Genomic DNA, 72,089 nt, shown 5'->3' on the forward strand with positions numbered 1-72,089 from the left:
AGAATGGATTAACGTTTCCAGCTTCACAACATCAGTGATTTTCTGATTTTTATATTCTGGTAACTTTTGCTCCTCCATTTCACTGATTTTAGCTTCAAAATTGGATATCTTTTCATCAGTAACCGGCTTCTTGTTTTTGTACACGAAGTACAGTATCATTTGAAGAATACCGAAGGTGAATCCAAGCACATTTGGAATCTGGAAATCAAGTTGTAACAAGATTAAACACAGAGGAAACTAGAGAACTTCTGTTTGCAGACAATAGAATATAATTATTTTGGCTGTACCGCAATATTGAAGTCACCAAGGAGAAGACCATAAAAGAACCACATAACAGCACTAAGGGTGAGTGCCACCGATAGTAGAATTGGCATGTACTCCACACTTTTTGTTTTGATCACCTGTCGCTGCAAAGAAATCAGAATGGATATTAAAAGATGGTATAGATCATGTTACAACTATGAGGAATAAATATTATTTTCTAGTTTTACTATGTTATTGTTTAGTTTTATCCTTGCATACTTACCAAAACGCCCAAAGGTGCCACAAAAACACATAAAGAAAACACAAGGCAAATCCATCCAACTATCACCCCACGGTTAACTCCATGTGCAAAGAACTGAGTGAGGACAACAATCAATCCGAACCCCACAACTATTAGCAATACAATTAGCTTCAAACTCTCCATCTGCATAACCGTTTCTTTTCGTTAGTTTAACCTTAATTAATGATAATCATGATTGTGAAATTTCATTGTTAAAAGAGATTAGTACATACCCTAGCCTTCTTTGGTGCATAGAAGAGAAAGAAACAAATGTACAAGGTTTCGATGATGCAACCAACAGAGTTAATGGTGATGAGAAGCATGACATTGCTCTTGAGCAACGCATAGTATATCCAAAGCATGGCACTGAATAAGCCCACCACATAAGGTGCCGACTGAAACCCTTCGGTCGATCCCTTCTTGTAGACTTTGTAGAATGTCGGTCTGTGTGTATATACAAAAGTTGCTCAAAATTTAACTGAATAGAAACTTGATAGATTTAGCATGAATCAGAAATATGACATAATTTGACATAGGGGACTTACATTGGTGCAAGAAACACCATAAATGAAACAACATTACCTACAAATGTTAATTAGTGAAATTTAAATGTCAGCAACATAATATTGAAACTATATCTATATTTAGAGAGGTACCAAAGATAAAGGGGAAAAAGAAAAGGGGAGATTGAGAATGAGATTGGGAGAGAGAGAGAGAGAGAGAGAGAGAGGAATGCATTATATACCAAGAAGGCCAAAGGCAAGAGTAAGGTGAGCCAAGTTCCCAGTCATCTCCTTTGATCAGTAGTTAATACAGATATTTATATCTCTCCTCGTACGTACGTTCAAAAACTAAGAATTGGTTGTGTTTAGAGAAATGGCACTTCTGTAATTAGCTCTCTACTTCTTAGAGCTGAGATGAATGCTGGATGAAATAAGAATGCGATTCCTTTCCTTTATATAGGAGGGATAAATGGTGGTGCGTCCATTATATAAAGATGATATCATCCATATATATCTACTTACAAGGGTAAAAATAAAGTGTATTGAGGGGTTGATTGATAACTATTTAATTTTTTCTTCTATCATTTTTTAATACTTACATGTAAAATCAATACATTAATCATATAATAATCTTTTTTTTAATTAACCTGGATATCCAACCCGCTATGCGAGCCGACTAATCTCAAGACGACCACATGCTTTGCAGAGAGCCCGGAGTCACCGCATTTGAACCTCTATGGCCACAAATGGATTTTTATTCCTTCTTGGATTTGAACCTGAGATGAGATCTCCTGGTATTTTTGATTTTTGGAGTCAAGTTCAACTAATCAGGCACCACCCTTGTGGTTATATATATAATAATCTTTTTAGTTTACATGTAAGCGTTTTATAGAATTGAAAAATTAATTATTGCTAGAACTAGGTGAAGAAGATTTGATTCATGGTGTCAAATTAACCGATTTCTAGGATAAAAAGAGAGAATCAAATCAATGTAACACTAATCATGTTGTAAGGCTACCCTTTCTTTTTTACACCTCTACTTTAGTGTGGCTTAATTCATAATTATTTTCTTTTTGTTTCTAAAATGATGTTCAACTTGTAAAGGATTTTTTTTCCTCCAACTTGATTTTTGTGATCATTTCATTTTTATCATGCTAATTACTTTGATATATTACGTTGAAATTTAGAAGAGTGGTCGGAGAAATAATAACAATTATTTGGTGATTATCATTAGCAAGCCAAATTACCATTATTATGACAAATTTCTTACGTTACCACGTACACCTTATGTAAAGTTTGGTTTCAAATTACAACTTATATTACGAAGAAACAGTAGTTCCGGTGACTTTTAAACTACTAAAGTCGCTCGTATACCTGCCTTAAGACATGATTTGAAGAAGTAACATATAATTGGCTGCAGACTTGAAAACCCCGATTTTCCAAATTTTGAACAACAAAAAGCGAGTAATCAAGTCGACAACGAGTTTTCCAACATTATTTCAACAAAGGAAGCACAGACTTTTATGATTGAAGAACTTTTTTTCCTCTTGGTCTTAATTCAACACTATACAAGTCCGGGTGGAATTGCCACAACATGGGCGTTCTTCTTAGCAAGAATTATTGCAGTAGGATAGCTAGGTTTAGGCTGCTCCCATTTCGCTCGCTGCTACTATGGGAATTACCTTTTTTTCTCTTTTTTATGGTAAATATTTATCGATGTGAATCAAACCCATGTTTGAATAGAAAACGGCTCCATGAATTGGTTATTCCTAAATGAGTCATGAAGGGTATAACGAACCCTTCGCATGGGCTTGACGCGCACTTGTATGGTCTGGGAGGTCATGCGACTCAAAGAAAAAAGGAACCGGGCAACTTTCTGACGACTGTAGTGGCATGAAAAGTCGCCTAAAGTCTTGCTTGACGGTTTTATGTGCATTTTTCTTCATTTGACGTGGGTTCTCTTTTGGTATTCATCGTTTTAATTTTTTTATCCTCTCCAATCACATAGAGATACATATCAGACTAAGGCTATGCTTTTATATCTCCATTGTAATTTCATTCCAAGCTTTGTCCTCAACATCGATCATAGTGGATTCTGCGTCTCCTGTGGTTTTTCTCATTTTGGGTTTTCAACGTAAAATCGGGTGTCGTTACTATCTTTTATTTTCCGTGATCGATCTACGTATGTGTGTTGGTGTTTCCATATATTGTTTGGATTATTTGTTTGTCGAAGTTCTTGATAGATAATTCCTTTTTGTCAATAGTCTTGGGTTGAATACAGGACGTTTTCATTTTGAGTTTTACAACACCTTATCCTCCAAACGTTACATATCTTCATACGTATTCAATTCATGTTCAATTAATTATCTAAAGAGTTTAATGTTATAAACTCAAAGTAATTTCATGACAAGGACATGGTAGCATCCTTTTAAATGCATGATATAATTCTGAGGTAGGACAATGTACTCAACAATAATTATGAGGTACAACAACTTAATTACTCCACGTTCAGGTATAAACACAATATATGAGTGATGATAAAAAAAATATAATAATCAAATATAGTTTTCTAAGTCTCTTAATGAGTATTGTGTTATAATCTCCTATTTTTTCATTTTCATTTGATAACTATGTGTGTTCTTTACAGTTTATATACACCTCAATTTAAGAGTAACAAAAATTTACTGGGATTCATGTACTTAAGCACGACAACACTTGCTCACTCCTTTGCATGTTGGGTTAGGTGTCTCTTAACAAAGGGTAGGTGGCCCTTGCGAGCGAGGGGTGACAATTTCGGATGTCTCACCCACCCACAAATTGGGTTTAAGGCACGCATACAACTCATTTATTTCCAAATTTTGCAGCTAATTAAGTTTATGTGCTAATTCATTCAATCCTAGGAACGAGTATGTGTTAATGTGACGCCAATTCTTAAAGATGTGTTGGAGTACTTGTATTTGGCCACCTCATCTCCAATTATAGATGGTGTGTCCTTTGCTTGTAGGACCCATCACTGTCGTGGGTGCGATTGATTAAACATAAAAAACTAGGATGTGCATTATTTGGTAAGCTTATCTAACTTTGAGAGATGTGTTACGTATGAATATCATAGGATAATATCATGGGTGCTACCAATTGCTCAACCTTACACGTTTTTTTTAATTATCTATTTTCGTTTTTTTATTATTAAAATACTGAAAACTATATTCAAAGAACTTTATTATTAGATGTTGACACACAGCAACGGTTTGTTAGTAATTTATTAGATTCGAAATGTTAAGTTATTTTAAGATAGTTTACATATGAGAAAAGTTCAAATTTAATTGTAATAAGATCAAACTTTATTGGTTACTTGTTTGGAATCATAACTCTTGGCACTTTACATAATAGTGATTGCAAATATAAGCCATAAAGTTGGTGTACGTACGTACATATATATTCATATACCATAGTCACTTGATCACGACAAGTGTTGATGTACACAACATTCCTATTTAGTAAATTAGGATACAGACCGTACATCAATCATATTACGAAAGCAAAAAACACATACAATACTATGTCAAATTAGATTTTGCGTTTGTTTTCGTGACATACCTTCACAACGCTTCACTTGCTTTATTATGAATTTCTTTATCTTACTTTATTATAGATATAATACAAGGATGAGCTAATTAACACATGATATCATGTAAGTATAAAGAATATCTTTAATCTAAGAACTCCTATTCACATTTGTCGTTTTATTGAGAAATAATCTAAATTTGTTGAGTTCTAATATCAAAATTTTATGTTGTCTAATGATTACCAAGGATGTGTTAATTGATGGCCAACAAAAGTTTTACAATTACCAAAGGGTTTTTGGCCTAGCAGTATGTGAGCCTTTGGCCTCTTAGGAAGTCAAGAGTTTAAACCCAACGAAAGGTGAGGAAAGTGTGTGAGTTTATTTGTTCTATTTGCCGTATATAGATATTATATACTTTAAAAAAAAGTTTTACAATTGCCATGTATGGTTTCTTTGGGCTGCCGGATATATTGTGTAATTAAATATGTATAAAAATAACTATATTAGCTTGATCAAGCTTTGTATTAAAACTTTACATTGTTTATTTAGTTGTTGGACAAAATTAGTGCCTTATCATTGGAACAAAAAGCCTGGCGTCATGTTGTTTACGTTGTCCACTTAATTTAGGTGACCCAACCATTGCTATTGCGCTCTATCTTCCTCTCTAATTCCTTCTTTTTCCTCTTCTAATTTCGAATTTGCACTAGTGGGTTTAAAAGTTTTCTTTCCCTTTTTTCCTCCTTGATAGCTCCAAGATTCTACCTGTACGTACCGCTAATCAGATATCTGAAAATTCCATGCTCAAGATAAGCCATGTACAGCCTCAGGGCTGAAATTTGTTTTATAGTTGTAATTTATTAGACATAAATAACAAGATCGTGATTCTAGTTCATAAGCTCCGGATGGACAAGAAAAAGTGTCAACACGAGGTTCTAGATCATTAGTTAACGTATCTCTTAACTAGCAAAATAAATCCTCTAAAAAGATCAAGATAGATTGGAATAAGGAGTAATTAGCTTCATTACTAAAAAAGAGACTATCACCGATGGAAATTTCCGTGGAAAATCCATCTGAAATGGCCTTTCCGGACGGAAACAGTCCATCGGGATTTTCTGACGACCATTTTCGACGGAATTCAAATTCTTTTCTATGGCATATTCTGTCAAAAATCCATACGTAAAACTATGGAAATCCTTTGCGAAAAATCATGAATAGGCTTTTTGCGATGGTTACATAGTAGCGATTATTTAGTTTCCAACAGGCTTCCGAAAAATTGCATTTTTTTAGTTCTTTAATTTTTATCAGGATATCCGTCAGAAACCCGTCAAAAATGTTGTTCATTTTATAAAAAAATTGAATTTTCGTATTTTCCATCTAAAAAACAAAAAAAGTCCATGGATTCCATATCCGTCACGGCATTAGCTTCTTCGGGACTTTAAATATTAATTAAAAATTTATTTTTCTAAAATCAGGATTTCGTAGTAAATCCATCAAAAAGTCTAAGAATCTTGCTTTTATAAACGGTTTCTAATAATCAAATAACATTTCTTCAGAATTCTGTAAGAATTTTTTTAGAATTTTTAAAAAATTAATTAATTTTTTATGCTCAAATAATGGATTTTGTAAGAAATCGGTCAGAAAGGTCTAAGATTTTTCTCGGTTAGAAATCCGTCAAAAATCTATAACTAATTTCCAAGGGAAAAATCGGAACGAAATATCCCTAGGTGAAAGTCAATTAAGTATATCGTAGTGTAGGCGAGGGAGTTGGAAAGGTAGCCCGTACGACGTATCTATGATATATTACTCGAGTGGATGAGCTTGCCACATTATATATAACACTATTAGCTCCTGCAGATTTGATCAATCATTTGGTAGTGGATGTGTTACTCGGATTGAATTTTCTTTTATTTTCTATGTTATCAGAAATTGTTTCATGCATATCTTACAATTATATTTAATATATCCCTTTGTACATCATTGTTCGGAGTAGAGTGTAATGCTTAAAGGACTCTTAATGAATCTCCCCTTGCCTACCCTACCCTTTGGTACACACATGCCCTTTAATTTGTATCACAAATCCCAAACATTTCATGAGGTTGGCCTTAATTTTGCCAAAGCTGCTCCCAATAATTATACCTCAACAATGTTTAGTAGTCCTATAGGACGTGGTATTGTATTTAACAAGACAAGGTAAACAATTTTACAATAATAAGAATCCTAGAATGTCTAACTGTTCTAATAAAATACTTTATAGAACAGGGCCGATCCATCTAGTGGTCAGAGTAGGCCATCGTCTAATGCAGCAGAGCCGAAGGGGTAATAAAAGTCCAACATATATATAGGCTTGGGTATGTCCAATTTTGAAAATTCAAAAGAAAAAAAAAAAACGCCGCTTCTCGCCTTCTCCAAGTTCTGCCCTATCTCACGCCTCCTCAACCTCACAATCTCTCGTCTCCCTCGCTCTCAATCTCTCTCCCTCGCTCTCAATCTCTCTCCCTCACAACTCACGAGTATGATTGGTTCTTTAGTTGCCCATCAGCCCAACCACCGACCACCATCGTCGTCTTTTGCCCACATGCTACAACCAATCTGTTTTTTGCTCTGGCCCACGACTGCTTCTTCTTTTGTGACTTTTTATCACCAATATGATTATTGCTCACTTTCTCACCACTCCAGGTGTCCTTATTCTTTATCTTATTATCAACTAGTTATATGATTTATTGTTTAATGTTTATTGATTTCATGATTTGCTTATTTTCCTTGATTTTTTTGAGATTTGAATCATGATGTTTTATTGATGTTTAATGTTTATATGCTGATGTCTAAATGAATGAATACTTATTTGAGTGATTTCCTTAAACCTATTTGATATTTCATTTGGTTTATACGTTATTTGGATTTTTGGACTTTGTTTATTTGGTGATTGCTTGATTTAGTTGCTTGTTTATTTGTACCATTTGGTTAAATACGTTTCCTAGATGTGGATGAAACATCTAACTTGAGGCTCTTTGGAATAGGACTCAATTTTCTAAATGGATTCTCCATTAGATATAACATTTGTTTTGAATTCAAATTTGAACAATGAGAGAATACAAAGGTGTAATGTGGATTTTGTAGGTGGAAATCAAGTATGAGACCCAAGAACCATGGTCCCATGATGAGTAAACCACTAGGATGTTGTGGCTTCATGGAGCCTGTTTTGTTTTGTTTTGCTTTGTGTAATATGGATGTGTAATTTGCTTCAAATATATGTTAAATATTAACTACAAAATCTATAGTTACTATTAAACACCCCAATATCGAAGAACTATTTTCCAATATCACGATTAGGTGAAAATAGTTTGTAATGGCCGATAATAACTTCATCTAAGCACAACAATCAATAATCAAATCCAAATAATGAAAGTATAGCAAAGGGAGAGGGGGCATTTTTTACTCTCCACCTAGGGCATCCAAAACCATTGGACCGACCTTGTTATAGAACATAAGTTTATAGGAATAAACTATAAGGTTTCTATTTAGGGCAAATTGCATGAAAAAGTAATATACTTTAACCTGATTCCTATTTTGGGTAACGTACTTTCAAAACTTTCATTTTGGTACCTAAGATGTAAAGTTTTAAACATTTAAGTACCCGGGTAACCCAGTGAAGACTAATTTTAGACTAAAAAAAAGACTAATTTTAGATTAAAAAAAATCCACGTCACTAACTAGGTCAATAATAATACCGAGTTGGATACCACATCACTCACCACATCAGTATGATAACCGGTTAATACTTCAACCAGTTACCTGGGTACTTAAATATTTAAAACTTTACATCTTAGATACCAAAATGGAAGTTTTGAAAGTACGTTACCCAAAATAAGAATCAAGTCAAAGTACATTACTTTTTCATGCAATTTGCCCTTCTATTTAAAATCGTTACAATACATTTATAGAATGTTTGTTAGCATTTTAATTTGCCCTTTTTGGACGCTTATAAAATAAAATGTCCTATTAGATATAAGACACTTTTGAGAAGTTTTCTATAAAGCCATTTTTTATAAAACACTTATGCTTATAGGACACTTTATCAAATAGTGTCGTATAAAATAGCTAACACGATGCTTTATTATAAAAGTGTTTTAAAGAACTTGTTAAAATATCTAACGTCATATAAGCCTATGGTTACTATTTTAGATAGGACGTAATTTAGTATGGTCCAATAAATTTAAATTCTATAAATTATTTTATTAGGACATTAGACATTTTATATATGCATCCTATAAAATCAATTTTGTAGTAAAAACAAATTTACTGTATTAGGAATCCTACATGTTGTGGTTGTATTTAACAAACCCCATAAACAATCTTACAATAATAAGAATCGTACAAGCGTTGTATTGCATTTAATAAGACCAGATAACCAAATTTGCTATAAGAATGGTATACCCATGGTTTAATATCAAAATTTTGTCTTCTCTGGAGTACAAAAATGTTAAGTTTGTATCAGTTAACAATTAGTCTAACAATTAACAATTAGTTTATCAATCAACAACTAGCTTATCAACAAGTTTCTATAACATAGTATAAATTCATATTGTCTTGTAATCTTTTGGAGAATACCAAATTTTCTTTTCTAGATATGTCACATGGTTGCAAGTTTCGTAATATAAAGTATGTCACTTATGTTTATTAATGCTGCACTCAATGACCAAATCAGTACAAACCAAAACTTGGTCACTACTCAAGTTGAAGCTTGCTAACTACTCTTGTCGATGCTTGCTTGCTACTCTTGCCATGTTTGCTCACTATTCCTCATATTACTTGGTCCCTACTCTTGCCATATAAATAGCACCTCAAGACCGAACATAATATCATCTATCCGGTTTCTTTTCTTCCCCTAGATACAACACTATAACACTCTCTCTAACTAGTATCTTTTCAATATACATATAGTATATGTGAGGTACGAGAGTGTTCTGAAAGACTTGCTAGTTGGTGTTAGATCTAAAGATCCTTGTACAAGCACTTTGTAATCTCCTTGGTGATAATAATATTCTTGTTCTCTCTCTCTCTCTCTCTCTTTGGTGGATGTACACTATCACACCTATAGTGGAATCACGTTAAATTCTTGCGTTACCATTTTGCGAATCTGTCATTTACGTAGGTTCTAACATATATTCTTATTATCTATTTTGTGGGATTGTTTATTTTTGATAGAGTCATTATGCAACATCTAGATCATTGTTATTCGCATTTGTTGTCGGGTTTGTTGTGTCCTTGGATTTGTATTTTGAAGGGACTTTGAAAATCATTTGCAAGCATTTCTTATTGTGGCATGCCATTTCCTAACAATAAGTATGTTCATGATCCCGCCTAATTATATCCCATGTATCATTGTCTGTTCTGTTTTTTATGGTTTTGATTATCGTGATTAAACTCATACTCTTGCAAGAACTGTTACAACTTCTTTTGCAACAGTAAGACTAATATAAATAGAGGGGTAATCATTTGCAAACCATCTAAAGGTTATAAACGTTACAAACTCATCTAGACCATCATATTTTTTTTATCAACGGTTGAGGATTTTTTAGATTTAAATTTATTAAAAAAAATTAAGGGTAGTTTTGGGAAAGATTTTAAATATTTTATTTTAATTCTAATTATCTATATTTTTTATTATTATCTCTCCACAATTTTATCCATTATTTCTCTCTTATCTCACAACCTCTCTTAACTCAATTTCAAGAATCACATATCCACAATTTATGTGTCTGTTGTAAACCAAAAGGAAGATGCTTATGGTGAAATCTTGTTAGAAGATCGGAAACCAACTTTTGATTTCAAGGCTTTTATCGGGTTGCCAAGGGTTGTTTCCGGAGGAAATGGGATTCAAACCCATGATTTAGCAGTTGGTTGAGCAGTCGTGGCGGACAAACACAAACAGCAAGCAAAGTCTTGGCTCGCTCTCATTGGGAGGCTGTTCAACCAGACTGACGAAGTTGAGTATTGACACAAACAATAAGAGGACGAGCTTCCCTGAGCGATTTCGATCACCTAGCAGGCCTTTTATTTSGTAGGTAACATCGCCAAAGCGTATCATCAGATTTGACTACGAAGGAAGGAACTCGGCAGAAGATCGGTCTGCAAGAAAGGCCTACTTATCCACGGGTTCATTGACAAAACCGCGGTAGGAATGGAGACCTTTCAATAGAGYGGAGGCGAACTGATCAACGAGAAAGAGGCCCTACTCACTACAAAGGAATACACCACAAGATCGAATTGCACTCATGCCTCTGCTGCATCAAGTTGACCGCAAGACTGGAGGTTCGTAACATGTTGACGAAGACTTCCGAACTGAGGGTTCGGTCAGTACAARAGACTACTTTGTCTCCTCGGAAGAAGAATAGCCCCGCTCTCTAGCCGACTGATCCCGTTGATCAAACTGGGAGGGAACGTGTCACATTAGAGRTGAACGATCAGAGGTGTCCTCTATGTGAATCAAACTCTTAGTGACGTTTTTCTGTCAAAGATTCAACAACCATCTATCATCCATGAAACAATATTGTACTCACTTATTGCCAGTTGGAAGTGAGTGAGACCAATTCTGTGTATTTGAACTCCTCGGAGTGGATGAGTCCACTGCCATACTAGTTGCTTGTGCAATTAAGATGATACACACTATGTCTTTAATCCATGTCGACTTTCCCTACATGAACAGTGACGACCTCTCGCCATGGAAAACCCACTAATCACAAGGTAGGCATTGCTTCAACAGGAGAAAAAAGACTGGGGGTTGGACCAGCGTGAGTTCATCCACATACACAAAAGAGCGGTCTTGTTGGAGGCTGCGATTGCAAGACCCACTTGAAGGAATTAAGAGTTCACTAGGTGTATACCAAGTTGTTGGCGAAAGTTGGGAAAGACGATATATCAGAAAGGTGTTCACATATCCTCAACTGTTTCTCGTTGGAAAGTACGTATGAAGATTTGTGGTTCCAAAGAGTAACAATGTGATTTTGCATCCTTGTTTTCTAGGTTAGATTTTATTAATTATTTTCAAAATCTTATGTGAATTTTTATGTAATCATTTGATTGTGTTGTTCATGGTGAAAAACATATGATGATGGTTTCACATATGAATGTTATTATGAATTGTTTAAAAAAATTAATATATTGTTTTATAAGTGAAATAACACTGGTATGAATCGAGAGTAATAAATCCATTATTGTTTTATACGCGAAACAAAAATAATTGATTTGGTTTAATATGAGAAACAAAATGGTTACAATGAAGTTGGTTGGAGAAAAGGTGATGAAACCGAAGATGAAATTTTTAAGGAAGAGAATATTCCTTAAATGGATCTTTTAAATATGATATGTTATGAAATATTTAAAGAAGTTGGCTATATATTCCTAAAATACAAATTTTGTTAAAAGAAAGAAATACCCTAGGTTATATTGTTTGTAACCTTTCGATGGTTTGAAAAAATAGTCTCTCTCTCTCTCTCTCTCTCTCTCTCTATATATATATATATATATATAACATGTTTGATTAATAGTGGTCAATTACTCAATTGCTTTCTTAAAGTGATCGGAACATTCTCAACGATTTGGGCCTTTGTAATCCTACTCAAATGTCACGTGTTCAAGTCCCACAAGAACAACGAAGATTCTCCTTATTGTTCTCTAAGGTCTCTAGGATTAGTCAAGGTGCAAGCAAGCTAATCTAGACACCCATAGTTAAAAAGACTTTCTCAATAACTAAGAAATTCTATGTCGATTATAAATCTCGTACCTCTATTTTGACCAGAAGAATTAATTATCAAGTATATGTTAATGAAAGGATGTAAACGATTTCATGCTCTGGATTGTTGTTTTTTTCAGGTCTTTCAAAAGGCGTTCATAGCCAAGAAATTTCAGTTTATTTGTGCACATATTAATTATGGTCAGTAATTTCTTCTTGAGTTATTTTCGGATCACTCATTCAAACCTCTAGTAATGGAGAAAAAAGCTTTAAAGAACCCTATCTTGGGGGCATACACTTTATAATTATTGGAAATGACGCTAAAGGGTTTTGCCTTTTTAGGAAGCTTGCTGTAACGTAACTGTGCTTCCATCTTGTGCACGCATTTTTTTTAAACAACAACCAGAACTTTATGGGAAGAAAAGGGGGTAATTGTGCATGTATAATGTTAGCTTTTCTATGGGAAGAAAAGGGGGTAATGGGCTAGCATAAGCATTTGCAACGACACAAGCTCCATTGGGGCACACGTTTTCAATATATGGAGGGAATGCTTAATAAAATGCAGACCAACAAGAGGACCAAGCTTTTTTAATTCAGACGAGGGAGCTAAGATTTAAACCCATAAAATTTATGGTATTACAATTTAGGATATGAAGTCAAATAATAATGACAAAAATGTCGGCCTATAATCATATTGTTTTTCGATAACCATAGATGTCTGAACCATTTTACGTACGCACAACTATCTATAGTCGGGCCCTAAAGCTAGAATTAGACAAATGTCCAATGACCGGACTCGAACAAGTGACTATTGTTGAGCTAAGGGTTCCGTAATCATATTTTTATTAGAACACATGCAAATTGAAAAACTCTAGACATCATAATGTTTAAACAAGAGAGTTAGAGTTTTTTCAATCTGTTTGAAAAAACCTATTATACATGTACCAACACTATAGATCGAGGAGTCAAGTAACAAATAAAACAAAATACAAAAAACCCATACCATATATCATACTAAAAGTCTTACAAATTAAAACAACAAAAATGTTATAAAATAACAAAGTAACCAAAAAAATTACTTAAATAAAATGATTTTTCTATCGGATATAATTGGCTAAATGTTAAAACATGTATATTTTGACCCCGAAATTGTTCCATATGAAGCATAACTTCACATTTCATCATGGATATGAGACTTATTAACATAAGCTTTATATGTGATAAGAAAGAAGCTCAAAATCAAAATGGAGTTTCCATCAAATTACTTTTTTAATTGATTTGGTCCATGATGAATTTTTGAAAACAAAACGTTTAACACATAAAAGATATGATTATTTAAAAAACATCGTAAGAGATACAACCACTGGAATTGATCATTACAAAGAAAATGATATGATAAAAGTATTATTTATCATGCTTTTTCAACTTTAACAACTCAATTGAATAAATCCAAAAAACAAGAATGATAAAATGAAGAAAGCAGTCATATACGTGTGGCTTTTAAGGCCATTCCGTGAAAAGTAGAAATTGATTGCCAAATTATTGCTAGTATTGATTGACGTGCATGCATTAAACAATCATGGATTTGTACCACGTACATGTATCTTTATTTGTTATGTTTCAAAGGTCAGATATTTATGTGTTTTTTTGCCTCCAAGCAAAAAAAATCAAAGAAGATTTACTTTATAGCATCATGTTTTATATCCATCATGTCATAGTTTCTTAATAATATTACAAGACAATCATTTTTATAAATGTTTGTTTTTTGGAAGAAAAATTTAAAAAGGGAAATTAGTTAAAATAGTCATTTCTCACTTCTAAATTGGTTTCCTAGTCATTCTTCTCCCGAATTTACCCAATATGCCCGAAAGTCCCACGTCCACCACTTGCGGACCTACCTAACAGATAACAAAAAAATTAAATTGTAGACCTGATTGTCACAATTGCAGACCGGAGTCAAATCTGGTAAAAAAAATTGTGTAAGTGGCGAACGTGAGACTTGCGTAGTGATATTTAGATAAATCAATGGGTAGGAGACCAATTTATATGAGAGAAATGGCTATTTTGGCCAATTTTTAAATTTAAGAATGTTATGTGTTATGTTGTGCGTGGAATTAAATCAATATTTTCTTAAAATGCCATTGACTCGTGTTTGGTTTAATGATATAAGTGGATATCTACAACATTAACCTATGTTTATTTCCAATCTTTGACTCAATCTCAATTAAGATATTATTTTTTCTTTAATTCACTTAGGACCTACCTGTTTTTTTTGGTATTAAACTCTTAATACCTTTGAAGTTTGATTCGGTCAGACGTTTTTGGTATTAAGAGTGTTTGTTTTTTTTTCTTCAAATAAGAGCTTAAACATTTGTGCTTCCTCTGGAATTTTAAGTGGTAATTTTATCACATAATACCTCTGAAATTCTCGATCTCTAAGCTGCTCTCACAACAATCTCTTACGCTCTCGATCTCTACGCCGCTCTCACAACAATCTCTTACGTTCTCGATCTCCAAATCTCTCACAGCCGCTCTCGCTCTCACGCAGTCGATCCCCAAGTCGCTCGATATCTCACAACAATCGATCTTTCACTGCTCTCGATCTCCAGATCTCCTCTCATACGATCTGGTAACCTAAAATATTCAAAAGGTATTCGATTTCTACCTCCTGTTTCATACACACACACATGTGGTTTTGTCTTCTTCTTTGCTTTAATTAGATTGTAAAGATGGAGATTTTTTGATGGGTTTTGAATAATAAGTATATACCTGCATATTTGTTATGGGTTTTGAATAACGAGTTCTTGATGCATTTGATGATGTGTATGGTAGAGTTATTGTTAATCTAGATAAGCTACCCTTTGAAACCAATGTCTTTGCCTCTATTCTTAGCTCCTCTCTTTCAGTTTGGAGGACAAAGGTAAAATTCATATCACTTGCTACTAAATTCAGTTTGAAATAGGCTCTTGCTAATAAAATTTATTCCCAAAATATGTTTGTAATGAGGCCACTTAAAAAGTTCCTTTAATCAAATTTTAGGGGAAGAAGGGAATTTGGCTAAAGTTGCCACTAGAAAAATGTGATCTTGTTCCTATAGTAGTAAGGGTAAGCCTCTCTAATAAGAACATATGTTTCATTTGGGTTGTGTTATTGATTTTTGATGTCCTTAGATTGGAAGTTTTTTTATAATAACTAGGCGTAATGGCTTTATCTGAACACGATGAATTACTTGGGTAAGGAAATCCGCTAAAACAAGTAAAAACTTGAAGAATATTTTCTGAGATTAAAGTGAAATGATGAAAAGATTTTGAGTTCATATATAGTTTTGTGATACTTGTACAGGAAGGGTTTCAGTACCATCATGCATCATGCAGAAACATGATATGTTATGATAACGTATTGGATTCCTAATGGACCGTGTATGCTACCTGCCAATGCTTCCCATCAAGTAGGAGTTGGGGGGTTTTGTGATGAATGATAAAAATTTATTCTAATATAAATTTAGATTTTTGTGTTATAGTACGTCACCTCCTTTACTCCCTTAATGTGGACCCAATCCTCTGACATGGGATAAGTCGAGGTGCAAAAAAAAATCCTTTGACCTCATTTAGATGATCTCGACATCCATTTTACCATCAAATTTTATTTGATGTGGGAGTAGACTCGCATCACATGGACTTAGGTGGTGCTTGATTAGAACTAAATGTACTTAATAGGATGGATGACTTATTTAATAAGTAATATATGCTTGTTTGTTCAAGGCTTAACTTAATAAACCTCTTACTTAATAGATAAGTCACTATGTTTTTTTACTCGTTAACGCCGTGATATTCTCATCATACCCCTCTCGGTCTCTTAACATTAATTTCATCTTCATTGAACATATTTCACAAACAAAAATTATTATGTACCAGTCATCTCGAGTATAAACTATATAAATATGAACATCTATATCCAGATTTTTTTTAACAAATTCAAGCAATATCCAACTTTTTACACACTCCAACCACTGCATATTGATTGTCCTAGAAGTTTAGCTCGATTTTTTTGCTTGTTCTTAACATTGATTATGGTAATTTTTAAGCCAAATATGCAAGTAATTGTTTCCTTGTTTAACATTTAAAATCAGAGTAGTTATTTTAGTACGTAACAACCACGGATAAAAGTTCAAATTATATACACCATATACGACGATTGTTGATGGACTATGGGAGAAGACTCGAAATTCGAGATAAATGCTTCAAATTAGAGGGGTAAACCTTATACCAAAATATATGCTTCAAATTAGAGGGGTAAACCTTATACCAAAATATATATCAACGATTTATGGATTTATGAAACAAAAGAGTTCAAATGATTGAGAAAATGGCCAATTTGGCTTCCATTCTTTAGGTATGGCCAAAGATCGGGTCTTATTGTCTTACCCCGTCTTAGTTATAACCAGGAAATAGTTTTGAAGTGAAGTGTAACAATAGGTCAAGATGGACATGGTCTCAGCCTAGACCAAATAAGTATCCTTGAACAAGATTTAGTATTCGACTATCTGATCCATTTAAAAAAACATTTTTCAAATTTTATTTCACAATCTTTTTCTACCAATTTCTGCACATTTGCTTATCAAATTGAACCACTGAACTGAAAATATTAAATTTATTTTTCACATTGTTTGTGTCTTGTTTTCACAATTTTATACACCATATTACAATTCGTATTTTGAATCGAGGTCCTGGGGCTGGTAGTTGTTGAACACTACTAGAAAACTGAGCATTTTCGGCGCTATTTCCGGCCGACGAAATCCGCCGGTAAATTTCCGGCGGATTTCCGGCGGACACTAAAAAAAGTCAACATTTTATTGACTTCCAACAATTTCCGGCGGATTTCTTAAGTACTCAGTTTAATCTTGAATTTATAACATTTTACCGGCGGATTTTTTAATTTTTCCCTTAAAAAAAGAGTATAACCATTTCCGGCGGAAAAATAAATAATTTTATTTAAAAAATTTTAACATTTCCGGCGGAAAATTAAAAAAAATCTAAAAAAAAGAATAAACAATTTCCGGCGGATTTCCCTGCAGATAATTAAATATTTTTTAAAAAAAATATAACCATTTCCGGCGGATTTCCAGCGGAAAATTAAAAAAAATTCTAAAAAAAAAATAAACGATTTTCCGGCGGATTTTGGCGGAAAAATAAACAATTTTTTTAAAAAAAAATTAACATTTCCGGCGGAAAACTAAAAAAATATTTAAAAAAAGAATTAACATTTTTCCGGCGGATAATTAAATTTTTAAAAAAAAAAATATAATCATTTCCGGCGGAAGATAAAAAAAATTCTAAAAAAAATAAACAATTTTCCTGCGGAAAAATAAATAATTTTTTTTTTAAAATTTAACATTTCCGGCGGAAAACTAAAAAATTATTTAAAAAAAGAATTAAAATTTTTCCGGCGGAAAATAAAAAAAAATTCTAAAAAAAGAATAAACAATTTTCCGGCGGATTTCCGGCAGAAAAATAAATAAATTTTTTTTGAAAATTTAACATTTCCGGCGGATTTCCGTCAGAAAATTAAATTAAAAAAAAAAAAAAGAAATAAACTCGTTCTATTAAAAAACTTGTTCTATTAAAATGGTGTAGCATCTTCTCTTTGTAACTTCATCTCGGTTTTTTATGATGTTCAATCTCTAATTTTTATCATGCTTTTAAAATTTTCTTGATGGCATATTTGTCCACTTGCCACAGGTTTAATTAGATTTGTCTTTCTTCACTCCTCTAGCTTTTTTCATCAATGTCATCTTGATCATCGTCCAATGTTGTATAGATGTTGTGAGTATCTTCAAATATTTTTTACAAACCTACAAACCAATTTTTATGTGTTATTTTATATATGAAACAATATATGTAAAAAAATACAGCGTTGTTTTTGGGATTGTCTTGAATGTGGAAAAATATATCAATATTATATGTTTCAAATAGAAACACACACATGTAAACACATGCGTAAGAACAAAACATGTGAATCAATATCAATTATAACTTAAAATCAAACGCATTATTCGATTGGTTTGTACGGATTTGTAACAAATTAATATCGAGTTTGTAGTTGATATTTGTTCTCTCTCTCTCTCTCTCTCTCTATATATATATATATGTGTGTGTGTGTGTCTATATATATATATATATATACTTTGTGTCTATATATCCACTTCAGTATTATTTGTTATTCAACCCAATTTCATCCCATCACTCGCCACATCAGCATGATAACCGGTTAATGCTTCAACTGGTTACCCAAGTACTTAAATATTTACAACTTTACATCTTAGGTACCAAAATGAAAGTTTGAAAGTACGTTACCCAAAATAGGAATCAAGTTAAAGTACGTTACTTTTTCATACAATTTGACGTTTTAATTACAAGGAGATTCTCGATTCATACAAATCACAGTTCACCTTGGATGGGCATCACGTTTTGAGCTATAATTTCAGGCGGGTGAGCCATGCAAGGGAGCTACTGCATCATAAAACCCAATCCAAACAGTCTTTTAAAACTTCCTCTCCACTCTCATGAACGGTACATAAAAAACAATAAAGCAACTCCACATCAACTCAAACTAGAAAAGGAAATGGACAAAATAGTACTAAAAAAATATCCACTACGTAGCAAATGATTGATCCAATCTATACCGGAGCAATCTTCCCAAATGCCAAAACATATCAATGAGTAGAAGTATAATATAATATGCGTCGTAGGACGTCATCCAACTTATTAAATGGCGTATATAGATCCTGGTTGTATATCCCATAACGCGATCCCATGATGTATGTGTTATCCCTCCCGCACTCACCTAAGTGATTGGTATTATAATCTTACTAAATGATTTGGCCAATTGAAAGAGATAGATTTTGAGCCTGTGATTTCAGAGATCCTCTAAGGTGACAGTAGTAGAATGCAAGAAGCTATCATGGCTGGTAGGGAAGAAAAACAAATTGAAGCAATACTTTTGAACCCCACTAGAGTAAATAAAAGAAGGGGAAAATTAATGGAACAACCGTACGCAATTTCGAGCCATTAATTTTTGGTTGTTACATCTACTAGTCGGGATCAACCAAATTAAATGGGTGATATCAAAAATGTCGAAACAAGTGGCTTTTCAACCATTTACGCTTTCTTTCTAATCCCTTTTCATATGGTAAAATATGGTTTAGATTTGTTCATCGCATCTAACTTTTACTATATCTATCTAATATATAGACAACTACATCGGTTATCATCTAGGTTGGATGATTATAGAATCTGGAATGTCCAGGTCTGGGTAATCTTTAATTAATCAATTATCGGTTGATGGGTCGTTCGGGGAGAAAGCATCCCCAAAAATCGAAACAGAGTTCCTACAGTGTACCTACCACACTGATGGCCTGTGCAATACAATCAATCTAATAGACTATTATTGGTTTGATCTCTTATGTCATTAGCCTCAAAGAAGCAAAGGGTAATTAGACAAATTGTTAAGATGCCTGGAACATTGAAAGAACAACAAACTTGCAAACCACGTTATTTGTACGAACTTCATTCAACCAATCATAATTTTTCATTTTGTTCATTTTTTAGTAATTATGAGAGGTTGATTAATCATTTTTATTGTCGAAAGTGTTAATCATGGAAATTAGCATCTTCATTATTTTAATTTTAGAGAAATACATGAAACAGTTTCATTAAAATTTCACTAAGTATTATATGAAACAATTTCATAACCATATATGCAACAACTTCATCAAAAAAAGTATTATATGAAACAATTTCACAAGATCAAACAATTTGATGAAAACTTTTCATTAGGTGCACCATCTACATTTAATAATTTTGAAGATCACAACAACATTAGAAGTGTAAAAGTGCATCTTGATTCCCCCCATTGTGATAGACCTTCACAAAAAGAGAGCTCCACTTTGTACATTAATAAGGTCTTTGTGTTTAGATAAGTTTAATTAGCAGAACACGTTTTAGATTTATGTGTAATTATCCTGGCCACTCAGACCAGTGCATGCCATAAAATTTTAGTAATTAGGAGTCTCGTTCGTCCTAACTTCGCGCAATTGGATGGGTTGGTGACATGAGAAGTGGCACCTGAGGGATCCAATTAAGGGACACCCATCTAAAATTGGGAAGTAATTAACGATAAAATGCGTATTGGTTTAGTTAAGTGTAAGATAGTCCTCCCAATATATAATGAAAGCATGTTACTTAATTCATATTTATTTTTGACGTTTATATTCTCTTAAAGGTTTTCTTTATTATTTTTATTGAAAGAAATTTTAAATGTTAAATCAAGGTGAATTTATTTATAAAACAATGTAACCAAATTAAATGAATTTTATAATTGTTCAGATACAACAAATACTGGGTAAACAATTATGTGTTTGCTCAATGTTAAATTGTGTTGTCTGATCAATCTAAGAGAAACAGAAGCAAAGTGGCCTGCTGTGATATAATATTGGTGCGTGCAACCACCAACCGCGCAACCGTTGCTTCCTATATAAAGGGAGCAAGACTAACAAAAGAGATCGAGAGGTACCATTTGTCAAAACAACACTTAATTTGCGATCGAGGAATTAGAGATATTCTTGTCTCTGTGACTGGTTGAGAAATATGACAGGAAACATAGCTCATCTCACTCTAGCATTTGGCCTTCTTGGTATATACTTCTTGTGTTGCTCTCTTTCCTTTGTGTTTCTCTCATCCCCTTGTGTTATATGTGTGTTTTCATATTGCTGAATTCTGATGCGAATGAACATTTTTCTTTATAATATTTACAGGCAATTCCGTCTCCTTCATGGTATTTCTTGCACCAATGTAAGTCTTTTTATGTTCGTTCTAATGATCTTTTATCCACATTTCATGATATCTTGTAGTTTTAGCCCTTGGATGAATAATTATCTAACCAACTTTCTTACACAATTCAATATAAATGCAGACTGACGTTTTATAAAGTTTATAAAAAGAAATCAACTGAAGGATTTCAGTCGGTACCTTATGTGGTGGGCTTATTCAGTTCCATGCTTTGGATATATTATGCATTGCTGAAGAGCAATGTCATGCTTCTCATCACCATTAACTCAGTCGGTTGCTTCATTGAAACCTTGTACATATGTTTCTATCTATTCTATGCACCAAAGAAGGCTAGGGTATGTACAAGTTAATCATTATTCTACATTGCAAATGGATATTCGTTGTTATCATCAAAGAAGGTTAAAGTAAAAAAACTTAACTTGGTTATGCAGATGGAGAGTTTAAAGCTAATTGTATTGCTAATAGTTGTTGGGTTCGGATTGATTGTTGTACTAACTCAATTCCTTGCAAGTGGAGTCACCCGCCGGGTGATAGTTGGATGGATTTGCCTTGTGTTTTCTTTATGTGTTTTTGTAGCACCTTTGGGAGTTCTGGTAAGCGTGAATGCACAATACGAGAAAAAAATCTTTGCAATCGACCTTGTTATATTTTCTAATATATATATGATCCTTCTTATTGTACATGTATTCACTGCAGCGACAAGTGATTAGAACAAAAAGTGTAGAGTACATGCCAATTCTACTATCAGTAGCACTCACCCTCAGTGCCGTCATGTGGTTTTTTTATGGTCTACTTCTTGGTGACTTCAATATTGCGGTATGAGAAACATACGATCTTTCATTATTTCGTTGTTGAAAGTTATGTCTTTTCATGTAATTAATTTTTTCAATTTGCTCTACAGATTCCAAATGTGCTAGGATTCATCTTCGGTATAATTCAAATCATACTATATTTTGTATATAAAAACAAGAAACCCATCACCAATGAAAAGATATCCAGTTTTGAAGAAAAAATCATTGAAATGGAGGCACATAAAGTCCCAAAAACAGAAGATCATAAAATCGTCGATATCATGAAGTTGGATGCTTTAATGCATTACGATATATTTCCAGGCATTGGAATAATGAACAAAAACAAAGATGTCCTTGATCACATGCATGTTCAACCTCAAACTTTGCAAAATCACGATATTGAAGTTAGCACATGATATCGTATCAATTTTATTTTGAACCACATAGAAAACCGAAAGTTGACATGTGTGGTGTTCTTGCAAACTTAAAGCTTGCCTTCTTTATACTTATGTAGCCTTCACTTTGAGATTTTACTACATTTGTAGTGTATGGTTTTATTATTTGGACACCCTCCATATGTATAGTCTTTTTCATTAATAAACATTATTTTTTGCTATGTTTTAAGCGTATAATATACAAAAGTGATTTTGTCGAGACTAATGATTATATCATTTCTAAGGAGACATACAGAGATAATAGTCTCATCATTGTATTTTGTCCAACTTATTGCACTTGTTGAATATAGTAGTTTTTTTCTCAACAAATAGTTGTAGATTCAAAATTTGTCTTCGATATAGATGTTTGTTTAAGGTTACATTTTACATTTCCACAAGAAAAACGAGAATAATCTTACTTTTTTACTTCTAATTTACTTTTCAAACTTAATTATATAACCTCTCTTGTAAGATTCCAAAGTGAAATCAAAATATCAAAAGGAATCACTAAAAATATGTACCTATATTGCGAGCTTGCTGACAATTTAGGTCTTGTAGATACTAGCATAACATTTCCTATTCATATATAGATCAGGTAAGGTTCAATGCTTTTTGCTTGCTTCTTGTCCCAACAACGTTAATAGGAGTCGTGTTAAGTAAGCAAAAGAAGTTACTACATGTGGATTGAACTTCTTTGTCCTACCAAAGGTAAGAACTTGACAGTTGTCGAGTCCGACAAATAATAAATTTATAAAATAAGTCTATTACCTCTAAAACACAATAACTTGTGATAGTGATAAGGGTCATCTCCTTAGAGATTCGGTGTTAACCATAAGTCCTAGATGTAGTCACCTGCAAGAGTATCAAAAACATTAAATAAAATTAGGGGAGGGGATTTCAATGATTGATAAGTCTAAATACGCAAAAACAATTTAAGAATTTTAAACAATAAAATGAAAGAGACTAGCAATGAGCATCAATCGACTAATCCTTTGGATTATGTATCATCGACTCATTCAAATCGTTTTCTCAAAAGAAGCCAAATTGGTTAGAACATCGACACGCGTCAATATTTTGTTCATTTTAAAAGCATGATTAGCCTTGAAGACTCTATGACTACTCTCTAATTAGCTAATCAAACTTAGGCACGGACTTAGAGTTTAATTGTCAATTACATTAACGTCAAACAAACACCAAGTAAACTAATTGACAATCGAGCGCCGATTGTATATATTAGATTATATGATCTTATAACATCAACATTAACATAAATATCAACTGTGTGTTGTATGCTACTTAGATAAACCGAAAAACAATTACGGACTTAAAAGTTCATCTAGCAACTCGAAATTGAATCAAACATATCAAGAGATCCTACTCAAAATATTCAACTCAAAACGATAAACATTTAACTCTAAAATCGCATAGATGGTTTCAAATGATATTAAAATCAACATAAGTCTCTACTAATCCAAATTCAAAGTAAATCACATACTCATTGCTAGAATATGAAGTTTAGCCGCTCATATTTGATGTCTAAAAGCCAAATATACTTACAAAAGTTTGTAGAATTGAAATTAAGGAAGAACCCTAGAAATTGTCTCCAAAATAGTCCCTTAAAAATCTTAAAAATCGGCCTAGATGTTAAATAATTAACACATAATGTAAAAGAATAAAACATATACAACACAAATTTTAAAAAAGCTATACGGTTGAAACATGACAAATATATAAGTGACATTTGTGGTTCATTAATTAGGATTAGATCAGCAAATTAAGATTTTGTCTAGCCATGGCCATATATTTAGGTATATAACCTTAAATAATATTTCATTAAAATCAATGACCTCTTCACGAATATGAAGCTATGTTTTCTTTAATAGATTATGAGATCATAAATTTAACTAATAACTCATTTAAGATTATATACCTAAATGGTCCTCACAAAAACATATACAACCAAGTTTTTCTCCCAACAATTAATAATCAAGATAAAGCTATAAATGCGATTGCTGATGGTCTTTAACACTACCTTTGGGATTGAATGATGCAAAAATACAATGATTCCATTAGATGTTAAAAACAATCATTATAAAAGTGTGTCTGTATGGATAAGATGTTGATGTTTTAGAAAGCTAATTGAAAATTATGTATTGTGTATTTCATACTTGGACAGATTATAATAAACCTTTGGGATGCAAAAGGTTGTGCATTATTTTTGCCATTGATCCAAATCCTAGCATCATGCAACGTCGTCCACCTAAGTCAGGTGCCCTAATCATTGCTAAGGTGCTTTGTCTCCATAATTTATTTATCCGTGTACAGTGTGATTTGACGCCTTCCCAAGAGATGTCTAAAACAACTAATTGTTAAGATGTTAATGGAACCATGAAAAAAAAAATGACAAATGCACAGAAAACGTGCATACTTCAAATGTGCGAAATTTTTTAGAAGTACAAAGCATTAAGCATACACACTGCTTAACGAACGGGTCTCAATAAAAACCGTCTGGCCGAATTTCATCATTCGCATTTTTTTATTCCACTTTAATGTAATGAACACATGTAAATCTTTGGTAGAAATGTTCACAATTATATATATATATATATATATATGTTGTAACCAAAGGTCGTATAAGTTAGCATGTTATACGTATACTGAGATATATTATTGTGCGTTAATTTACTTTAAAATATGTGAACATAATCCGAATACAACCATTTCGATGCTCATACATGTATATGCTGGTGCACCATCTCCAATCACTAATTTTGAAGATCACAACTATAGGAAAAAGTGTAAAAGTGCATCTTGATTCCCCCTCTCGTGGTAGACCTCATAAAAAGAGAGTTCCACTTTTCGTACATTATAATGTCTTCATGTTTAGATAAGATTAATTAGCAAATCACGTCTTGATTTTTATGTTTGATTACGTACCCATTTTTAGGAATTTGGAAACTTGGCAAGTGGATGGGTGCTTGACATCAGATTTGGCAACTGGGTCCAACTTCCAACGGAGGGATACCTATCATAAAATGGGAAGCAATTAACTATAACGATCGAGAAAGCATCGTTAATTCATTCATATTTACTTTGTAACACACATATGACATATGTGATAATTATATTATGAGTAAATTATGATCTTTTGGGATTAGTCGGCTCGCATATATATATATATACCGGGTTAGATATTCAGGTTAATCAAAAAAATTATGATCTTCGTCTCTATGGTTTGTGAAAAATTATGATTTTTGTCTCTGTTTTTTTTTAAATTACGATTTTCATTTATATGGTTTCTAATTTATTGTTATTTTCGTTCTTATGATTTATAACTTATTGTTGTAAACTTGTTCTCGTCTCCGAAACTAAATATGTATTTTAATCTTTTTTTTTATTCTTTTTTCTTTTTGGTTTATTAAATATACCTTTTGGTTTCCTTTTTATATAGTATTTTAGTTTTCTAATTTAATTAAACGATATACTTTTAAATAAAAATTAACACACAAAAAATTATATTATTTTGTTATTATTTATAATAAAATGATTAGATATTTTTCATGTAATTTGTTTTTTTTTTCTTCATATTTTGGTCATTATAATTTACCTTTCTATTAGTCCGATTTCTATCACTAACGTCATTCAAGTGCAAACTATTGATTTTTCTTTTTGGTCTATATTTAAAAATAATGTCATATACAAAAAAAGTTAATTTGGACATTTTATTTTAAAAATGTTTTAAAAGATGTCTAAAATATTTTATAAACTTGTTGCAACATATTTATACAAGACATATTTTTTTGGGTATAACTAAAGGACTTATGAGACCAAAAAATTATACGTCTTATTAATAAAATTGCATACAATTGTCTAGTAAAAATAGTCTAAAAATAGTTACTTGTTTGTACCTATGAAAAATATAAAACTTTGTTATTTAATGAATAAAAAATAATTAAAATATTTTTATTTAAGTAGTACTCAACGACTTGCACTTGAACGATGTTAGTGTCAAAAATTGCACTCATAAAAAATTATAATTATAATTACCAGAAAATTAAAAAAAAAACTAATTTTTTTAAAAATATTTAATTATTTTATTATAAACAATAATAGAATTATTTTATCAGGGACGAAAAAGAAAAAGATTTATTACAAAGCATAGGGATGAAAATCATAATTTCAAAACCATATACTACAACGAAATTGGGTTTATAGGACACCCTCAATCTCTAAGTGTCCCAATAGACCGCTTTATAGAACTTCATTTATAGGACCAAAATATAAATCGTCATATATAAAGGTGTTGTAATAAGTTTATACGACGCTTCTGGGCGTCTTAACAAGTTTCTTAGGACATTTTTAATACAAAGTGTCGCATTAGCAACTTTATAGGACATTTTTTAGAAAATGTCATATAAAGTTGCTAATGAGATGCTTTATATTTAAAGTGTTCTTAAAGACTTATTACGACATTAAAAAACGTCATATAAACTTTTACAACACTTTTAGATAGGACGCTTTATTTTTTTGGTCCTATAAACTAAATCTTATAAAGAAATTTATTAGGACGCTTTGAACGAGGGTGAAAATAGCAAATTTAATTAAGCTAGTGAACAAAGGTTTTTGCTTTTTGACTGAGGACCTTTCCACTAGTGCTTAAAGGATCCGTCTCTACCCACCACCATAACCCTTGCTTCCTATATAAAGGGATCAATTCTACCATCTCTTATACAACAATCATCAACACTAACAAGAGAGAGAGAGGGGTTGCAATTGTTAGAACAACACTTAATTAGTTTGCGAGAGAGGAAGGAGAGATACACTTGTCTTTGTAAACAATTAAGAAAGATGACAGGAAACTTAGCTCATCTCACTCTAGCGTTTGGCCTTCTTGGTATATACTTCCTGCCTTGCTCTCTTCCCTTTCTTTTATGTGTATTTCCATCCATTATTCTGCCATTAACGTTTTGCTTTATAATATTTCCAGGCAATTTGGTCTCCTTTATGGTATTTCTTGCACCATTGTAAGTCTTTTTATGTTTGTTCTAGTTTTCTTTTATCCACTTTTCATGATTTCTTGTAGTTCAGTCTTGGATGAATAATTGTCTAACTAACTTTCATTTACAATTTATTAAAAAAATGCAGACCGACGTTTTATAAAGTTTATAAAAAGAAATCAACCGAAGGATTTCAGTCGGCACCTTATGTGGTGGGTTTGTTCAGTGCCATGCTTTGGATATATTATGCATTGTTGAAGAGYAATGTCATGCTTCTCATAACGATAAACTCAGTTGGTTGCTTCATTGAAACCGTGTACATATGTTTCTTTCTCTTCTATGCACCAAAGAAGGCTAGGGTACGCTCAAGTTAATCATTATTTTACATTGCGAATTGACATTCATTGTTATCATTAAAGAAGGTTAAACTAACAAAAAGTAACTTGGTTATGCAGATGGAGAGTTTAAAGCTAATTGTATTGCTGATAGTTGTTGGGTTCGGATTGATTGTTGTCCTAACTCAATTCCTTGCAAGTGGAGTTACCCGAGGGGTGATAGTTGGATGGATTTGCCTAGTGTTTTCTTTATGTGTTTTTGTAGCACCTTTGGGAGTTCTGGTAAATGTACATGGATAAAATGCATATATTTAATTGATGACACTGCAAATATATAATTTTGCATTTGACCTTGATATATTTTCTAATATATATATGATCCTTTTTAACTTTTATTCATATTATTTTGCAGCGACAAGTGATTAGAACGAAAAGTGTAGAGTACATGCCAATTCTATTATCAGTAGCCCTCACCCTTAGTGCCGTCATGTGGTTTTTTTATGGTCTACTTCTTGGTGACTTCAATATCGCGGTATGAGAAAAGTTACAATCTTTCGTTAACTCATTTTTGAAAGTTATGTCCCTCTTTTTTTAATGAAATCTTACTACTTGCTTTACAGATTCCAAATGTGCTTGGATTCACCTTTGGCATAATTCAGATGATACTATATCTTGTATATAAAAACAAGAAGTCGGTTAGCAACGAAAAATTATCCAGTTTTGAAGCAAAAATCAACGAAATGGATGAGAAGAAAGTTCCAGAAATAAATGATCATAAAGTCATCGATATCGTGAAGTTGGAGACCTTAATGTGTAATGATATTTATCCAACGGTTGGGAAATCGGACAAAAGCAAAGACGTCCATGATTGCAAGGATGTTCAATCTCTAGCTATGCCAAATCGCAGCATTTGAAGTTAACATATGAGATCATGTAATTTTATTTTGGATCATGTAGAAAAACCCAAAGTTGACATGTGGGGTGAATTGTGCAAACTTAATTAAAGCTTGCTTTCTTTATACTATACTTACATTTTAAGCCCTAGATCAATGAAGATGCAAACAAAGCATCACAATCACTTCCACCACAAACTATTCTTGTCTCTTGAACTAAAATCATTAGGCAAAAAACTCGACCATATTCCAGACAAGCAGTCTTCTTTTTTATAAACCTAAAATCTTAAATAGTAAATACTTGGATTCGAGAGCCAATATTCCACCAGAAAGAGAAAGCTTGTGAATGAGTAAATCCATAGATGAGATCAAAGAGTCGAAGAGACCATGGTCTTCCCTGAAGGTTTTGTGTTTTTGTCATTTAATTAGGTCCAAGAGGTGAAGATGGATTTGGGAACGATCAATCGAGTGAGAGTTGAGATAGTAGTGTTAGGGGCAGATCGTGTGAGATTGAGAGAGAATTAGAGAAACGGTTCTGTTTTTCGGAGCCCAAATTAAGCAGCTTACTAAGCTAAGGTAGAAGATGGGACTGTGACGCCCCTGGCCACCACCATCACAGCCATGGGCGAGGGCTGACCCTGTTAAGAATTTCTTTCAAAAGAATATAAAGATTAACTAAATATGATATTGATTAGGTGATGCGTTAAAAAGTAAATATGAATGGTGTCTTTAGATACGAGTTCTGTGTGAGATCGGTTGCGATTGAGGTTGCAGATATAATCAACTTTTACCTAAGTTAAAAGTTTATCAAAACGATATTAAATTTATTTTAGAAATCAATAAAAGTTATTCGTACATTTTTGTGGATAAAATTGGTATAAATTGTGATTCTAATTAATAGTCTTTGATGCATCCGGTTATATATTATTAATTCAAGATTTAATGTAATGTCTGTATATTTTGAAAAAAAAAAAAAGTCTTTTATTAGCTTTACGTGACAAATTATAATATTTGTTTAGATCCACTGTTAACTTGGATAGCTTTAAAATCTAACGTAAAAGTAAGAGTCTTTTATTAATATCTTGGAGGGGACTGTCTTGCAACTAAACACTTTCTCGTTAATTACTGCCCATTTTAAGATAGGCGCCCTTGGACCCCCAGATGCCACCCATCCATCCAATTGCCAAGTCTCGTAATTATTAATTAAAAAGTGGGTGACATCCATTGGCCTGAGTGGATATCAAAATGAGCTTAATTTGCTAAGCTTATCTTACTTTTTGCCTCTCTTTTTGGAGTTCCCGGTTGCTAAACATTCGTGCCTCACATTTCATCAAATGCAATTTGAAGATAATTACACCACTATAAACTTAGTGCCTTATTTCATAATGTTTTCAAAACTGACGCACTTTTCCTCGAAAGAAATACGATATTTGTTTTGTTTTTATTTATCGTAAACGGAATATCTTTTATTCTCTATTGTAAAAGAAATATGCAACATCACTTGTCTTAGAAAGATGTTTTTGAAAATGTATTTTTATTACCTTCTAATTAATAATCTTTTTCAATCATTGTTAGGAATAATGATTTTTAATTATATTCTATTAACAGGTATTTAGATATTGATTCTTAATCAGAGAATTATATTATTTTTTATATTCAAATGTCGTGAGAGTTTTTTTTAACAAGATTGCATTCCACCGAAACGAGCTAGCAAAGAGAGAAGCTAGGAGTACAAGAAAGAAATCAAACAACAACTAAAGGATTACAACGTCAATTCTCCCATATAATGTCATAAATTATTAGATAAAAGTATATGTTTACACATATGTTTCTAAGTTACGTAAAGTATAATTTCAATAATTCTAGTATTTCTCAATTTAGAACGAGACTTTTGAGAGAGGAGGTAATGTGTAAAGTAGAATGTGTATGAACGTTCTGTAGAATGATGTTCAAGTCGTGGTAGAACTTTTCAAGTGTTTATACTTCTCTTAATTTGTTAACTACCATTCATGATTTGTTACTTTGTGTAATATATAGGCTTATTTGTTAAATCAAAATTTATTTATTTATTTATGGGATGCTTGAAATTGTTTGTTAGGGTTTCTTATTTGTTAATTTCAAGATTAAATGAAGTACATATTTTTCTAAACGCCGTTCTTAATTAGCTAGCTATAACAAGGGATTTGTAAAAACATATCTATTTGTATGTATTCTTAAGATTTTCTAACGTACTCTCATTAATATTACTAATTTCACATAAGTAATTCTAAGAAGAAAAAAATTTAAAAGACGTTTAGCCACTTAAGAAAATATCTAGCATTTTCTAAAAGAAACACCCAAGATTGGCATAATAGTTATTTAATAGCTTAATTTTGTAAATATACGTATATAATAATGAAAAGATATCAATATATTCGAGCACTAATAAGATGACAGTTATAAAACAAGTAGGATAAGTGTCAGCAAATGCTACATGGATCTAGATATAAAGATTAAAGACCTTGTTAATTATGTCCGAAGTGGATAAGCTCCTTTTATGAGGGTCTCGATCGATCAAGCTAAGCTTTTACGTAAATGCCTTTGCACTTTTCATGTCCTCATCTCCAAAAATAGTAAAAAGAGGGTGCACCTTCATATCATAGCATCAAAAGATTTGTATTGGAACGTGATGGAAGCACATAAAATAAAACACATGCTTTAGAAAATTTTATTATATTAATTGAATACCTTTGTCATTTATATTGCATTGTATTTTACCATCAAGTTCGAACTAAAATTCCTAAATAAAATATAGTCAAAAATGGAAAAGCCAAAAAAATCAATAAGAATTTACGGATGGAATATTTTTGGCTAAGGAATGAGAAATCCTTCTTTTGTTCCATGAATCCAATTTGCATTTCATCTGTGAAAAACCATCTTTTTCTCAACAACGTCTTTGTCAGTTGATCTAATAGTGTTCTTTTAAATAGGAACAAATTAAACAAATATTGATAACTCTCAACTAAAGTATTAAAATGGAAAGATCCATTAGATAATGACTTATTGCTTCTAACCAACGTTTATATACAGATGATAGATATCTAGGAGGAAATTTTGAGGGAGTAACCCCCCCCCCCCTTGACATCTCTTCATCTACAAATAATTCTCGATGTGAAAACATAGAGACAAAAGGTTATCTCTGAATAGGATAAAGAGTGGATCTGCAGGGTCTTAAATGAATTCCTTATTCGAAAAAGGCCTTGTTCTTCGGAAAATATATCTCGTGTTTGGTATTGCACGGTTCTACGTTGCAAGAACTCCGAATCATTCACTTGAAGCTCATCCTCTTCGTCATAAATGATCCGCTTGCCCCACAATGACCTCTTGATACAATCAAATCGAAAGCCCCAAGGACGCCATATTCTAGGGACAACATAAAAAAATTGTTCATGTACTTGCAGACATTTAAACGTAATTTATCCTAGTCTACAATCCAACTTTTGCAACTAGAGAATTCTCTCCATAGATTAAAAAAATGTTTTCATATTCATACTTAATTATTTCTCATTTATCTGATTTCATAAATTTTATCAAAAAATAAAACGTATTTTCTGACAAATTTTCTAGAAAGGTCTTATCTATGGATTGAATTTCTTTGCGATATCAAACACAGGGTTTTTGCCCCCAATGCTAAACAATTAAAGTGTCATGTAAAAAAACATATAAAACACAAATTTAAATAAAATTCTATTGTTCAAACATGGCATAAATATATAACTAAATAAACTATGTGGTTTATTCGGAACAGAGCAAATGAGGAATTTCTCATGCCGTTGCAACAATATAACTAGGTTTTTCTCATAACAATAATTTCACTACAAAAATGTTGGGTTCCCTTGCTGATCCGTCGCTGAAAGGGGTTTCCGTCGCTGATACTCCGTCGGTCAAACAGTCGTAGGTAATGCTATCAGCGACGGATCAGCAACGGAAATCAGCGACGGATTTGTGACGGACACTTTCAGAGACGGATCAGCGACGGATGTATTTAGCGACGGATCAGCGACTGATTTGCGAGGGAACTTTCAGCGACGGATATGCGAGGGAACTTTCAGCGACGGATTTGCGAGGGAACTTTCAGCGACGGATTTGCAAGGAAACTTTCAGCGACGGATTTGCGAGGGAACTTTCAGCGACAGATTTGCGAGGGAAATTCAAACACTTTCAGCGACGGATTTTCCCTCGCTAATCCGTCGCTAATTTGTAAAAAAAATAAAAAATAATTTTTTTAAAAATACATAAATCCTGTATTTATTTTTAAAAAACCTGAAAATAATAATATATAACAAACCAAATTTGTGAACAAAAGTAACCAATTCATACGATTTAAAATATGGATTCATACAATTTAAAATATTCAATTCATACAATTTAATCTTCGAATACATACAACCTAACTATCAGGATCTGGGGGAGGTGGGAAAACGTATCATGACTGCCGCATAAACGCAGCAAAATGCTTCGATAATGCGGCCTGTTGGGCTAATACAGCAGCTTGTCTGGCCTGTTCAGCTGCGTCTGACCTGTTCAGCGAGGGAATCTGACTTTTGCCAATTCCCTCGCTGATCCCTCGCTGATCTGCGAGGGATCAGCGAGGGATTTTGCCCAAGATTCCCTATTTTCTCATTTTTATGTGTTATATGTACATATTTTTATGTGTTATAAGCCCATTAAGGCCCAACTAAACCGAATAAAACCCATTAAGGCTCAAATAGAACCGAATAAAGCCTATTAAGGCCCAATAAAACCGAACAAAGCCCATTAAGGCCCAATAAAACCGAATAAAGCCCATTAAGGGCCAATAAAACCGAATAAATCTCATTTAGGCCCAATAAAATCCAATAAAGCCTAATAAAAAACCGACTCGACGAGTATATAAACATCAATCCAATCGTGGTTACAACCACTACACATCTATATATATCGTGCATACATGTGTATATATACATATAACAATTACAACATTGTGTAAACATATATATATATATATATATATATAACACGTGGCGACGGGTATATATATTTATAACACATGCATATATGTGCATATAATACAAATCGCGGTTAACAACCACAACATATGTATATATATATATATATACAAACAACACATACATACATACATACGACATCGACATATAAAAATATATACATATAACACATATACATACATACGTACGACATCGACATATATATATATATATATATATATATATACAAACAACACATATACATACATACATACTTATTTTCTTGAATTTTATGTGTTATATTTTTATATTTAGGTATCGTATATATATATTAGTTGTCTACCCGCGCAATGCGGCGGGGTATAAGTTTTACATAAATGTAAGCGAGAATACCGATTGACGATTACGACAGATACACACGTGATTGCCATAGCAAGACCAAACCAACTTGTGTCGATACTTGCACAACCAATCAATCAAATCCATTTGGTTGACATCTATTTGCCATTGAAACACAATAGCTAACCGGTACATGGGATGTTTTCTTTGAAAAAAATGCAAATAGCAAAATCATATCACAAAAAACAACAATTATAAATGGTTAGAGACTTTGAGCATTTGGATAAACGACCATTAAATACCTTAATCAGAACWTATAAATTAGGATCATAATTTACTCTTAGTATTGCTACCAGGTGCTATAATAGTAAATGTATATTCAACACTCTGTACAAACTCCAACTGATGTTATAATAGCACAACTGTCGCAAAGCAACCACACAAAAAAAAACTCAATCGGCAAATCATTACTCGTTAAGCGCTTACCGTGATAAGAGTCATCACCCTCACTTGTCGGGTAAGACTATTATCCTTGTCTCGTTCTTAAAGGGTAAAATTTTTGGTCCATACCATATCTATCTAGTAAGATAATATGACTTGAAAAGCTCTTACCCAAGTAAGTGTTTGGTAAAGGCCACAAAGAGAAAGCCTTCCATTTACCTTTAACATCGTACACAACTTCATCTTTATTGGTCACTGACACAATCTTAACCACTGAGGCCACCAGATTATCGGATCCTCTTGAAGACATTAAAATAATTAATAACCAGAAAATCCATCCAATGCACTTCAGAACTCCAACCTAAAATTTGTGAATAACAACATCAATATGAAATCTAGTGTGAAAAAGTATGACTACACCCTTTAATAGCTGTGAGTTAACACTTGCACCGACCTTCTTTCAGATGAACTCCTTAGGAACCTGCTATCTTAGCTCTCTCAGATCCAGCAAGGTCTACCATATGTAATTTCGCACATTTGTACTCCTCACCACCAAAATTATCGTTTGAANGTAGGAACAATGCAATTGGAATTCAATTTGATCTTTCAGTGTCTCAATCTTGTTAAATATTGTGTTCATAACTTGAGGGATCAGTCCTCTGTTGGAACCTTCTTTTGGAGCAGTACCCATGGTGTAAGTCTTGCCTGAACCCGTCTGCACGTGTTTATTTTGTGAAATGTCAACAAAAGAAAACAAAAAAAAAGTTGTGTTCTTACTGTAAAGTTTATATGAATAAAACTACCTGACCATACGCAATAACTGTACCGTTGTATCCTTGAAACAGATCATCTAACAGATGAGCAACACACTCGTCAAACATATTGCTTGATGGAGACCCTCCTCCTCCATATATATGATCAAATATAAAAAAATGTGAACCCATTAGCACCTGCACTTGTCAACCAAGCTTTTAAACCTTCAGTGGTGTCAAATTTTATGTGAACATTGGCCTTCTCTCAAAATATGGAACTTTTCTATTGATTATATTAATTTATGTAAAGTACCATATGTAAAGAGTGGGTAGTAGCAAGAAACATACACACATTAACTCATACARCCAAAAAAAWTCAAGACCGGGAGTAAAATTTCATTGACCTGAAGGTTTTTATAATAGAAGTGGTAACATGTTTTGGAGTTAAATTTATGATAGATGCATTTTGTTAAGTTGGTAGCTAGTTCAAAATGTTGGATTCCTTGAAAATTTAAGGTGATTGAACACATTAGCTTTCACTCATGTCCCATGGCCAATCTAATATAAGATGGGTAAATGCAATGCACCTACAATAGCTTCTTGAGACAAAATTATAACTCTTTAAGGTAACATTATACAGTCTATGTCCTTGATTTTCTTCCAGCAACATCATATCTTATATGTTCCTCCTTGTACACTCTAGAAGATCATCCCCAATAGTGTTAAGGAGACCAACCTATTACAGAAGATTAACACTAAAAATAACATTAAAAATCTGGATCTTACCTCGAGGTTAACAACTGTAGATTTAATCACGCCAGATTAATGAAAAGAAAAAGCATCTGGGTCTTGATTCATCATAGTTATAGAAGGTATAATATTCATGGATGTTTGTTAACCTATGCAAAATCTCGGACGTAATATCTACCAAAGATGGAGGAAAAGGGTACATTTTTAAACCAAAAAATGACAATGGTTCTGTCTCGAATCAAGATTCTTTGGATGTTTTCCTATCCATAAACCATCTATCTACCCTCCTGCTATTCTGAAACTACAACAGATGGAAGAATCGAATCAGGAGATTGAACATGTCAATGAAAAATAAAACAAAACAGAGAAACCATGGAAGAATCTAATCAGGAGATTGAAGATGTCAATGAGCATCAAATCAAGAGATTGTTATAAAAGCAAGATGAAATTGTTGGGGGAAAAATGTACACATAAAAGTGAATTGACAGTGAACCCTATAATGAATTACCAACAACAAAAATCAAATCAATATAATGAATTACCAACAATTTATCATCTTCCTCGAGAAACTTCATGAAGATTGTGATGAAACCCTAAGCAACCCAGTAACCCTGATTTGTACGGCAAGAATGTCTTCCTTCTCATCTCCTCCGCCACCGCCCTGTTCGTTGTGTAATGTATTTCATGTGCATATACCTTCCTCTTCATCCTCCGTGAAGACCCCCTACTGAACCATCGCCATCGTTGCTTCTAAAGCTTGAGTTCTTCACGTTCTGCTCTCCTTTTGTTATCATCGCGTATGTTTTCAATGGGTCGTTGCTCGTGGTGGCACTCCCCTCTGACGTGCTTCAGATAAGTTGAAGGAGATTTGTTGGGAAGAAGAATCCTTGGATGAAGCAACAATTTTGAATTTTGAATAGGCTGATCAGAAGCTGCAATTGCAATTGTTGTACACATGAATCTTTGGAAGAAAGCTTAATTTGGTTGAACAAAAGGAAAGAGAAGGCTGGACATGTCAATTTCAATGGTTTTAGGCGGTGGGTGCATCAAAGGTAGAGATGTGGGTTATTTGAATTTTGAATCTTATGATGAAAGTGGGTCTAAAGCAACTGGGTAGGAAGAAAGATGAATCGAAATAGTCTTCTTTGGTGGTAGGTAAGATGATGCCTTACAAACTTGTACCTAATGCATCACAATTTGAAATTAAGAGATTTTTAAAATCCATGCATTAAAGAGCAGTACCTAATGCTTTAAAGGTAGTACTTAAGACTTTGATGTAAATGCATATTAAGGTAGTATATATATATATATATATATATATGCATGTGTTATAAATATATATACCCGTTAGCCCGTGTTATATACATATATGTTTACACGACGTTGTATGTGTTATATGTGTATATACCCGTCGGTCAATTATATATACACATATATACATGTCTACTAGTTGCTAACCACGATTGGATGGATGCATATATGTTTAAACGTATGTGTATATGTGAACGTATATCATTTTCCCTCACGACGGGTATATATACTTATAACACATGCATATATCGCGGTTAGCAACCACAACACACACATATATATATATATATATATACACACACACACAAACAACACATGACATGCATACATACGATATCAACATATAAAAATATGTACATATAACACATAAAAATGAGAAAATAGGAAAAATAGAAAAATCTCTCGCTGATCCCTCGCAAATCAGCGAGGGATCAGCGAGGGAAATGACAAAAATTCACATTCCCTCGCTGATCCCTCGCTGATTTGCGAGGGATCAGCGAGGGATTCTGAATTTTTGTCATTTCCCTCGCTGATCCCTCGCTGATTTGCGAGGGATCAGCGAAGGATTTTTTAGAAGAAATTTCCCTCGCAAATTAGCGAGGGATCAGCGAGGGAAAGATTTTTTTGGTATTTCCTTCGCTGATCCCTCGCTGTTCAGCGATGTATCAGCGAAGGAAACTTTCCCTCGCAGATCAGCTAGGGATCAGCGAGGGAATGAGTTTTTTTGGCATTTCCCTCGCTGATATTCGTCGCTGATACTTGTTTTTCTAGTAGTAATCAAGATCAAGCTATAAATGCAATAGGTGATGGTGTTTAACCCTATCTTTGGGATTGAATGATGCAAGAATACAATGACTAGATGTTAAAGAAACAATCACATAAAAGTGAGAATGGTGTGTAAATATACACATACGAATGGATAAGATGTCTTAGAAAGCTTTTGTTGTAAAAATATGTATTGTTTATTATATTTTATCCTTAGACAGATTTTATCGCCTTTGGTATGCGAAAGGCTGAGCATTATTTTGCCAGCAAAAGTCAGGTGCCCCAATAATCGTTAAGGTGCTTTGTCTCCATTATTTATTTATTAGTTTTCGTCTTAAATTTAATATGCCCAAGTGGTTTTAAAAAATTTAGGTGGCATTTTTTTTAAAAGATGCTGAAGTTTGAAGTCTTATTTCACTTCTGATTAATAAGAGATGATGTTGAATTCTGAAATTTAAATCAATAAGACTGTTTGTTTTTGTAAACTGATTACTGTCTGAATTTGTTTAAATTGCCTATTTATCGATTAGAAAATTATGATGTTGAATTTATAGAATAATTTATACAATTTCACATATTTATTCATCATCATTATAAAATTTATATCTAAATTATATAATTAACATTCATTTAAACGAAAATATGTCATTAACGGTATTTAACAAAATTAAATCCTATTAAAATACACCAACTGAGAGATGTGAGGATCGATTTGGTAAGATCAATTGAGAGAAATGATCGATTAAGGTTAATCAAATGAGAAACGTCATTGCTAAAAGTGTCGAGAACAATAAGAAGCAAATAAGATGTTGGTTTACCTCTTACCAGATAAGAGGACAATAAAATATAAGTGCCTCTGGAAAATTGGAAAAAAACAAACACTTTGAATGATCGTACCTCTTAATGAATCAGACATAACAGGCTAATAAGAACTGTTTTTTCAAAAAACAAACAGGCCTTATTTTCCCTTTTTCAGATGTTATAGCTAATAGCTCCTTGCCATATATGAATATAGCTCTGAAAATTCCATTATATTGCAAGATCTTTGTTTCTCTTAATTATAAATTTCATCGGTCATTACTTTTAAGATTAAGTTGGATTTTTTTATCTTGTAAAAAGAAAAAAAAAAACTCTAAAATAAATTGAACTTTTTTTTTTGAAGTAATAGAATAAATATAGCTTGGAGTCCTTGGATGAGGGATTATAGGGGCATTTCTTCTAATATATTGCCTACATCCACAAAATAAACATTGATTACTGAGTGGATGATCCAATTTCTTAGTGAATGTATTCGCAACTCCCACCGTATAGTGGGTAACATGTATTTAAAAAAGGGTGTACGATTTCTCCAGCACTATTAGGTATTATTGCTTTCAATATGTTATTAGTTGTAGGCTAAAGTAACAAACATAATTGATTTTGTTGCTCAGCTTCTACCTTCTTATCAGTTCCTTGCGTTCTTCCTTAAACCGAAACAAGCAATGACAATAACCAAACAATCACAGTAAATAATAAGTAGAGACAAGGCAAAAGAGATTTATGAGGTTCTAATTAATCGGTTGCTTGCATCCACACTAGAAGAGAGAGCCATTTTGTATTAGGTTAAGAATCAACCTCTTTTTTCCCTTTACAAGATACATTCTTTCTATTTCACACATTTCTCACTTACCGCCCTCGGCTTCTGAACGAGCTTACATATACAAGAGGATGAACCATTTACCATGGGCAAAAGTCTTAGACTTTTTAACTAGATAGAAAATTCTCTCTACAAGAGGCTTGCTCACGCCTGAATTATATATAACAAAACATCTTCTATCTAGTATCTAGCACTTAAATTGAACAAACAAGGAGTAGTCCTTGAATTAGGCATGCAAAGTACATCTTCTGCTAAACACACTACTGTTCCGCATGACTTAATTTAATCACAATTATAGATCTTTTAGTATGTGTACTTTCATTAACCTATTACCTTTTATGGGATCTGAATGCAAAGTTGTGAAACTTAATTTTAAAGCACAACATCAAAATGTGAAAATGCATAGCAAGCTTGGGCGACTTTCGAACTTGGAAACCACCCAACCTGCTAGAAAACTCAACTTAGCCACTATGGTTTGCAATAAAGAGAGTCCCTGCGACTTCCCGACTTTAATCACCAAGGAAGTTTCCCCAAGTTCTGTTGACGGGTTTTCTAATGGCAATTCCAACATTTCTTTTGGGCATTCTCTTCTACATGTTCATCGATCCTCTCCAAATACATAATTTCTAAGCTATATTGGGGGGTGTGTGTTTGTGTGTGTGTATTTATATATATATATATATATATATATAGAGAGAGAGAGAGAGAGAGAGAGAGAGAAACGATCAAATGAAAACCACCCTCATACGTCGATTTCATTGTTTAATTTTATGAAATTTTTTCATGAAATTGTTTAATCTTGTGAAATTGTTTTATGTAATACTTTTTTTTGATGAATTTGTTTCATATATGGTTATGAAATTGTTTCATATGAAATTTTAATGAAACTGTTTCATGTATTTCTCTAAAATTAAAATAATGAAAATGATAATATCCATGATTAATACCCTTCACAATAAAAATGGTTAATCAACCTCTCATAATTACAAAAAAAATTGAACAAAATGATAAATTATGATTGGTTGAATGTGGTTTTTACGGTTTGTACAAATTGGGTGATTTTTATTTGAACGCTCCCCTCTCTCTCTATATATATATGTGTATATCGATTGTATCTTCGTTTCCAAGCATTGTACTCAATATTGATAGTAAACTTCTCAATGGTCTCCTACGTCCTTGGTTTTTCCCATTTTGGATTTTCCAGTATTGGTGTCGTCTCTTATCTCCTTTCGCTTTTCATTTTCTTACATAAGTGTGTTGGTATTTCAATTGATTGGTTTATTTGTTCATTGAAGTTTGATAAGTAATTCTCGTTTCTGCTTATATCGATACAGTTCCTACTTTGAATAAACGATTTTGTTGTTGATTTGGACGATCTTGTTTTGAGTTTTACAATAATAGTCATTCACAGTGATGTTGAGGAATGTGATATGAAACAAAGAGGCGGCGAAATCAGAACATAAGGAATCTTGGCAGATATACAATCATGGTATATCTGTGGACGCTAGTCAGTTTTTTAATTTGTCCTGACGTATGTTTTGGTTCCAGGGATCCAAGAGTAACATTTTGGGATATACCATGATTGTATAGTGTGATAATTCCGAAAATTCTTGTTTTTAGCATTCATATTACGTTAGATTCCAAAAATCCTTGTTTTACCGATGGATTGATCTAGTCCATAGCGAAACAATCTTCCCAAATACTAAACATATGAATGATTAGAAGTACAATATAATTAATATGCTTAGGTCATCACACTAGTTAATTGGCAATCAAATTAAATGTCGTATGAATATCTTTGCTTTGTATGGTGTGTCTCCCATTACCATGGTGTATATGTTATCTCTCCCCACTCACCTAAGTGCTGGGGATTATCATCTTAAGTAGCAAATGCTTTGGCTAATTGAAAGTGACAGATATCTTGCAGCATGGGATTTCAGAGATTATTTTAGATGACAGCAGTAGAATGCAAGAAGCTAGGAAGGAAAAACAACTTAAAGCAAAACTTTCGAACCCACTAGACTAAATAAAAGAAGTGAATTAAAATTGAATGGAAGGACTGTGCTGTTTTGAGGCATTCATTTTCGCTTGTTCCATCAACTAGTTAAGTGGGTGATGTCAACAACGTCATAGCAAGCTGCTTTTCAACCAATCATGCTTTCTTTCTCCCTTTTCATATGACAAAATATGGCTGAGATTTGTTCATCATCTAACTTTTACAATATGAGATAGGCATCTGCATCAGCAATTATCTAGGTTGGATTATTATTGAATCTTAACTGTTCGAGTAAGCTTAAATGAGCATCACAAAAAAAATCAAAACGGAATCCCTACCTTGTGCTTACCCCGATGGCTGTATAATACAATCACATTGAATCGATTATACATTTGATCCTTTTTTATATGTCATCAGCCTCAAAGAGTTGATGGCTTCTAGTTATATGCCAGATAGGCTGGAGCAAATAAGAGCATCTCCAATGGTAACACAGGATTTTTCGTCAAATACATAAAAATTGATGGAAAATTGGTGGTGCAAATAATAGAGCTTCTTTAACGGGTAACATCAAATGGAACACGAAAACGTAAGATTGAAGGTGTACTCCTTTTAATTATCTTCTTCAACTAGTGTAAGTAGATAGTGTTACATCAAATTTGATGTGCTAATATTTATCACACCAAATTTGATGTAAAATTTGATGCCCTCGTTAAAATTATTTGGGGTCAAATTTGGTATAAGATTTGATGTCTTCATTAGAGGAGGTCAAACAACTTGTTAAGATGTTAATGGGGCAATGAAGGAGGGATAAATGCACAGAAAACGTTCAAACTTCAGATATGTGAAAATATTTATTAAGGAAGAGATACAAAGCATACGACCAGTTAACAGCTTGACAGAAACAGTCTGCCCCAAATTTCATCATCTGGTATTCCAACATTTTTTCAAATTTTCATAATTCGTATTTTCACTGTATTATAATTAACACATCTAAGGGGTCGTTTACCTAAACACTTACCCGGTAAAATTCAACACTATCGTTTACTTATCGAGTAAAATTTGAGTCTACCAAAATGACATTTTATGTAATAATTTATCCGGTAAGCGCTAACCATGATAAGAGTCGTCGTCATCACTTATCGGGTAAGACTCTCGGTCCTTGCCTTTGCTCTTACGGGATAAGATTCTTGGTCTTTGTCATATTCATTCGGTAAGGTAATGTAACTTGATAAGCGCTTACTCATGTAAGCATTTGGTAAACGGCCCCTAAATTTTCATAATTCTTATTTTGACTGAACTTTTAGCAGTGCAGCATGATTCCCCCTTGTTGTGGTAGACCTCATAAAAAGAGAGTTCCCAGCCCTTTTTGTACATTATAATGTCTTTATGTTTAGATAAGCTTAGCAAAGCATTTCTTGATTTTTATGTTTGATTACGTACCCTGGGCACATCTTGATATATATATTATACAAGTTAATTTTATATGCTAATTAATAATGGTCATATTTTTATAAAATTATTATCTGATTAAATCTTCATTGTTTTTAAATAAATTATGTAATTGTGCAAGCACAAAAAAATGGATAAACAGTAATTATGTGTCCGCACAATTTTAAATTGCGTTGAGTATCAAATATAAAAGAAAAAGAAGTCTCCTGATATGCTCAATTGCTCATAATCCTTGCTTCCTATATAAAAGGATCAATTCTACCATCTCTTATACACCAATCACCAAGATTAACAAGAGAGAGAGGTTTGCATTTGTTAAAACAATAACTAATTTTTCTGCAACAGAGGAAGGAGAGATACACTTGTCTTTGTAACCAGTTAAGAACGATGACCCGAAACTTGTCTCATCTCACTCTAGCGTTTGGCCTTCTTGGTATATACTTCTTGTGTTGCTCTCTTTCCTTTGTGTTTCCGTCTCGTCCCCTTGTGTATTTGTGCTCTTATATATTGTTGGATTCTGCTGCTAATTAACATTTTGTTTTGTAATATTTCCAGGCAATTTCGTCTCCGTTATGGTATTTCTTGCACCAATGCAAGTCTTTTTATGTTTGTTCTAATTTTCTTTTATCCACTTTTCATGAAATCTTGTAGTTTAGCCTTGGATGAATAATAATTTTCTAACCCCAACTTTCGTATACAATTTAAAAAGAAATGCAGACGATGTTTATAAAAAGAAATCAACTGAAGGATTTCAGTCGGCATCTTATGTGGTGGGTTTGTTCAGTGCCATGCTTTGGATATATTGTGCATTGTTGAAGAGCAATGTCATGCCTCTCATCACCATTAACATCATTGAAACCTTGTACATAGGTTTTTTTCTCTTCTATGCACCAAAGAAGGCTAGGATACGTACAGATTAATCATTATTTTACATTGCAAACTGACAATCATTGTTATCATTAAAGAAGGGTTAAACTAACAAAAAGTAACTTGGTTATGCAGATGGAGAGTTTGAAGCTATTTGTATTGCTAATAGTTGTCGGGTTCGGATTGATTGTTGTCCTAATTCAGTTCCTTGCAAGTGGAGTTACTTGAGGGGTGATAGCTGGATGGATTTGCCTTGTGTTTCCTTTAAGTGTTTTTGTAGCTCCTTTGAGAGTTTTGGTAAGTATACATGGATAAAAAGCATAAACTTACCTGGTGACATTGCAAATATTTGCATTTGACGTTGTTATGTTTCCTAATATATATGATCCGTTTAAATATTTATTCACATTATTTTGCAGCGACAAGTGATTAGAACAAAAAGTGTAGAGTACATGCCAATTCTATTATCTCTACCACTCACCCTCGGTGCCGTCATGTGGTTCTTTTATGGTCTACTTCTTGGTGACTTCAATATCGCGGTATGAGAAAAGTTGCAATCTTTCATCAACTCATTTTTTAAAGTTATGCCCCTCTTGGTAATGATTTTTTACAACTTGCTTTATAGGTTCCAAATGTGCTTGGATTCTCCTTCGGCATAATTCAAATGATACCATATTTTATATACAAAAACAAGTCTCCAGTTAGCAATGAAAAAATATCCAATTTTGCAGCAAAAATCAACGAAATGGATGAGAAGAAACTTCCAGAAATAAAAGATCATAAAATCATCGATATCTTGAAGCTAGAGATCTCAATGTCTTGTGATATTCATCCAACGGTTGGGAAATTGGACTAAACAAGGACGTTGATTGCATGGATGTTCGATTTGAAATTTTGCCAAATCGCACCATTGAACTTAGCACATGAAATCATGTCAATTTATTCTCGATTACATAGAAAAACCTAAAGTTGACATGTTGGGTGATTGTGCGAACCAAAGCTCGCTTTCTTTATAATTATGTAATCTTCGCTTTGGGATTTTACTACATTTGTAATGTACGGCTTATTCTTCCCACACCCTCAATATGTGTAGTCTTTTTCATCAGTAAATATGTATTCTTTTGCAATGTTTTAAGTATAATAGACAAAAGTGGTTTTGTAGTGAAACTAATGTATATTATTTCCTAGGAAGAGTTACGATGCTAACGGTCTCGTCAAAGTATCTGGTCCAATCTGTACTTATCGAATGCACTTCTTTTAGTTAAATATATTTGTATATTCTAAATTGATCATCAATATAGATGTTTGGTTATGGTTCTATTTCCAGAAGAAAAAAGAGATAGTGATATTTCAATTTTTGCATCTAATTCACTTTTAGCCAATTAATTATAAAGAATATGTTAGAGATAAAAATTAAAGCAAAGTAAACCTATATATTAAAAATATTAACCCATCTTTTTGAATCATGATATAGCTCTTGTTCGACATAACTAATAAAGTACATTTCTAGTTGAAAGGGGTATATAACTAAGAAACGATTAAAATAACCTCTAAGTTTTTCAATTTAAATGTAAAATTAAATTATTAATTAGTTTGAAATTCAGGGTTTTTTTTCCTAAACTTTTAAACTCCATTAAAATTTAAATTTTGAGTTATACACCAAAAGACTTGTGCAATACAAATCCATCAAAACCCTCGATCCCACCTAGTACCATTGCCATGCCACCACTGGCAGCCCGACTGTCATTCCCCTCCTCGTTTAAGAATTTCATCAAAGTGTATACCTTGTTTTCGATTAAACGATTGGAATATGCTATACTCTAAACAAATGAGATCAAGTTCACACTATTAGAAAAATGACTTTCACTGATGGATTAATTTCCAACAAATTAACTGTGATAAATGAATCGTTGATGATTCTTCTCTTATTAGCAACAGATTACCGACAATTGTTCTAGAACATTGTCTGTATCCACCAATGTAGTATCTAATTGTGAAGGTTTATCTTTTTGAAGCCATCAGTGTTTAGTAACTAAAAAGAATTATTATTTTTTTGGAAAAGGCCACAATACTACCTCAGAACGTCATTTTTGAAGCCGTTGATGCTCCGTTCCTGAAATTGAATTGAATTTTATTGATTTTTCTATTTTTTTACTATATTTTATGTAGGGATTTTTGTTCGAACTTGTTGGTAAAAACAATGCAATATAAAATACCATTTTGTTAGCATGAAAGATATTCATCTAATATTATATTTTTTTTTCTAAAGCATGTGTGTTATTTTATGCGGTTCCGTCACGTTTCAATACAAATCCTTCGATGATCTGAAAAGTGTGAGAGGCATCTATGCGTAAAAGGGTAGCTTGATAGGTAGAGACCTTCATAAAAGGAGTTCCTCCACTTTGTATGTTACTAATGAGGTATTTATATTTAGATTCATGTAGCATCTCTTGACACTTACCTGAATTATATATTTCTTACTTGTTTTATAATTGTCATCTTACTAGAGTTCGATCCATTGATATGATACCTTTTAATTATTGCATACGTTTATTTACAAATTAAATTACTATTATGCACAATCTTGGGTTTCTTTTTCTAAAAAATGCAAGATAGTTTTTTAAGTGGTTAAACATCTTCGACATTATTTCTTCTTAGAATTACTTACGTGAAATTAGTAATATTAATTATAGTAAGTTAGAAAATCTTTTTGAGGAAACCATGAAACACAAAAAGACATACAAGTACATATGCTTTTACAAACCCCTTAATAATTGTAGCTAGTTAAGACCGGAGTTTAGATAAATATGTGTACTTGATTTAATCTTTGAATTAATGAATAAGAAACCTTGATAAACAATTTCAAGCATCCGATAAGAAATAAACAAAAAGTTCTTGATTTAAGAAATATACCGTATTATACAAAATAACAAATCATGAATTATAAACACTTTAAAAGTTCTACCACCCGACTTGAAAACATCAAACTAGCGAATGTACGTTTAGATAGATTCTACTTAACACATTTTCCACCTCAAATCTCAAAAGTCTCATCCTAAATCAAGAAATATTAGAATTATTAAAATTATATTATGTAACTTAGAAACATATGTGAGCATATATTTTTATCTAAAATTTACAACATTTGAATGTAAAAAAATATTTAAATCCTCTTATATGATGTTAATCAATTCATATTGTTTGTTTTTTTTCTTTTTTTAAGACCCTTTTATCACTTATCTTCCTCTAATAGGATAAAAGGTAAGCCACTACAAAAATGAAGAGTATCGGCAAGGGAAAAAATCTCTCACTGATGCGTCGCTAATAGCCTCCTCCGTCGCTGATCATCCGTCGGTCAAATTCTTGTAGGTAATACTATCAACGACGAAATTCAGCAACGGATCAGTGAGGAAAACTTTCATCGACAGATAGTGAGGGAATTTTTCAGCGACGAATCAACGAGGAAAACTTTCAGCGACGGATCAGCGAGTAAAACTTTCAGCGACATATCAGCGAGGGAAACTTTAGTATGGACCAGTGAGAGATTTTTCAGTGACGGATCAACAAGAGATTTTTCAGCGATGGATCAACGAGGTATTTTTCAGTGACGGATCAACGAGGGAAACTTTCAATGACGGATTAGCGAGGGAGTTTCAGCGACGGATTTTCCCTCGCTAATCCGTCGCTATTTTTATTAATTTTAAAAAATAATTTATAATTACATAATTCCTATATTTATTATACAAAACCTGACCATAAAAACAAATCAAAATTGTGAACAAACTAAAACTAACCAATTCATACAATTTAAAATATCCAATTCATACATTTTAAAATATCAAATTCATACAATTTAATGTTCAAATTAATACAATCTAACTCCCAGGAAGTGCGGGAGGGGGAAAACTTATCTTGACTACTGCATAAACACAACAAAATATTCTGATAAGGCGACCTGTTTGGCTGATGCACAGCTTGTCTGGACTGTTCGGCCTCCAAATCTTCTCTACTCTTCCATTTGGCCTCCATCTCGACGTGATGGCATTCCTCCCGCAGCCGCGCCTTCGTCTTTACCTTGTCAACTTCTCTCTTAATTTCGCTACCTGTAAATATTCAATATTTGACACAATCAGTAATTTGTTCGCAATTAAAGTAATAAGAAAGTATATAACAATTAACCAACATACCTCCGTTGTTGAATCGCATGATCTCCCGGTGCTACTGCTACATCTACCCGTCATAGTATAAGAAGGATCTTGGGTGGTCCTGAAACCAAAAATACGGTTCTTCTTCCGTCCTACAACACTCTGCTCCCAAAGAGATGTCTCATCAGGGGAAGGTTGTCAGTACTAAATTGTGACTCATCCTTAAGAAATTGAAATCGCTCCTATGGTTCATAAAAACAAAAACGGATGAGGTTATATGTAGAAATTTTAGCAGCATAACGGTTGTAAATCAAACACATCTAATGCTTCTTTTTAACAATTAAAGCATTATAATTACCAACGATCGTCATATTCTCAACCTATCTAGTTATTCTAGCGTCTGTCAAACAATGGCAGCCCAAACTAATAGCATAATTATTGTCTTTTTCTCCTTGCTTCGTTGCGTTTGCAACAACTTGAAAGCATGTTTCATAACCTGTTAGTACCACCAATCTCGAAGCCATGATAGAGCTTCAACCAAAGGTAGTGTTGCACATTCCTTCACCCCCAGACATCCACGTTTTCATAACATTTTGTACATTAGTAGGGCTCACTGAAGATTGCGATCATTGTTGCATTTAAGGAGATTGCTACATCATTGTTCTCAGTGAAGATTGCTCCATCATCCAGACTTTGTGGTTTTATGATTGACATTGAGGCATATCATTTACAAAATAAATGTACATTCATTTAATAATTATTATGGTAAACATAGTTTGAAAACAGATTTATATGTAATTGTCCGTTTTTGGACCATAATTTTAAGAACATATCAAGTTTCACTTACGTCGCGTAACATTAAGTACTAGAATAACATATCTAGGTATAATATCCACGTTAAGTTATACTTAATTTGTTCTTAATCCGCTCAATTTCACTTTTTGATTTCAAACACATTTTATTAGGGTTAGAGAGGAACATATATTGTTCTAGCTTTTGATTTCAAATTTTTTTATTAGGGTTAGAGAGGAATTGATTTTGTTCCAAATTTTGATTTTGAACAAATCTTCTAATTAGGGTTAGTAACGGATTTTGATTTTGAAAAAATATTGTTAGGGTTAGAAATGGGTTTTGATTTCGATATTACAGTCAAATTTTTATGTGTTACAACTTCTTCATATCATCAACAAAATACGCATTTGGAGAACCTTCTTCACCTCTTCTATTTTGCAGTTTTTTATATGTCTAATGCCCTTTCTCAGATTCCAATCTATTCAATCTAATGAGGTTAATAAATATCGGACCAAAAAAGATCGATATACATTCATTATTTCATGAATTTTTCGTTACCAAACATCACCAATGTAATATAATACAATGCAATATAAGATAAAAGTTAACATGATTATTTCATTCCTATTCATAAGCATATTCATTCTCATTACCATTGTTATTACTTAAAACGAACCAAACACCCCCTAAATGATACAAGAATGCTATGTTTAAATGTTAAAACACGATTACATAAAGTGAGGATATTGCTTAGATTTACACGTACGGACGGATAATATGCTTTTAACAACTTTTGTTGTAAAAATATGTATCGTTTATTTTATCCTTGTATTTGGAATGCAAAAGGTAGTGCTTATTTGCTATTGGTTCAAAAGCCTCGCATCATGCAACGTCTTCCACTTATAGGTGCCCTAATTATTGTTAATCTGCTTTGTCACCATCGACTATTCATTCATTTTCCTCTTAAATTTAACATGCTCTAGTGGCTTGAAAAGTTCCATTTCCCCCTTTTTCAGATATTAATAGAACCTCTGCAAATTCAATCCACCAAGACCTTTGTTTTATTTAATTATAGATTTCATGAATCATCGCTAAGTTATAAGATTAAGTTGGATTACATTAATGATTTTCTATCTTTTGCAAAATAATGCAGGGAAGGTCATATATGGGTTGCAATTTTTTTATTTTTTAGGAAGTTTGGAGAAGTTTTTTTATTAGGACCTTAAAGAGAGGGCAAAGTGTCAAAGTGCCATCCCCTCTTCCTTGTTGATTCTTTTTATCTTAAAAATATTAAGATGGATTTAGCTTGGAGTTTTTGGGTGAGAGATATGATTGTAGGGGCATCCTACAAATTAACAATACATAACTCAAGTGCATGACCCAATTGCTTAGTGAATGTATGTTGCAACTCCCATAGTATTAGATAACATACATTAAAAAAGAAAGGGTGGAACTCTATTTTGGATTGGGAGCAAATCATAATAGACACCATTATTTCCTAACTGTGATGATAATCGTGGAATTAGCAAAAACGCCAAATTCTTTTACCAGCATATATAACCATCTTCACTCTTCTATGTCTTTGTGACTTTGTCTCGTTTTTTATTATGTTCAATCTTCTAATTTTGATCGCACTTTTATTATTGTCTTGATGGCATATCCTTCCACTTGTCATGGGTTTAAATTTGTTCAACTATTCACTCCTCTAGCCTACAAAAGCGTTGAGAGTATCGTCCAATATTTGTTATAAAGGTGTTGTGAGTATTCTCCAATGTTGATCACTTTTAAAATTATCTTGATCATCATCCAATGTTGTAAAGGTGTTATGAGTGATGTCCAATATTTGTAACAAACCTACAAACCAGTTTTTAGGTGTTACTTCATTTATGAAACAACTTATATGAAACACAAAATATTCATATAGTGTTATTTTATATACGAAACTTTCAAGATGCATGTGGAAAAAAAATCAATATATGTTTCACACATAAACACAAACATACAAATGCATGCAAGAACAAAACATGTGAAATAATATGAATTAAAGCTTAATTAATATCAAGCGTATTGAATAATTTGGATTGGTTTGTATGAATTTGTAACAAATAATGGATTTCTATTGGATACTTGCGCTCGCTCGCTCTCTCTCTCTCTCTCTCTCTCTCTCTCTCTCTCTCTCTCTCTCTCTCTTTGTGTGTGTATGTTATATATATAGACTTCTTTTTTAATAGCAAGAAACAATTTTATTAGAATAGAACCTAGCAAGACACTAGCTAACAAAGCATCCGAAAAACATAGTAGAGGGTTACAACACCAAGTTTCCCACCTAATTCCCCTCCCTATCTTTACTCTCTTTTTAACCCACAAAATGGAAAAGAACTAGACACTGTTTGCTATTTCTCGGATGGACTTCATCTTGTTATGAGTTTTTTTTTCCATTCCAGCTCCTCCAGACAACCCATGAGACCGCTAGGCAAATCACAGATAGCGACATTTTGGTCATTTTCTCTTCAGCAAAGTACGATAATGACTCCAATACCTCCTCGAAAGATGTAGCACATGTTGGAATCTCGGGCCACCATTGGTACAACAAAGCCTACAACTCTTTTGTCGAATAGCATTCAAACATTAGGTGGCCCTCTCTCTCTTCGATAACGTTGCAAAATGGACAAAGAGTAGAAGGGACTCCAACTCCCCTACTAGACAAGTTGTTGTAGGTAAGGAGTTTACCTAGTCAGGCAAGCCAAAACAAAAGGTTGGCTTTCCCCGGGACTTTCCCCATGACTGCTTTTTATCTAGTAGGTCTTGGAATATTGTACTTGAACAAGAAAATTGTTGTCTATCATCTTTCTTTCTCTAGCAACCGAAAAAATCCCACTAGCTTCAGGATTCATCTCCAGAACCTTTCGTTCGTTTGAGAATAAAAGTTATGATGAGAACGTGAAAACAAAACTTTCATGTATCTTTATTGACCTATTTTTATCACAACGGCTAAAACTTTAACAAATCAATGCATGTGGAAGTAATTCTTGAAAGTAAGTGAAAGTGAAAATGAAGGTAGTTGAAGGTCTGTGTGTTTTTGATCAACAAATAATTGAAGATGATCTTGGGACATGGCACGAACGTGTGTTACGAAAAGGAACATGCACAATCATGCTATGCAATAATTCCAAAAAGCTTTGATTTAAAACATTCATATTACATTCAAATTCATTTGGGTTCATATATAAATACAACCAAGCCTTTTGTTATCGACTAATTATCACAAATTTGAGAAGGTTAGCATTAGTTTGAGATTTATTTGAAAAATTGCGATTCATTTAACTTATAATATATCTTTCTTTGATTTTCGGCTTATCTTTTATTATCTCATAGTTTGCGATTTTAATAATTCTCATAAAAACCAATCATTGATGGGTTGCTCTCTTTAGATTCTTTCAGAAAAAGCATACAGAACTTGTATTAAAGAAAAAGAGAGAGTATATAAAGGAACAATTAGAGCCCACCAGAACGGGCCTAGTGATAAAAAGTACCATACGAAAGTTAAAGAGATAATGGGAACAACAAAGCATTTGCAGTGCAAGCCATTTCAGCATTAATTAAAACGTTTGGATATAAATGTTCAGCCTATTCTGGTTGGTAGTGTTTTGGTCAGATTTTTAGAAGATTATAAGCTACAAACATATAGTAACGTCTTAAGTTTGAATTAAAAAATAAAGCTTTCTTCAGTCTCAATATGATCATAATACTTTACGCCAATCGGTCTATGTAGAGAAATCACTATATACGATAGTTTGGCAATGGAATTAAAGTTCTTGTGCATTCTCTTCCCTCTTATATATGGAACGTAAATTTTCTTTGCAACTTAGGAGTGTTCTAAGATACGGTTCATCACAACACAAAAACTTGTTTTACATCATCTCTTACTACCATTTACTCATTCTAGCAATATTAATCTACTTAAGATATACGCACTACATGTTTTGGTATAGAGCCCAGCATGGACGGACCTATAGTGGTGCATACGGTAGTATGTGCGTATTATTCCTCCGTCGAATGGTAAAAAAAATTAGGTTCGTGAAAGGTGCAACCGTATTAATTTATTGTGTGTCACCATATGTATTTTGAAAACTACAATGAGAACAAGTTTTATTTAGTAGAGTTTATTTGCAAGGCTTTTATTCCACCACAAATTCAAATTCGAATCCTGTTAGTGTCATTTTCTTAGTCAAATGATATCATCGTTTAAAATTATTTTCCTATACTTTTTTTATAGTCAAATGGTGTCATCGTTTGAAAAAAAAATTCTGGGTCCGTCCCTGATTGTTTTCTGAAAACTAATATAAGTGAAACTAATTGCCGTAAAAACATGTTTGATGCAAACTTAGGTTTGTACCAAATATGTTAGTACTGAAATATCCAGTAAGAATACGAAATGAAAAAAACCTTTAAACAATATCAATGTTATTACCGTTAACGATAAGATTTTCTGTGATGGATACATCCGGGACTGATCCTGCAGTAGTCCGTAGGGAAACTTTTGGTTGGTGAAGTCTTGGTAGGATAAATATCACCAACAGTCTATCGGTGGAACTCGCCACAACAGATCTCCTATAGACCAGTTTAACAACGACATCCCAATCATCCGCAAAAAAATTGTCAGATTTCTCATTTCTGACTGCCTAATTTTACTGACCGAACTACTACAATCGTTGTCACCCGTGGATGCTTGACAACGAGATTTACCAATGAATTTCAGACTAACCAACTTACCGATGAATTTCTGAGAAATCTGAGTACGATAAGTTTCCGAGGGAGAATTTACTGATCGGAGAAATTCTGAGAGACATTTACCAACCGTTAATTACTGGCAGATTTTTTATGACCATCACCGTATCACCGACAAAAGCCTTACCGTCATATTTCAAAAGGCACTAATAACGGTAGTCCATCCATAATATTTGCATATAATGCATTAGATGAACAAACATAAATGTATAAAAAAATCATATTACATATAATGAAATTATACTGTACAGCATATTAATTCCTACTTTTCTAACTTGTCGGGTACTCCTTCCTCTCGTAGTTAGTATTCTAATACTATGCTATGAGAGTATTTTAGATGAAGTATTTTGGGAAAAGTTTATAAAATTAGATTGCCTTATTCATTTAATCTAATATATTATGTAAAAGAAATGTGTATTTATACTAGAATATACGAATTGGTCAATTGGATGAATAATATTTTTAAAAACTTGCAATATTATTGACAGTTTACCGACATCATATTCATCGGGAAAGAGTGTTATCCGAAATCCATCAATATGGCTTTTGTCGGTGATCCCATGAAGATTGTTGAAAATGATCACTCCGTACGTACAATATATTTCGAAAGTCTGTCAATAGCATATATAATCTCTTGAAAATCCATGGGTAAGTGTCTCACAAAAATCTGTTGGTAATTAATCATTACTAAAAAACACTTTTGCCTACGGATTTTTCTCTGTGAAATATGTCGTTAAAAAGTGATTTATCATAATACTGTCACAAAAGTTGATGGATAAATTATTGGTGGGTAATTTAAATCAGTGACACATTACCCATAGATTCTCTGGGTAATCCATTGATATTTTCTAAAAAAACATCGGATTTTTCCGACGGAGATGGAAAATTTTCCCTGGGTGATTTTTTGTGAGTTAAAGTCATTTGTTTTGTAGTGGATCTAGATGTCAGGAATCCGACGGTAGGTGCATGTAGGCTGTCGATATTTCGTGAATAAGTGTGGGATGTCGGAAATTTATCAGCCATTTGTGAACTGTCTGAAAACCCGTTGATAACCGCCACTACTAAAAACAGGACTTCCACCATGACCTTAACCCTTGATAATCCATCAATGCAAATGTACCGATGAATTTTAGTTTGAAAATTTTGTCGGTGTCATAATGGTCGTTAAGATACAGGGAAGTTGATTTTAAAATCAATCGACGAACAAAACCGTCCATAATGCATTGCAGAAACTATTTCAAACTAGGCAATAAAATAGAAAGCCATGCTATATCGACATTATAATGTATCGACGGTTTTGCAATGGAGATGTGTAAATTGATGGCATCATTTGTCAGTAATGGGTCGCAAATTTTAATTAAAAGTTATCAATTTAAAATGGAAAACCATGTTATTTCTATAAATCACTCTCCTGTAAATAGGTTATTATATATAATTCGTCTCATTCGACTATCTCGTTTGTATGCTCTGCTTTTTCATTTTTTTCCTTTTCGACAACGACGCAAATTAAAAACTTGTTGAACACGTTATTAAACGCACAACTTAAATAATATCAGTAAAGATGGTAAGTCGAGTATCAGTTCCCTCACAAAGTCCATGGTTATGTAGTTGTTTATGCTATACTGATTTACATGTGTACCACAAATTTTAACTATTTAATTTGTCTTTTTTTTGGAAACAACAATTCATTGAAAAGCTAGCGGAAGAAATTATAGAGGCTCCAAACAACGAAAAGGACAAGTTGTCCACAACAAAATATCTTTTAGGCTCGTCTTATGTCTGTACAACATCCGTGTAAAAGAGTTATCAATAATCAAATAAAAAATGACGTCCTTCTTTGGCTCTAATTTATCAAAAGCAGCTCCATTTCGGATGCTCCATATAGAATAGCAAGTAATGAACATAATAGCCTCCAAGCACTGACAATTCAACAAAGAAATGTGGGTCGTCTTTTTTCCTTCCAACGCTGCTCCAAAGGAATGAAAAGAAGCGAAAGGAAACTGCCAGCAGCCTTCCATTCTTCTCCAAATCGCAGCAGAAACATCAAACAAGAAAAGGGAATGATCTATTGTCTCCAAGACCTGTTTACATAATTGATAAATAGTATTATTAAGGTCTATACCTATGTCTGCTACTCTTACTTTGACAAGAATTCGACCTTGTAAAGCCCTCCAACAAAAGATATTGATTTTAGATGGGACTAGTCTGTTCCACCTAGTTGAGAAGTCACCATTCTCGAACATCAAAGTCTCATTTTTTTCTCTCGTACCTTTGACCAAAAAATCGCCATCACCAGAAGGTTTCCATTTTCATTTATCTCTTAAGGAGTTTAAGTAGAAATTTCCCAAATTCATGGATAACTGCATTAGGTCATCGGCTTCTCTACCACTTCAAGTTTCTCTAAGCCAATCCCGTTTGGCTCCTCATTCTCCCATTTTGTCAACCACCATCGCAAGGATATCATTTCAAGAGCAAAAAGTCTAGAATATAGGTCTTTTAGTTTACTGTCACATATCCAATTATCACACCAAACAAGGTGCTCTTGCCATCACCAACCTGTTTGAGCATAAGATCATCAAAGGATACACCTTTCGAAGCCAGCCATGACATCTTCACTAAGACTTTGGATCATGGACATGATCACCAGGTAACATACGGTCATTGGTGATACCACCATGCTGACTGTGTATGGCCTTTATCACTTTTGACCAAATAAAGGTCGGTTCGAAATGAAGTTTTCACACCAACTTGATTAGGAGTGCAAGGTTAGTTGCATCAATACTTCCCAACCCAAGGCCTCCTCTATCAAGACTTTTAGTGACATCTCCCCATTTGACCCAAGCAATTTTTCCCCTGTTATCTGATCCCCAGAAGAAATCCTTTCTCATTTTCTCCAGTCTTTTAAGGACAACCGTAGGGGCTTTGAAAAATGAACAAAAATTAAGTGGCAAGGCTTCCTAGAACAGCTTGGGCTAGGACTTTTCTTCCATTGACAGATAAGGCTTTAGCTTTCCATCTTGACAATCTATATTGAAAACTTTCCACAATTGAGTCCCAAAGCCTTGATTATATTCATATAATCTCCCAGGGAACCCCAAGGTATCTATACGGGAATTTATTGACCTTACAATTAAGTTCATTGGCAGCCCAATGTACTCTTCCAGAATCAACTCCGACTCTGAAAAGATTACTTTTGTCAAGATTTAGTTTTAAACCCAAAGCCAAATAAAAGCATCACAATATGTGGAGGATATTTTTCCCTTCTTCTACCGACTACCTATTGATAAGAAGAACATCATCAACCAAAAAAAAAAACAAGTGAGAAATGTTGAACCTTTCTAAGCCGATCTCAATCCCCTTATAAAGCCTTTTTCTTTTGCAACCTCCATCAAGTGATGTAGGCCTTCCATGGAAATGATAAAGTGGAAAGGAGATAACAAGTCTCCTTGTCATAAGCCTCTTCGCACCCAAAACTCCACTGTCAGAGAGCCGTTAATGAGGATTGAAGAGGAGGCAGAATGAAGGCATGCTTTAATCAAATTCTCCCATTTGGAAGGGAATCCCATTGCTTCAAGAATATCCATCAGATAATCCCAGTCCATAGAGTCAAATGCTTTTTCAAAATCTACTTTAAATAAAAGAACATATTTTTTTTATTGTTTTACGCCCAACTGATGATCTTGTTAGCTATGAACACCCCATCTAAAATGAATATGCCCTTTAAAAAGGCATACTACGACTCGTTGATAAGCGAACTAATGGCGCAGCTTAGACGATTAGCAAGAATATTGGCAATCACTTTATAAATACAACCAACTAGACTGATGGGTCTTTAGTCTTTATAATTCTGTAGATCTGGCATTTTTGAATCAAGAAAATAGAGGAAGGGTTACACCCTTTCGGAATCCACGATTTCTCCTGAAATTCAAAAATAGCATCAACAAAATCAATTTGAATGACCTACCAGTAAGATTTAATAAAACCAAAAGAGTAACTGTCACATCCTGGAGATTTGTCATTTCCACAGCTCCACACTGCTTCTTTAATCTCAATTTCAGAGAAATCTTAAACAAGCCAATTATCGTCGTCCATAGACAGTTTACAAAGGTTAGACATGTCAAAGGATCTCCTGGATTGCAAGCTCTGCCCCATTTTGTTATTAAAGAACTCCAAGAAGGAATCTTTGTCTTCAACCACATTCTCTTTCCAGTCCTTATCAACCATTACTCCCCTAATTTGAGAGTGTTCCTTCTATGGTTCATAACTGCATGAAAGAACTTTGTATTCTTGTCACCCTCAATATCCCATTTGACTTTCCTTTGCGTCGCAAATCATCACGAATCTTCGCTTCAATTTTTGCCTTCAATTTTAAGGCTTCAGATCTTCTAACAATGGTTGCCTTATCCGCATTTCCAGCATTGATGATTTGATCAAAGACCTCTTTGTGCAATTGGATCTTCTTCCTTCCTCTTCTATCTTTTTTTTCTTCAAATACCACCACTATCTTAGGGGTTGTTTGTTTACCTCTTAATTCCATTAAGAGACAGTCTCTGAATCGTTAAGAGGTGAATCTTGTTTGGCAAAAAAAAATTTCCTCTTAATGATTTTGCATCTTGGGCCTCCCTTAACCATTCAGCACCTTAATTTCATTGTAAACAATTACCAAACAATTATATTTCATTTTACACTTATATTATGAGAGTCTCTGAATCATTTTGACCACTTAATCATTCTACACCAAACCATTCAACAACTACCATATTTCAAAAACCGCCTCCTTTTTTCTAGTCCCCTCTTGATCAACAGCTCCGTTCTCTAATCGGTCGTCTTCTTTTCCGGGACGTGGCTGCTGCTTTCGGCAGCCGTTGTTGGGCAGCGACCTTGGGTTGTTGTTGTTTCTCTTCACGGGCCGCCTGCTTGGGCCTTGCAGCTGTTGTATGGGCTGCAACTGATGAGACCAAAAACACAATCAAATTTTCTTTTTTTTTCTTTTTTTCTTTTTCACACTTAAATTGTCTCACATAATTAAATATCAACTTAAATTAAATTGGATATTTTTAAACATCTACTTAACATTAATTTCAAGGTAAATTTGATACAAAAAAATGTATAAATTTGGTACTTATCAATATCCCTAATAACTACTAAGCCAAATGTTCAATAATCTCAGTTGATTTCATATATTTTTTTGATTCAACATGTATGCTTAAACGAATATAAATATGAAATCGATCCAATGTTGGCACCCAAATTGACATCTAAATTAACTACTCTATCTGATACGACAAGGGATATACCAATGGGCTATCCCTGCATTGTTAATTAACTCATAAATATATAAATATTTATAACACACACACACACACACACACACACATATATATATATATATATATATATATGAATATTGTGGATATTAAACCATGGAAAACTTAACAATATCTATTACATATTGTTCAGACAAGATATGACCTAGTAAGACCTATTATGTCCAATTTAGAACAAATTTGACCCATTAAGGTCCAATAAGATCGAGTGCGACCAAACTGGACTAAAATGACCCATTTAAGCCCGCCAGATATATAATTTACTAAAACCAACCTTTATTTCTTACTAATTTAGAACCAGTAGCGGATCACCATAGAGGCCATGGCCACCCCTCCTTTTTACTCAAATACCATATATCACCTTTTAAAAACACATCTGATGGATGGCTTGATTGGTTATCAACATATGGCCCTTGTCCCCATTTCATTGGTTCGAGTCCCATACTCTGAACTTTTCCATTTCTGTAGTTTTCTTCTCATCTACTATATATTAAATTATTAATATCAATTGTATATAAAAATTATTTTTTAAATAATATAAAGAAATAATGTTAATATATAGTGTCGTATTAATAATTTAAAGGTTATTTTATTTGTTTTTAACAGTCCAAAAACATAATAGATTTATTACTACAACAAAGTTGAATTTATAGAACGTAAGCAATTTATAAACGTCTTAAAAGAATATTTTATAGGACTTATTTTATAGGATTAGAAAATAAAGTTTTATATCTAAAAGAGTTGTAATTAGATTATAGGACACTTTGGACTTCCTAACAAGTTCTTTAAGGACACTTTTAATATAAAGCGTCATATTACCAGTTTTATAGACTATTCAAAAATGTTCCATAAAAAGTAAACTCATCTTTCTATATGATACTTTTTCAAATATGATCCTATAATATTGCTAATACGACGTTTTGTATTAAAAATGTCCTAAAAAACTTGTTAAAATATTCTAAGCGTCCTATAAACTTATTACAACGCCTTTAGATATGTTGTTTTAGCTTTTGATCCTTTAAATTAAGTCTTGTATAAACCAATTAAGAGGCTTAATTTTTTTGGCGTCATATAAATCCGACTATGTTGTAGTGTATATTATTATTTTCCGGTTAACAGTTTGAAGGTTCTAAGTTTTAGTATTATATTAACCAATCATTTTTCTAAAATTTAATAGTAAATCATAGCAAAAAAAATTACGTACACATCATTTGGATCTCTGAAATTTTATAATATCATAGTTCGGCCACCTAGGCTACAAGGGTCATGTTACAAAGGTACAAAGTTCATATTCCGCTCCTGTTTAAAACAAATTTAACTCATTAATAACCATTAAAACCTACTATAATGTATATAGGAATTAATATATTAAGTTATAGTAAAAGTTCGTCGGTAATTATACGTGCATAAAACTGATGGATTACCAATTGTTTTCATCAAAAAATAAAATAGACATATGTTGATAACCCATCGACACATGTAGAGTTTATCAATAGTTTTCATCAAAGAAAAAGATAAAAAATAATTTTTAATTGAATGGTAACTGATAACTCGTCTCTAAGGTTTGAATTTTTCCATAGATTACCAATTGATTCTCAGAAAATAAATAAAAAATTAAACCTTTAATTTTTATCAATGGTGTTTCTATAGCTTAATTAATTATTACTATGTTGCAAAAACCGTCAATCATCTCCAATATATTGTGACGGTTTATCAACAGTTGTCATTTCCACAATTATATGTTAATTTATAATTGTTCTTAAAATTTGGAATTTATATGATTTAAGATGTCCATCCGAAATCCGTCAGTTCGAATGGTAATATCCACTTGAGAAGATTATTTTTCTTGCGGTCTCACAAGCATACGTATTGTTGAAAAGGTTAAAATAAAAATTTTGTGCCATAAAAATACTACGATACAATAAATTATATGAGAATAATATTAAGTTTTACTTCAAACTTTGAGGAGTTAATTTGTTTTAAAGACTTGTATGATGTACATACAAATGCACTGGTATTTATCATGCATGTGTTATAAATAATAAAATTAATTTCTTATATAGATGTTAAAATGGATTCAGGCTAGATCAAATTGATTCACTTAATTCATGACAGTTTTTTGTTCTTGTGATGCATGAAATGGATCATAAAATGCTTTAAAATCTTAGTAGTGATTAGAGCCACGACAAAGAAAATAGAATATGTTGGCCTCAAATTAAGTTGGCTGCCATTAATTTTATTGTAGTGGTGGACCCACCAACCTGAACAACCAACCTTACTTTCTTTATATAAAGGATCACCATCACTTAGACACTTCATCAGAACTAGAGAGAGAGAGAGATTGTATTTTCTTAAAAGAAAACTTGGTTTGTGAAAGAGGAAGGAGAGAGAACTATACGTGTCTTAGCAATCAATTCAGGAAGATGACAGGAAACTTGGCTCACCTCACTCTTGCATTTGGTGTTCTTGGTGTGTATATCTAAATTCAATTGCCTTCATTCTCTTCTCTCTTTCTCTCCCTTCTCCCCCCCCCCCCCCCCCTCTTTAATTTACGTGGGCATGAGAGGAGGGATTCGGAATGATAACACTAGAATAAAAAAAGTGTGATAAAACATTACCATGCATGTTATAAATGCACAACTTCAGACAAACGTGTTTTCCGCATTGTGTTGCTAACGATTTTGCTTCTTCAATATTTGCAGGCAATATTGTTTCATTTATGGTATTTCTTTCACCACTGTAAGCCCCTAGGTCTTTTTTCCTGTAATGTTTTGGTAAACTTGCTACACTTGAAATTGTTAAGTTCTTTTTCCCTGACATTTGAGCAAATTTTACAAAACTCAGGCCGACGTTTTATAAAGTTTACAAGAAGAAATCAACGGAAGGGTTTCAGTCGGCACCTTATGTGATCGGCTTGTTCAGTGCAATGCTTTGGATATATTATGCATTACTCAAGACCAATGCCATGCTTCTCATCACCATTAACTCGGTTGGATGCTTCATTCAAGGGTTCTACATTTGCTTCTTCCTCTTTTACGCCCCAAAGAAGGCCAAAGTATGCATAACTGATCATTTCTGTGTGCATTAACAAGAAGTTATGACTGAGAAAGAAAACTAAATATTATTCTTTATGCAGATGGAGTGCGTCAAGTTAATTGTGTTGTTGGTAATTGTTGGGTTTGGATTGATTCTTCTGCTCACTCAGTTTCTTGCAAGTGGAATTAACCGATCGGTGATAGTTGGATGGATTTGCCTCGTGTTTTCCTTATGTGTTTTTGTAGCACCTTTGGGAGTCTTGGTAAGCATGCGTGCACAAGAAATAAATACTAATATTGTGATGAAATCAAACCCTTAAATATTTCTGACTATAAATTCTTTTCACAGCGGCAAGTGATTAAAACAAAGAGCGTGGAGTATATGCCAATCCTATTATCAGTCGCACTCACCCTCAGTGCTGTCATGTGGTTCTTTTACGGTCTCCTTCTACGTGACTTCAATATTGCGGTACGAACAAAATATCCCAACTTATCCTCTGCGCTTTTCGTTAACAAAATTTAACATAGATGCTAATATATTGTATTTTGTTCTTGAAAATACTTTCTTACAGATTCCAAATGTACTTGGATTCACCTTTGGTATTATTCAAATGATCTTATACTTTATATACAACAATAAGAAGCTAGTTACGGATGAAAAAATGGCCAATTTTGAAGAGAGAATAAAGAAAATGGAGGAACAAAAGATCCCAGAACCAAAAGAACAGAAAGTCGTCATCGATGTTAAACAACAGAGTGCTTTGATGTGTTCTAATTTTCTTCCGAATATGGTTGCAAAAATAAACAAAAGCGGATGTGAAGATGATCGTGTGGCTATCGAATCTCAAGCTTGTCGAAATGTGCCAAATCATACCATAGAAGTCATGGCATGAGAACATATACTTCGATGTGATTCACAAAGAGACCGATTTTAAGTAGACATTGGTTGGATCTATCTTGTAAACATAAGTTTTACTTTGTCTATATAATTTGTGTTTTGTTTTCAAAGTTTTTTTTACCATATAAAGTGAATCTTTTTACCGGGAGAACAATTTTTGTTTAACTGGGTCGTGAGCTTTTTGGTTGTTGTTACTATGTACTTTTAGTAACTAGATTATTATTTCATGTAACTTTAATAAAACCAAAGCGTTCAATGACGTGGTTACGTATCATGTAGAAAACCATGCAAAAGGTAAAACCCTACATCACTACATGCATATAAAAAGTGTTGCAATCAAACTAATAATTTGCTAACCTTGGAGCCTACCAACAAAAGACAGTGGTTTTAAAGTAATTATGTCCCATGTAAAAAGCTTGATAAATAAAGAACATTTTCGGTAAAGATGATGTCGGATGTCACATGTAATCACGATATAGAATCGGCACGTTCAGGGTATCAAGAAATAGTAACAAATTTATTATATTTTTAATCTAAATATCACGATATAGAGTGAACGTATTCTTTCTTCAATATATGTGGATTTTATGACGGTGTTAGAAGGATTCGAACTTTTTGTTCTTGATTGAAAGAAAAATGAATATTCGACTTTAAATTAATAAAAGGTTTAGGCTAAATCAAAAAAGAGTCTCCAGCCCAACCAAATGACCAATTATAGATATATAAATAGTGATTTCATATCCATAGGTTAATCGTACTTTGAAAGTAGAGAGAGAGTTTAGAGAATTTTTGTATGTATTATTCAATAAACCAGGTCCGGGTTAACACTACAAAATAAATCTAACTAATATACCGACAAGGATAACAAAGTAACTAAAATAATAACTAATCTAATTACCCCCCCCCCCTCCCTCCCTCCCTCCCTCTTCAAGCTAGTGGTTGATCAACTAATCCCAGCTTCCATATTGTATCAGAGTGTTTAGGCCCAAACAATGACTTTGTGAACACATCTGAAAGTTGTGATTTTGTTGGTATAAATTCCACTACAATGACTCTTGCTTGCAGCTATTCTCTTACATAATAGCAGTCCGGTTCGATATGCTTTTTTCCTTTTGTGAAAAACTGGATTATTCAGGATATGTATACTTGCTTGATTATCACACCTTAGAGCAAATAGAGTATAATGTTTTCTACTCTTAAATCTGCCAAAAGTCTAATAAACTAGGTAAGCTCAATAGTGATTCTTCTCATAGATCTAAATTTTGCCCCAACCAAAGACGATAGGACTACCCATAAAAGAAACAAAACAACCACTAACTAATCTCTTAGAATATGGACAAGATGCCGAATCCAAATCACAATAAGCAAAAAGTGAAAAATCAGGCTTGTCATTGAAAATCAATCCAAAAGAACCAAATGCCTACAAATATTTCAGAACATGTAGAACAACATCTTGATAGCATCAAATTTTCATGTTTAAATATGTGTTTATAGGCTGAAAATCCATATTTTTTTATGTTTTAATAGGCCTAAATTATGTTTTATAAGCCTAATCCAAGTCCCATATTGATTAGGCAAGAAACGCGTGAGAAAATACAAGAAACAATGGTTGTCGTACTTAAGAGGGTTGTATGGAACAAGTGGTCAAAGAAAGGCATAACAGTGGAAAATGTTACCCTACCATGCAAAGGTTGCATTCAACTCTTGCATAATTGATATGTATTTACGGTATACAAAATGCTACCATAACATGCAAGGGTTGCATAATTTACAGTTGGGACCAATTTTCGAATTTTGAGCAGTTTTTCCATTTTTTTGGTATAAATTGAGTCGGAAACCGTCGTTTGAGGGAGAGAAGATCTAGAGATGATTTCTACAACAAAGAAGAAGATTTTGAAGCTTTTCTATCGTTTTCTTCTTGTTTAATTTCATAAGTAACCAGTTTCTTCATTCTACAATAGTGTAGCCATTGATCTTGATGCATTTGATTTATTAATTAATCTGATCAATTGATTGGCACTCATTTGATGAAAAATCATTTCATACCCTAAATTTGTAATTGTTTAAGGATTTTGATAAAGTGACAAATGGGACACATAATAACAATACTTATTCGGCCAACATGTGGGCTGCATCCCAATATCATACCGAGCAAGCCTACATTTATGGGGGATTTGCAAGCCAATATCATAGTCTGTCTGAGCCATACTCTTGCACCTATACTCCAGGATGGCACCCCTATCTATATTTAAACGAGTGTGACTATGGCTGGTATAACCCTTCTTATCCAAACTATGATACAACGCCACCAGCAACAAAAAGCTATTCTAGGGACTCAGGTATATCTGACAAAGAGATTGTTAAATCATTAGCGCTTAGCACATTAGCATTGCGACAGGAGACGAGCGCTAACCTTCAGAACTTGGAAAACTAGATTAGCAGGAATGAGGTGTACAATACGTCGATTGGAAGCAGAAATTGAAGAAAAGTTGGGATCCTTGAAGAAGCTAAAGATCTCCTTAGAAGAAAAGGATGAAGAAGACACAAAGATGGCAACAAAAAGGGAGAAGGTGTAAGTATACTGGAAATAATGGCCGTACATCCTCCTATCCTTATGCCTTTGGTCAATTTCATCATAAAGTAAGATGAGGAGCATGTACATATCGGGAGAACCTTCATCGCAATTAGAAAACTGAAGGTAGATGATGAGAAGGGCGAACCTAGATGAAGACACATTTGTCGTGATACAAAAAGAGAGATTATTAGAGCGCAAATGAATCATGCTTGAAATCTGGACATATTACAAGGCGCTTCAACATCGTGTGAAAACGCATGTATAGGGTATTAAGTTATTAGATATGCGTAAAGGCGCCTCCAATGTTCAATCTAGCCAAGGACGTTAAAGGAAGACGTTGTGTGGGAGGCAACCCAAGTTTATTTTCTGCAATTTTTTTATTTTTGTTTCTTTCCGTTAGCTTATTTCTTTCACTTATGCTTTTATCTGTTTTCATAGTTTATCCACCCAGTCATGGAGCTTAACTGGATGTTACCATCACACTAACTCATACAATGGAGGAACACTCAACCTATCGGGGGAGTTTATTGTTCACCCTTGCTCTTTATTTCTCTTTTTGAGTGTCCTAATTAGATTGCTCTTTATTCATACTCAAATTGTCATTGCATGGACATGACATTGTGCGTAAGAACCGGTGAGCTATACAAGGAAGCCACATCATAAAATCTAATCCAACAAGTGTCTTTGAGATAACTCTCCAGTCCCATCAACAACGGTACACATAAAACCAATAAAGCCCACCTACTTCTAAGCTTATTAATAAACTGTTTTATGAGATTCAATAGTATCAAAAAATAAATTTATATAATGTTTTTGGACGTCCTAACAAATTCTTTTAGGACACTTATAATATAAAAGCGTCGCATTAGCAATATTATACGACACTTTTGAGAAAGTGTCCTATAAACTCTTATTTTGATAGGACACTGGTTTTTATAGGACATTTTTTTTTCAAATAGTGTCCTATAAAATTGATAATGCGAACCATTGTAATAAAAGTGTCCTAAAAAATTTAAAAACATCCTGTAAATAGGACGATTTATTTTTTGCTCCTATAAATTAAGTCTTATAAACCCGATATTATTATAGTGTACACATGACAAAGCAAAGAACAGAGAAAATGGTAGACAAAAATATCCACTACCAAATGATTGATCCCATCTATACCGGAGCAATCTTCCCAAATATATAAAGATAATGGAATGATTAGAAGTATGATATAATATGCTTAGGTCATCCCACTTAATTATCAATTAATCAAATTAAATGGCTTACGTAGATCCTGGTTTCTATATTCTATCTCTCCCATTAAGCGATCCCATGATGTGTATCTGATCTCTCCCACACTCACCTTAATGCTAAGGATTATTATAATCTTACTGAATGATTTGATTAATCAACTACAAGAGACAAAGACCTTTAACATGTGATCTCAGAGTTTCTTTAAGATGACAGTAGAATGCATGAACCTATCATGGCTAGTAGTACTGGTATAGCGAGAAAAAGAAGAAAAAAACACAACTTTAGAACCCACTAGAGTAAATAAAAGAAGGGGAAAATGAATGGAAGAACTATATATACATATACTGTTTTGAAGCATTAACTTTTGCTGCTTGTATCAACTAGTTGGGGTCAACCAAATTAAGTGGGTACTGATGTCAACAAATGGCTTTTCAACCAATTGCGCTTTATTTCTCCCTTTTCATATGCGAAATTATGGTTGAGATTTACATCGGTCAATATATACATCTAGATTCGATGATTGTTGAATCTTCAAATGAGCTAACCAATAACCAATAATGATGGGTGTTTCGTGGAGAGAGTGTTAAAGATCTAAGTATAAGGGGTGGTTTGATTTGTTTTTCATTAAGACCAGTAATAATAAAACTGTTTATATCGATAAAGTTGTCTGAATAAAATAAAACTTCGTGGTATTTTTTTCTGAATAAAATAATTTTTCGATAACAATATTGGATAAATGACTTGTCAATTAAAACAATTTGAACTAACTTAATGATACAAATTCAATGTTTTTTTTGAACAGCCCATTTATTAGAACAAGGCTAGCCAGCGGCTAGACCGACGAGCAAAAAAACAAGAAAAGCAACTACACCATGTTCGGGTTACACGACCACCCATTCCAATCTAACTTGCCATAAGCCTTACTTCTATTACAGAGCCAAGAGAACACCGAAAACTGAATATCATTAGCCACACGGTAGGTGTTGAAAGGCACACCTTTGAAAGTTATAGTCAAAACAACATTAGTAAGTACTTATAAAAATTATACGTTAACATCATGGGTTAGATACAATACAATATTTCAATCATTTGGAACTAGTCTATTTGCAAATTGATCACGTAAATTGGTCAAATTAATATCTTTTTAAAAGTACATGATACCACCGTCAAAAAAACATTTAAAAGAATAAACTCTTTAATATTTTATTTTAAAATATATTTTAAATACAAAAATTGAATAAATATGCCTTCTTTTGTTTAGATAAATTCCCAATAATTACATTTGAGCAATGTTAGTAAAAGAACAACATAAAAATAGATGGACTAAAACTGAGGTGAATTCGAATCGGGAAGTATATTTTGGAAAAGGAGCCACTGTTGAGACTTGAAAGGGAAGAACCACGGTACATTTGGAACTTCGGAGTTCTGATGGGATCCGGTAAAGTGAATATGTTTATCTGGCATTTTTCAAAGTCTAGACTTCCCACTAGACATAATCTTTTCTTAAGAGGTGTCCGTGTGAGTTCAGTTCTCTGTCCTTGTTGCCTAAGTCAACCAGAAACGGAAGGTCATCTCTTGTTTGGTTGTTCGACTACAAAGGTGATTGGTGCGTATGTAAAGAATTGGTGGTCGGGTTTTCCTTGTCAAGCTACCAATTTGGCGGAATTTTTTTCTGCAGCACAATTTCCTTTCAAAGGGAAGAAGGTTAAGGAGGGCTTGGAAGTAATTCTCATGGCGTTTATTTGGATGATTTGGAAGAATCGAAATGCGTTGGTATTCAATAAACCCGGTAAAAACCCGATGGTAATTTACAAGGATATTGTGCTCTCTTCTTTTAATTGGATTAGACTCAGGTCGAAGTCTTGTAATTCTCTTGATTGGAATGTTTGGTGTATCAGCCCTTTAACGGCTATTTTGTAAGTGCTAGCATCTTACTAGCCTCGGTGGTTTCTTAATAAAAATTGCTGTTTCTATAAAAAAAAACATTTGGAACTTGGCTTTACATGTGAGAAACTTGTCCCATATAGGAACCTTATGAAAATTATATCCACTTACTAAGGTTCAACTTTTGAGCATTCAATTAATCATTTAATAGTTGGGGACTTGGTATATTAGTATTCATGGTGCGCTCTTCTTATTACACATACGTATTTAAAGGTTTAAATATGGGTCTTGGCCTTTGGTTTGGATTCAATTCATCCTCAAGACGATGCCAATACTATCGATGAGTTTTTGTCTTAAAATAGTGTATTCGTGCATGCCTCAATCTCATAGTGTATTTGTGCATGCCTCAATCTCTGTTCAATTTATGAAGAGTCTGCAAAATACAAGTATGATTCTTGGATTCTATATATTCTTCTTGTTGTTTTTATGTTCATATCATAAATTTGTATAAGAATTTCCATTCTCTACAAACTCATTTTCATCAATAGATGCATATTTCTATTTTGTGACTGATTACTCCTAACAATATAAGACAAAAAATTTGTTAATGAGCAATTGATCAATCAAACATGTTGAAAAATAACGTGGAGAAACTTGAAAATTTTAAAGGATCAGATTTTTGTCCATGGAAACATAAGATGTTTTACTTAACAACACTTCGAGTTTTCTAATGTCTTCATCGAGGAAGAGCCACTATCAAATACACTGGTTAGGCAAGATGGAAATGCCCTACACAAATCCAGATTGTTGTTCATCAGAAAACTATCGATATTTGGAGGTCAAATGAGTGTATTTGTAGAAATTATATTCTAAATGCACTTGATGATTCCATGTATGACATTTATTCAACCTTTGAGACAACAAGGAAAAGTTGGGAATCTTTGGACACGAAATAGAAGACTGAGGTTGCGTGTTCCAAAAGATTCGTTGTAGGGAAATTTTTGAATAACCTAATGGTTGACTCGAAGCAGGTGGTGAAACAAGTTGAAGAATTGTAAGTCCTTACCCACGGGCTAGAGGTAGAAGCATGGGCATAAACGCCAAATTTTTTGTCAGGTCGATAATAGACAAATTGCCTCACTCATGGAAAAACTTCAAGCTCTACTTGAAGCATTTGACGAAGGACATGACTTTTGAACAACTAGTCCTCAAGATACGAATGGAGGAAAATAATCAAAAAAATGAAAACGCCAATGCCTTCACCTTGGAGCCGCACAGCAACACGATTGAAGGCTTCTCTTCGAAGTAAAAGTTCCCTAAGTTCAAAGGGAAGAACGTTGTGACTAAAAGGCCTTTCTCTTCCAAAAAAGGACCTTTAGCCCCACAAAAGAAAGCTTTCAAGAAAGTCATGTACTGTTGGGTTTATGGGAAGCCTGAACATAGGGTCAAGGACTATCGACACAAACATGATAATAGAGGTGTTATAGGGAGTGGTGGGCGAGCTGGTGAGTCAACTAGTCATGAAAACCTCACCCACTTCCTAAATGAGTTCATTAGAGTCATTGAAGCACACATGGTAACCAATGTTATGGGTTGGTGGGTCGACACTGAGGCAACTCGTCATATTTGCAATTCAAGAAGCTTGTTTGAAACTTATCAGATGATGAAGGAAGAGGAGTGGATGTTCATGGAAATTCCTCTACAACAAGAATAGAAGGAAAAGGGGAAGATCACTCTTAGGTTGACTTCCGAAAAGGATATCGTTTTGTCTTATGTGTTACATGTACCATCATTGGCTAATAATTTGATTTTTGGCCCTATTCATAGTAAGAAAAGGTTCAAAGTTGTATTTGAGTCGGACAAATTCTTCATCACCAAGGGTGGTGCATATGTTGGGAAGGGTTACCTCCATAAGGGACTCTTCAACTTAAGTGTTGTAAATAACTCTGATGCCGCCAATGTATATAATAAAAATAAGGTAAACACAAGCACTGCTTATGTGCATATTGTGGATCCTATTTTCCTTTGGCATTCTAGACTAGGAAATGTCAACTTTGGATCATTACAAAGAATGATCAAACTTGATACGATTCCTAAATGCTCTATTGATAAAATATGACTGTGTGAGGTTTGTGTAGAAGCTCAACACACAAATCATCCACATAGATCAGTAAAGAAATCAAATGAAATTCTTGGGTTAATAGATCGTGATTTAGGCGATTTTAAGGTAATTCCTACAAAAGGAGGAAAGAATTAACATAATTCTTTAATTTATTGATGATTGTAGTAAGTATTGCTATGTGTATCTTATTCATACAAAGGATGAAGACTTAAGTATGTTTAAAACCTACAAGGCCGAAGTTGATAACCAACTTGATAAGAAAATCGAAATTCTAAGGTCAAATCAAGGAGGAGAATATGAATCCAACAACATTGCAGAATTTTGTAATTTTGTGTTATACATGGCATAGTACATCAAATTACCACTACTTACACTCCTTAACAAAATGGTGTAGCCAAGTGGAAGAATAGAACATTGAAGATATGATAAAATCAATGTTGATCATATTCGGTGCTCCATACCACTTATGAAGTGAGGCGTGCCACTGCAAACATGATCCTAAATCAGATCCCCCACAAGAAAAGTGATAAATATTATAAACAATGGAAAGGGAGATTTCTTTTTTTCAAAAGAATGAAAGTGTTGGGTTGCCTTGCTAAGGTTCAAGTTCATTTACGTTAAAGAACTAAACTTGGACCCTTTTTTTTTTGAACCGCAAGAAAGTCATTTATTCAAAACGAAATAAAAGACTAGCAAGGAGCTAGTTGTTAACAGAGTACACCGCCTCAACCGGATTACTAATCCACCTCTCCCAACTAAAAGATTTGCTACAATTTGCTCTAAATCTAATCCAATCAAAAGCGGTGAATTGAATCTCGCTACAAGCATCCTTATCAGATTTGCTTATTCTGTTGAACGCCTTGCGGTTCTTTGAATCCAAATGCTCCAAAAGAAAGCAACCACAATCACTTTACCAACCTTTCTTGTGTACTGGTCCCGTACCGTCGCAATCGCCGTCCACATGCTACGAGCAGAGGAAGCATTAATCGGCCACCAGTTCACCCACGAAGCCAAGTGCGCGTTGATAACCTTTGTCGTGGAGCATGTCGTAAAAACGTGGTCCAAGTTCTCCTCCGACACTAGGCACGTCGGACAATCTGCCGAGTTGAGAATCACTCCACGTTTCAAGAGGTTGTCCTTAGTAGCCAACCGATTGATAAGCGTACGCCATAAATGGATGTTAGCTTTACCGGGAACCCACTTAAGCCATTCCGTTTCCATATCTTCCATAGGGAGCATGACACAATCGATCAATTTCCTGAGAGATCTAACCGAGAAGCAATTGTTTGACTCCAACAGCCAAGACCATCCATTCCTATCTGGCGCTTC

General features: G+C 33.3%; 4 protein-coding genes and 1 pseudogene across 4 annotated transcripts in view; 4 read left to right on the forward strand and 1 right to left on the reverse strand.

The window, feature by feature from the left end:
- The window catches only part of LOC112508832 (bidirectional sugar transporter SWEET10-like), a 1,822-nt gene extending 348 nt beyond the window's left edge, over positions 1–1,474 (reverse strand). Inside the window, exons 1-6 of the mRNA XM_025113625.1 lie at positions 1,290–1,474; positions 1,090–1,126; positions 778–988; positions 527–688; positions 288–407; positions 1–198 (exon numbers count right to left, since the gene is read on the reverse strand). The exon at positions 1–198 is cut by the window's left edge and continues 348 nt beyond it. Of these exons, the coding sequence (XP_024969393.1) occupies positions 1–198; positions 288–407; positions 527–688; positions 778–988; positions 1,090–1,126; positions 1,290–1,335 (774 nt within the window). The 5' untranslated portion in view covers positions 1,336–1,474. The remainder of the gene's footprint in view (positions 199–287; positions 408–526; positions 689–777; positions 989–1,089; positions 1,127–1,289) is intronic.
- Positions 1,475–20,989: 19,515 nt separating this feature from the next.
- LOC112509202 (bidirectional sugar transporter N3-like) lies at positions 20,990–22,397 on the forward strand. Its single transcript, XM_025114056.1, has 6 exons — positions 20,990–21,035; positions 21,157–21,193; positions 21,315–21,525; positions 21,622–21,783; positions 21,887–22,006; positions 22,092–22,397. Exons 1-6 carry the CDS (start codon positions 20,990–20,992, stop codon positions 22,395–22,397), a joined length of 882 nt encoding a protein of 293 aa, XP_024969824.1.
- Positions 22,398–27,149: 4,752 nt separating this feature from the next.
- Positions 27,150–28,771, forward strand: LOC112508714 (bidirectional sugar transporter SWEET10-like). The gene is made up of 6 exons (XM_025113423.1): positions 27,150–27,309; positions 27,403–27,439; positions 27,561–27,771; positions 27,868–28,029; positions 28,160–28,279; positions 28,368–28,771. Exons 1-6 carry the CDS (start codon positions 27,264–27,266, stop codon positions 28,659–28,661), a joined length of 870 nt encoding a protein of 289 aa, XP_024969191.1. The 5' UTR covers positions 27,150–27,263; the 3' UTR covers positions 28,662–28,771.
- Positions 28,772–43,413: 14,642 nt separating this feature from the next.
- LOC112509809 lies at positions 43,414–44,903 on the forward strand (annotated as a pseudogene).
- Positions 44,904–61,357: 16,454 nt separating this feature from the next.
- Positions 61,358–63,132, forward strand: LOC112509345 (bidirectional sugar transporter SWEET12-like). Its single transcript, XM_025114256.1, has 6 exons — positions 61,358–61,473; positions 61,707–61,743; positions 61,849–62,059; positions 62,141–62,302; positions 62,389–62,508; positions 62,612–63,132. Exons 1-6 carry the CDS (start codon positions 61,428–61,430, stop codon positions 62,930–62,932), a joined length of 897 nt encoding a protein of 298 aa, XP_024970024.1. The 5' UTR covers positions 61,358–61,427; the 3' UTR covers positions 62,933–63,132.
- Positions 63,133–72,089: the final 8,957 nt, after the last annotated feature.

Source organism: Cynara cardunculus (assembly GCF_001531365.2).
Source record: "Cynara cardunculus var. scolymus isolate 2C chromosome LG 3, CcrdV1, whole genome shotgun sequence".
Lineage (NCBI taxonomy): Eukaryota > Viridiplantae > Streptophyta > Magnoliopsida > Asterales > Asteraceae > Cynara > Cynara cardunculus.

Bases quoted from the DNA above. Each gene is read 5' to 3' on its own strand.
- LOC112509202 (XM_025114056.1), top strand. From the start codon at position 20,990: ATGACAGGAAACATAGCTCATCTCACTCTAGCATTTGGCCTTCTTG. The intron at 21,526-21,621 runs GTATGTACAAGT...TTGGTTATGCAG, and splicing joins ATGCACCAAAGAAGGCTAGG to ATGGAGAGTTTAAAGCTAAT. The intron at 22,007-22,091 runs GTATGAGAAACA...TTTGCTCTACAG, and splicing joins TTGGTGACTTCAATATTGCG to ATTCCAAATGTGCTAGGATT.
- LOC112509345 (XM_025114256.1), top strand. From the start codon at position 61,428: ATGACAGGAAACTTGGCTCACCTCACTCTTGCATTTGGTGTTCTTG. The intron at 62,060-62,140 runs GTATGCATAACT...TTCTTTATGCAG, and splicing joins ACGCCCCAAAGAAGGCCAAA to ATGGAGTGCGTCAAGTTAAT. The intron at 62,509-62,611 runs GTACGAACAAAA...ACTTTCTTACAG, and splicing joins TACGTGACTTCAATATTGCG to ATTCCAAATGTACTTGGATT.